Source organism: Micromys minutus (assembly GCF_963924665.1).
Source record: "Micromys minutus genome assembly, chromosome: 10".
Lineage (NCBI taxonomy): Eukaryota > Metazoa > Chordata > Mammalia > Rodentia > Muridae > Micromys > Micromys minutus.
Genome location: NC_137979.1, coordinates 46,415,993 through 46,488,081, shown reverse-complemented (window position 1 = coordinate 46,488,081; position 72,089 = coordinate 46,415,993). Strand labels below are relative to the sequence as shown.

At 41.8% G+C, this 72,089-nt stretch overlaps 4 protein-coding genes and 1 pseudogene across 10 annotated transcripts; 3 read left to right on the top strand and 2 right to left on the bottom strand.

Moving 5' to 3' along the window:
- Positions 1–6,109: 6,109 nt before the first annotated feature.
- On the bottom strand, positions 6,110–7,576 carry LOC308426026 (annotated as a pseudogene). Its single transcript has 2 exons — positions 7,066–7,576; positions 6,110–6,258 (listed from the first exon to the last, which is right to left on the bottom strand). The product of its transcript is annotated as an uncharacterized misc_RNA (transcript).
- A 6,279-nt stretch (positions 7,577–13,855) lies between these two features.
- LOC308426020 (uncharacterized protein) lies at positions 13,856–14,476 on the top strand (the record flags this gene model as incomplete). Its single annotated transcript, XM_080923727.1, has 1 exon — positions 13,856–14,476. One exon carries the CDS (start codon positions 13,856–13,858, stop codon positions 14,474–14,476), a length of 621 nt encoding a protein of 206 aa, XP_080779853.1.
- Positions 14,477–42,303: 27,827 nt separating this feature from the next.
- LOC308426028 (uncharacterized protein) lies at positions 42,304–42,891 on the top strand (the record flags this gene model as incomplete). Its single annotated transcript, XM_080923738.1, has 1 exon — positions 42,304–42,891. One exon carries the CDS (start codon positions 42,304–42,306, stop codon positions 42,889–42,891), a length of 588 nt encoding a protein of 195 aa, XP_080779864.1.
- A 5,318-nt stretch (positions 42,892–48,209) lies between these two features.
- On the bottom strand, positions 48,210–48,917 carry LOC308426025 (uncharacterized protein; the record flags this gene model as incomplete). Of its 3 annotated transcripts, none has more annotated exons than XM_080923735.1 (2): positions 48,210–48,369; positions 48,445–48,917. In XM_080923735.1, 2 exons carry the CDS (start codon positions 48,915–48,917, stop codon positions 48,210–48,212), a joined length of 633 nt encoding a protein of 210 aa, XP_080779861.1. The 3 variants fall into 3 exon arrangements, with proteins under 3 accessions (XP_080779861.1, XP_080779862.1, XP_080779860.1); XM_080923736.1 differs by having other exon boundaries at positions 48,210–48,675; positions 48,826–48,917; XM_080923734.1 differs by having other exon boundaries at positions 48,210–48,917.
- Positions 48,918–53,625: 4,708 nt separating this feature from the next.
- Positions 53,626–60,899, top strand: LOC308426001 (uncharacterized protein; the record flags this gene model as incomplete). Of its 4 annotated transcripts, none has more annotated exons than XM_080923704.1 (2): positions 53,626–54,166; positions 60,094–60,899. In XM_080923704.1, the coding sequence occupies 2 exons, from the start codon at positions 53,626–53,628 to the stop codon at positions 60,897–60,899; spliced, it is 1,347 nt and encodes a 448-aa protein (XP_080779830.1). The 4 variants fall into 4 exon arrangements, with proteins under 4 accessions (XP_080779830.1, XP_080779832.1, XP_080779833.1 ...); XM_080923706.1 differs by lacking the exon at positions 53,626–54,166 and having other exon boundaries at positions 60,042–60,118; positions 60,359–60,899; XM_080923707.1 differs by lacking the exon at positions 53,626–54,166 and having other exon boundaries at positions 60,042–60,154; positions 60,290–60,899.
- Between the last annotated feature and the right edge of the window lie 11,190 nt (positions 60,900–72,089).

Genomic DNA, 72,089 nt, shown 5'->3' with positions numbered 1-72,089 from the left:
GATAAAGGCAGAGCGTATCTGGCATCAGTGTCAGGAAACAGTGGCTATCATCATGGTATTATCTCCGCTCTTCTCCTAAGGCAACTAGTATGGGCATCAGAGATTGTCCATTTTTGATCTCTCTTAAAAGTAAAATCATGCAGCATGTATTATCTGTTTCTTTTTGCTCAAAATTGTTTGTGATTTATGAACTCATTGCCCACAATGATCATTTGTTCAGAACTGTCAGAGCCATTGTAGGTGGGATGAAGCTTTGTTAATGTGTTTCATTGCTAATGTGTTTCGTATTTTCATTATTTAAGCTACCGTGAATCATGTTCTCATGGACGTATGTGTCTGCATCTTCTAGTGGAAGCTACAATATTCATCTCCAGAGCTTATTTGTAACACACTCCATCCCATCACCAAAGTTTAAGGAACATATGTGGAAGGAGGGAGAAAGGAGCTGGAGGATGGGAGGAAGCCTCTGAAGTGTCAATTTCTGAACTCGATGTGGTTATAGACATCAGGAACTCATCCAGCTCTGGCTACCTGCACCATGACCCGCCCACCATCAAAACAGCCAAAATTCCACCACAAATTCAGAGAAGCTTCCTGAATCCCATCTCTTCCTGAGGAACTGCTGGCAGTTGATAGCTGCTGCTGTGTGTGCAGGGGGATCATTCTGTTCTGAATGTATAGCCACTGAGAGATTTCCTATGACCCATTGTATGGGTCCAAGCACGTGTGTATACGATAAGCTCTAACTGGGCTTACTGGGTCATTAACAATACAACAGTTTTAAAAAAGGCATTCTTTTTTCCTACTACTGAGTTGACCTCAGCAGCATCTTATAAAATATAAATATGATTTATGTAATTATCCCACTGGGTTTTCTCATGGAATAATATATCCAGTACCATTTGCATTTGTTTTTCTGCAAAAACAGGCTGAGTGAATTGAATATATTGGTGGTGAAGCCACAGATGGGGGCTGACTACATGAATTGAATACTATGTGCTGAGAATTTTCTGAACATGCTCAGTAGTACCAAAGAAGAAGGACTCAAACATACTGTGCCGTGTTCTGGGTCTTCACCTGGCTGGGATGATAGGGAAGGAAGAACAGACACAGCGAAGATGGGATCGAGTGGCCTGTGCTTGCTCTGATGGAGGGTACCAACAACTCAGCCTCCTTGTGGTTATTAGGCACAGCATGGGGGGGACCGAGCCCTGGGCAGGGGCTGGGAACAGGGAGGGCTTTGCCTATTAAGGTTTGGTCTTGCTGTCTAGTGTAATAATAAATGTGGGTCCCCAAGACCTGGGGTCTGTAAGTAGACCCAAGTAACCCTGCCCTTGAGGTATTTCTGATTAGCAAATAACGATGCCAATAGCTAATAGCTGGGCAGAAGGGATATGGGTGGGGTTTAGTTTTCCTGGGTTTGGAGTCAGAGGAGAGCCATGAGAAGAAGGTAGAGGAAGAGAGAGAAGCCTCCATGGGTTAGGTGAGTTATGAAAATGTGGATCTGTTAAAATAAATACAAGAGGCTTCAATTTAGTCTTTATAGTTACACTTTTCTCTTCTATTCAGATTGACCATTTCTTTATAATTTTTGTAATATGTTTATTTCTCTGTTCATTAAACACCACATGGTTTGTAACTTTTATTTTCAGTTTGTTTGTAATTGTCTCAGATGATTATATGCTCTACTTGTTAGCAGTCAAATTGGTTACTTTTCCTGGAGATGAAATCTTGTTTTTCCTCATTGTAGGAGCCAGAGACATCAAGAACACAAGAAAACTCACAGAATCAAGTATCCTGGGTCCATAGGGGCCAACAGAGACTGACCTGCCAACCACGGAGTATGCATGGGCACTGACCAATGCCCTCTGTGCATAGTAACAGTTGTGTAACTTGGTCTTCTTGTGGGACTCCTAACAGTGGGAGCAGGAACTGTCTCTGACTCTGTTGCCTGTTTTTGGAACCCTTTAGACCTGTTTAGCTTCCTTGTCCAGCCTCAGTTGGAGAAGATGCACTTTGTCTTACATCTTACTGCAAGTTGAGAGGCTATGGCTGGTTGATTTCCATGAGATGCCTCCCCTTCTGTGAAGAGTAAAAACAAGGAGGAGCAGATGCGGGGGAGGGGAGGTGGAGTTGGAGGACTGGGAAGGAAAACAGTATAAATTAATTAATTAAAAAGTGTTTCTTCAAGATCTAAGATATGTTTATCTGTATTTTTATAAGAGACTCACAGGTTGGTTTGTTTGTTTTCTGAAACAGGGTTTCTTTGTGTAGCACTGACTGTCCTGCCATCCTGGCTCTGTAGACCAGGCTGGTCTTGAATTCAGAGATCCATCTGCCTCTTTCTCCTGAGTGCTGGAATTAAAGGCACGTGCCACCACCACTTGGTTGAGTTTCAAGGTTTTTTTTTTTAAAGTCAGTTTTAAGTCTTTAGTCCACCTGGGTTCTATTTCTGTAGGTTATGTGCAGTGGAGGGTACTCTAAGCACTGCCAATCTCAGTTCACAGATTACGGACCGTGCTCTGGAAATGCGTAGACTGCTGCCCATCTTCATTCAGAATATTACAACCTTTACTCTTTCTCGCCAGTGTTATTACAAGTTAACGTTCCCCCAGACGGCTATTTGTACAGGTAACCGTAAGAATGGGGCATAAAATATGCAATTTCTAAAAGATCAACAATTTCTAGATGATCTTCTCGCCTCAACATTCTGAAATGACTCAGCAAGAAAAGGTGCCTGCTCCAAGCCTGAGTTTTGAGCCCCAGGAAACACAAGGTGGAAGGAGAAAAATAATGTTCATAACCTGTCCTCTGATCCATCTCTCCATACTACATACACACACTGTGAAAAAAAATTTTTAAAAACCTGAGACAGTTGCAAGTACACTGTGGCTGAAAAATACTTGAAGGTCATCACCAATGGCTTTTTTAGTCAAGAGAATAAAGGGTTTAACATGACTTTCTAGGCTTCTAAAACTAGCTCTTTTGCTCCATGGTTAACTGGTTACTTTGGTGTTGGGGTGAACTTGGGGATGTTTTGTTCAAAAAAAAAAAAAGGTAGTTGGGCCTAGGCAGGGAGGGAACCCTGGACAACCACTAGTCCTTCACTAGGGGACCCAGGTAGGGAGCTAGCCTGAGATAACCTTCAATTTGGCCATACAGGCCTGAGTGGGCAGACCATGCCTGAGATGGCTTCCCTCCAGTATCACACTGCATGGGTGGGGGGCATAGCACTCCGGAGACCACACCTGAGATGACCCCAGATACCCAGAGATCACAGACAGTACTAAGAGGAGCGAGTAATCATGGGCCAGTGTGCTGGAGGCCCTCCATGGAGATCTCTGGTCCGGCTAGGTGCGCAGGTTCAGGTGAAAGGGAGAGACCTAGGGCAGGGATAGGAAACTACTTCCACTGTCTCAGCTGCTGGAGCTGTTCTGCCTCCTCACCTGCAGAGGAGGATGGGGGGGGGGCGTTGCCCTAGTTACTAATCTGTCTCAAACCTCTTTACAGGGGGGTTGTGGGGGGCTGTAGCTTAGCTAAGTGAGAGGGGCCTGATATTCTGGGAGATTAGGAAGCTCCCACGGTCCCTTAGAGTCCCCAGGGCTTCGACCTATCTCCACCAGGAGGAATCGGGCTACTTTTCACAGCCCACTGCCCTACAAGTAAGTTGTGGAGAAATGGAAGAGAGCAGGAAGCAGAAGGATGTGTGCACAGTGAAGAGAGGCAGAACCGGAGACTTGAGGATAGTGAGCAACAGCTCGATGTGAGTAGCCCGTGATGTCATCTAAGACCATGATGGGTCCTGGCCTGTGTTGACACTGGGGGCTAACACCAAAACTCAGGCAGATGCCACCAGTGCCAGAGGCCATGTTGATTTCTGAGCGCTGTGCAGTAACTGGTTCCACCCCTTGCCTGGGCATCATGGGAGAGCTCACCCTGAGGTTGTGAAAGCAGGAGAGGTGAACCCCTTTGCCACCCCCACACCAACTGCAGTACTCCCGAGAGCAGCCCTCGAATTGCCCAGGGGGTACAGTAGAACTGGCCCCTGGTTGCAGGAGTTGCTAGTGAACCAGCCCTGAGGGTACGAGTGGGGGAGAGCCAGCCCTGACACGATATCCTGTGCATGGGTGAGACGGAGATACCGTCCTCCCCCTTTGCCCCTTGCCACCTATGGTAGTTAGAGGAGCTGGCCCTGAGGTCATCAGAGCTGGACAATTGGCCCTACCTTTCACCTGCTGCATTGATAGGGAAAGCCAGGCTTTTACCTCACCTGGACAGCACAGGAGATCTGTCCCTGGTTGTGGGGGATATGGGTGAGCAGGTCCCATATGTGTAAGAGAGCCAGCTGGTCTTGCCTCTTGTCTGCTGTACAATGGCATGGGTGAGGGAGAAATGCCCTCCACCCCCACCCCTCACCACCTGTGGCAGATGGGAGAGCTGGCCCAGTGGTCATGAGAGCAAGAGAGCTCTCCCAGCCCGGCATCTGCTGTAGCGCCCAGGAGAGCAGGCCCTGCACCTCATCTGGGCTGCACAGAAGAGCTGAAACTTAAAATGGTGGTGTAGGTGAGCTGACCCCACAACTCGTCTGCCCTGTAGTGGTACAGAGGAGAGAGAGAGATGCTCCCTCCCCCACTTTATCCCTTGCCACCAATGGCAGGCCAGAGAACAGGCCCCTGGTCATGAGAATGGGAGAACTGGCCATGTCCCATACTGGATGCAATACTCTGGAGAGCAGGCTCTGCGCCACACCTGGGTAGCACAGTAAAACTGGTCCTGACGGCACGGGTTTGGATGAGCCAGCCCAGAGGGCATGAGAATGGGAGAGCTGGTTCTGCTCCTTGCTGGCTGCAGCATTGAATCAGCTAGCTGGAGAGCTAGCCACAGTAGGGCGAGTGTGGGAGGGCTGGTGAGTTAAACATCTCTGATACCTCTCAGGCCCAGATCCAGGGCTTTGATTTGGCCCATCCCAACGTCTGCCCCACCAATGAACTGCAGGAACACTTGAAGTTGGCCAGTTCTACAGATCCAAAGCTAAAGGGTCTCCAGCACACAGGGCAACAACAGGATATCTAAGAAGAGTCATCTCGGTGAGGGTCTAGTATTGATAGTGTAGCAGGAGCCAGATGCCTCGAGCCAGACCAACGACTCAGCGCAATGAACATTTGAAAGCAAAGAAGTGTGGGCAAAAGTGTATATTGTTGGACACACTGTGATACCCTACAGATTCCACAAGGAGTTTTTTTTTTTTCTTTTCTTTTATGGGGGAGGTTGCAAGGGTGGAGGGAGGGTGCAAGGGAGATGAGTGGAATTGGAGTGCATAATGTGAAATTCACAAAGAACCAATAAAAAGGTGTGTGTGTGTGTGTGTGTGTGTGTGTGTGTGTGTAAAGGTAATTAGTAAATGACAGAGAGAATCATGAGCTGCACAGGTTCCTGGTGTTCACTGTGCTTCATTAAGCCCATTGTCACTGCAGACCTGCAGCCAGGAAGTCCAGCTCTCTGGATGATGCTCTCTGTCTTTAGCTACATCCCATGCGCTGTCTCTGCCCAAGTCGGAGCCTATGATGTGGCTCAGATGAGACAGCATAATATGACAAGCAACACACAGAAACGCAACGCAACACAATTCAGTTGGCAATCGAGGAAAGACAACTTTATTAGTAAACCCTAGAGAATGGCTCTTTGACTAGGAATACAATGCTATGATTTTACAAATGAGTTACATGATGAGTCATGGTAATTCTAAACACAGGGAAATGAAAGGGTGACTAATACTGGAAAAATCTGAGTGCTTTCTTTCTTTCTTTCTTTCTTTTGCTTTTATAAACTTTCTGTGAGTTGAAAAATGAAATAAACAATTTTCCAAGACTGAGACTGTGCATTCAGGTCAAACAACAGATAGCTTTGACTAAGAACTAGAGGGCTGAGGAGAAAAGCATTAGAAGCTGCACTAAAAAGCAAACACACTAATCTGCTAACAAGGCGACTGGTAGTTAGACAGTATAAGGATCATTTTTCAAGGAATAGCACTGAGTTTGGTTTACTGCATCTATCAGGTAGGTTTGATAGAAGGTTAGTTTATGTAGACAGTGTGTTTGTGGTAAATTGATCAACAATTGCAGGGCTCACAGCAGCTGGACCCGCAGCCTTGGGACAGGCATCCAGGAACACAGACACATGTGGGCTGGTAGCAAGTCCTGGTGCAGGTCACAGGTCCTGAGCAGGCTGGCTGGCAACAGAGGTTGAGGCAGAAGGGCTTGCAGCAGGGCTTGCAGCAGCTGGACTGACAGCAACAGGGCTTACAGCAGCTAGACTGGCAGCAGGGCCTGCAGCAGCTGGAGATACAGCAGCTGGGCTGGCAGCAGGGCTTGCAGCAGGGCTTGCAGCAGGGCTTGCAGCAGCTGGAGATACAGCAGCAGGGCTTGCAGCAGCTGGACTGACAGCAACAGGGCTTACAGCAGCTAGACTGGCAGCAGGGCTGGCAGCAGCTGGAGATACAGCAGCAGGGCTTGCAGCAGCTAGGCTGGCAGCAGCTGGAGATACAGCAGCAGGGCTTGCAGCAGCTGGAGATACAGCAACAGGGCTTGCAGCAGCTGGACTGACAGCAACAGGGCTTACAGCAGCTGGGCTGGCAGCAGGGCTTGCAGCAGCTGGAGATACAGCAGCAGGGCTGGCAGCAGGGCTTGCAGCAGCTGGAGATACAGCAGCAGGGCTTGCAGCAGCTGGACTGACAGCAACAGGGCTTACAGCAGCTGGGCTGACAGCAGGGCTTGCAGCAGCTGGAGATACAGCAGCAGGGCTTGCAGCAGCTGGACTGACAGCAACAGGGCTTACAGCAGCTGGAGATACAGCAACAGGGCTTGCAGCAGCTGGACTGACAGCAACAGGGCTTACAGCAGCTGGGCTGGCAGCAGGGCTTGCAGCAGCTGGAGATACAGCAGCAGGGCTGGCAGCAGGGCTTGCAGCAGCTGGAGATACAGCAGCAGGGCTTGCAGCAGCTGGACTGACAGCAACAGGGCTTACAGCAGCTGGGCTGACAGCAGGGCTTGCAGCAGCTGGAGATACAGCAGCAGGGCTTGCAGCAGCTGGACTGACAGCAACAGGGCTTACAGCAGCTGGGCTGGCAGCAGGGCTTGCAGCAGCTGGAGATACAGCAGCAGGGCTTGCAGCAGCTGGACTGACAGCAACAGGGCTTACAGCAGCTGGGCTGGCAGCAGGGCTTGCAGCAGCTGGAGATACAGCAGCAGGGCTTGCAGCAGCTGGGCTGGCAGCAGCTTGGCTGGCAGCAGGGCTGGCAGCAGCTGGGCTGGCAGCAGGGCTGGCAGCAGCTGGACACACAGCAGCAGGGCTGGCAGCAGGGTGTGCGGCAGCAGCTGCTCACACAACTTGGTTGGAAGCAGGTCCTGCAGCAGGTGGTTTGACAGCAAGGCTGGCAGCAGCTGGAGCCACAGCAGCTGGGCTGGCAGCAAGGCTGGCAACAGCTGGTCACACAGCTTGGTCTCCAGCAGGTGGTCCTGCAGCAGGTGGTCCTGCAGCAGGTGGGCTGGCAGCAAGGGGAGCAGCAGGAATTGGTCATGGTGTAAAATGAGGAGGGAGGAGTTTCTATTCACAGGTGAATTTTCTAAAAATCTGTGTTTTTTGCTTTGTTATTGTGCCTTTTATATGTGATGCTCCAAAGTATGGGCCAATGAACAGAACTTGTGTGTGTCATTGTTTATGCAAATTTTCTCATTTCAAGGAAGATGTTGCTCCTTAAGCATTTTGAATTTTACCTTAGTAATAGATGTTTACTTTCCTAATTGGTAAATAAACAATTAAAATCTTTTCCTGAAATGAGAAACCAACTGCCACTCACTATATCAGCTTTAACACTAATGTTTTTTGTTTGTTTGTTTTGTGTTTTTTTCTTATAGTGTGGACAAAATTTTAATATTAATGTTTAGCTTAATGTTTTAAACTTTCAGTGTCTGCCCCAGAAGAAATTAGCACACATTTCAGTTGTGTGTGTGTGTGTGTGTGTGTGAGTGTGTGTGTGTTCTTATAAAATACAATGAAAATGGATGATTGGTCTTGACTGTTTCTAGTAATAATCCTGTCTCATTTTTGCATACTATAAATGATATAGTTGTGCAAGATTGCATTAAGACCCAATAGTTTCTAAACAGTGCCACTAAGTGACCATAAAAAATGTGCATGCAGAAAATGGTCTTCAGAATTCACGTGTGCCTCTCCGAAGCCAGAAATGTTCCTTCTGGATATTGTTCCACTTCAATGTGAAGGAGACCATTAGGATTTCATTAGCAATTTCATTGTGTGGCTTGTAAAAAGAAAACAAATGGTTTGATTTCTTCCACAGTTCACAGCTCTCAGCAGAGACCAACTTTCAAAAAGATATAAGCCAGCGATGTTTGGAATAGCCAAGTACCTGTTAGAAGATGATGCCTGTCATTCAATTGTAATAGATAGGCATCCATGTCACTTGCTCTGTTACCAGTATGTACTAGAACTGACATAAGATGGCTTCCCTCTTCCCATAGTTGACTTAATTGATGTTTCACAACTTTCACATTTTGTCCCTTACAATTTCCGACTTAGATGGTTCCGGTGACCATCTTTTTATGGTTGCTTACAGCTAGTTTAATGCAACCGTCACAAATTCTTCGGATTTGCTTTCCAATCCTGATTTTCCTGGTGGCACGAAATCTATACAGCTGAGAAGTGAGGTGTATTCCCATGAACTCTTGAGAATGTAGCGACAATCCATCACCATCTACCCAGACAAGGAACTGACAAACGACTCCCAGCAGTTCAGAGCTTCTGTTGATCTCAGCCCAGCCCCATCCACAGCGATCCAAAGATCACAGTGCCAGGCCTGCTGGGATAGCTACCGTGTCTTCATTCTTAAGTTCTTTCCCAACTTCATCCATCTCTAAAGTACTCTGGTGATACTCATTTCTCTTTATCCCTCTCCATTCTCATCAACCCCTTTACTCTATGTGTCCTCATCCTGCTTCTATGTCTGTTTTGTGAGATACTACATCTCCTTAAGTCCGTTTGTATGTGCAGGGGTGGGAATAATTACAAGGGTAACTTAACAGTGGCTACACCATTACTCCTCTCACCAACCATTAACTGTGGAGAGCTCTTCAGGAAGGGCTGAGTCTCATTGACTTTCCCCTGCCGTGATGGATCATTGACTGATACAGTTTTATATAGGTAATCATGGTACATGTGAGTTCATGAGTGTGACAGTCATGTCATGTCCAGGAGATCTTGTGTTGCATGGCATGTTTCTTCATCCCCCAGCACTGATACTCTTTCTACTTCCTATTCTGAAGAGCTTTCTGAGCCTGGATGGAGTGTGGGGTAGGGTGGGACAGGTGATATAATATCTCACGTAAGGCTGAGATCTCAATAGACATGTGTTTTAATTCATTTGAGCCTGCATTTACTACAACCCATGGCAGAAAAACCAAAAAGTAAAAACCTTCTTGGACCATGGATGACCTGGTTAAATATATAATGCATTTGTGATTGTACATGGAATAGTTGTATCATATTAGGTACAATTACGATCTGCTTATTGCTTTCATATGAAAATTAAGCATGACATAAAGAGATATGATTGTGTATCAAATGGAAAAGGGCTGTTCTTGTGAGAGCTATCCTTGGTTGTCAACTTGACTACATCTGGAATTAACTAAAGACTAGGGCAAACCTCTGTCAAATTGCTTATCTTAAGTAATTTGACGTAGGAAGACCTACTTCTAATATGGATCTTCGAGGTGGAAAAACAAGCCTTTAATACAGATCTTTGGAGGTGGAATATCCACCTTTAATCTAGACCACACTTGTCCTAGATGAAGGACAGAAGAAGGGAGCTTGCTTTCTGCCAGCTTGTTCTCAGACTTGCTAGCTAGCAAGTCTGTTTCTTCACTGGCCTTAAAACCCGCTTATTTAGGATTCTGGCATATACTGAAGACCAGTGGAGATGTCCAGCATCATGGAGTAAAGAAATACTAGATTTATTTATTTATTTATTTATTTATTTATTTATTTACTATAAGTATATTGTTGCTATCTTCAGACACACCAGAAGGGGGCATCAGATCTCATTACAGATGGTTATGAATCACTATGTGGTTGCTGGGATTTATACTCAAGACCTCTGGAAGAGCAGTCAGTGCTCTTAACCACTGAGCCATCTCTCCAGCCCCAAAATACTAGATTCTTGGACCTTCTATTCATAAATAGCCATTGTTGGAGTAGCTGGACAATTGTGTTAGGCTGGTTGATGAATAATAAGGAATAAATTCAAGTGTAGCTGAACACCTCTCTCGGTGGTCTTTCAGATACTGTAGAAAGAAGTTGAAGCTCATTTCAGTGATAGCACGCTGTTCTAAGCAAAGCTTAGGGAGCAGGTTTGCTATGGGAACATGGGTTGTTCACAACAATTGAAGATGGCAGTCAGCAGGAACATTGGCAGTGGCTGCACAGGCAGAAAGAGTTGCAACAGAGTCAAAGGCAGGTGTGCTAAAGCCACTGGCCACACAGGCTGCTCTCCAATGGGTAGTCCTGCAGTAGTTGGGCTGGCAGAAAGAGGAACATCGTGGTGTGGGCCCTGGTGACTCATGGGAGGTGGGACTTCTGAGGGGAGACAAGTTTTTCTATTGCCTGCAATGGTCTCTGTGGGATCTTTCATGTACTGTTTCCCAGCATAGAACAAAGGAGAACTTAAAGTTTATTAGTTTTAAGTTACACTAACTGTAGTTTGCGATAGGACTGACAGATCAAAATATGATGTGGAAAAGAAGCAAATTAATGCTTTTATTTTATATGTTAAGTTTGAAATAATATGCCTTCTACCATTCTTACTTCTTCATAAATTTTCAATTTATCATACTGATTTTATATTAATATAATTTTGCTATTGTATACTGAGGTCTGACTTTTGTATCTGATGTGTCCATGTTTTCAAAGATTTTTATTTTAATTTATTTATCTTAGGTATATGAGTACACTGTCATTCTCTTCAGACACTCCAGAATTGGGCATCAGATCCCATTACAGATGAATCTGAGCCACCACGTGTTTGCTGGGAATTAAACTCAGGACCTCTGGTAGAGCAGTCAGTGCTCTTAACTGCTGAGCGATCTCTTCGGCCCTGGTGTATCTATGTTTACGTCTAATTTAAATACCCTCCAAACTGGAGAGGCTGTATTTCTCCGTCTCAGGAACAGGGAGTTAAATGTTTGGAGGACAAGGAACAACTCATCCTATGCTTAGTACAGCAATGAGACACATCAAAAACAAACATTAAAAAAAGTAAAAGAGGCGCAGAATGAAGTGCTTCTGCCATTTAAAAGGGCTCCTCAGATGAAGAGCTCACCCCATGAACATCATGCAAACATCCATTTAAAGGGTGAATAGACAGTGTGTCAAGACCAGCATGTCTGGGAAGGTCATAGTCAGAAAACAATTACTAGCACAATGATGCTAACTCAGCTGCAGGATGCTGATCTCCACACCAGTCAGTTTATGTCTCTGGAGAGCCACCTAGAGTCTCTGCTCAGGACGCCATGGTCACCTCATATAGTTTCATGTACTTTGACCAGGATTAAGTGTGGCCAAAGCCTCTGCTAAAAATTCTGTGCCACCCCCGATGTTGGTAGAACATGTGTTGTTGGGCTGCTTGCTGTCACCCAGTGGGGAACTACCACCCTCTTCAGGGTTTCATCATTACACCTGTGCTTGTACTGAGCCAGGACTATATCTGTCAGACAATTGGTGATGCTTTTATTTTACACTATTTTGATTCTTTGAGATGGGGTCTCATGTATCCCAGGCTAGACTTTTTTTTAGCCAAGTCTGGCCTTGAACTACTGAATTTTCTACCTCTGCTTTCTAAGTGCTAACATTGGAATATGCCACTGTACTTTGTCTAAGAATTAATTTTTGCAAGCACCCGTTTAAACTATAAAACACATAAGCAGTAAATTACATGTCAATTACTGTGGCATTCTGAAATGAGCAAATGTTTCATGTGACTTTATTGACCAAGTTCATAATATTACCATCTCAGGCATGCCTTGGACATTTTAAAGAATCATATGTGATAGAGTGACTGTGTTCCAGTAAATACCTACTTTGTTAATATCATAAATATTTGTGGTCATTAAGTGTGAGTCTTACCATCAATCTATTTGGAGAAAAGTTTGGGTTGCTGTCACATGAACGGAGAAAATAACTGGTATATAACATTTATATTGTGGTAGGCAGATTGAAATATTAACTCTTAATATTTTTCACGGATTTATATGCAAGTATGTAGAAGCCAAGACAAATTGGGAGATAATTAGATGACAGATAAAATATTTATATTTTAATGAAAAGAATTATTATCCAAAAGATGGAAAAGATACTGTCCTATATTGGTTTTTCTTCCTTTGCATCAAGAAGGCTGGTTGTCTCCAAAGAATAAATGATCATGGCATTAGGTTGGATCAGATCAAGTCAGCATGCTAAGGTTATGTACATGTACTAGCTTTAACTTGACAATGACTTCCTTGCAATACATTTTTCACACCTCCAAAAGGCCCATCTTCTGTTTTTGTAAGCACTTGGCCTATGTTCAAAATAACCATGGGAGAATGACAAAAGGACTACCTAGACTCAGACTCTCAGGAAGCTTTCTTTATGAATGATTATTTCAAGATGAAGAAGAGAAATACAGAAAATTTGGATAGGATCACTATCAACGTCGGTGCAATGTCTGGTTACCATATATCCCATCTTATGCCCAGCACCTTGCATTTCCATAGCTTTCATGTATACGTAGAATATTTATACATGATATCAGACTGCAATGAAGATCTCAACAGTAGAAATAATATGCAGTTTTTCTTCTATCCTAACGCAATGAAGTTAGACAGCACCGCCAGAAAATTCCTCAAGACCTGAATGGAGAAATAGGGACCTGAGACAGCCAAGAACATGAGTACAATGTGCACAAAAAGGTTCCTTTATATTATTGAAGTTCATTTTTAATAATGCAAATTTATTATATAATACAGTATCAGTACAAACAATACAATATAATAATACAATAATACAGAGTTATAAGTTTGCAGTTGAGCAAAGAAGACTGCTTCACAGCCAAGGATATTTGTGGTTGTCTAAACCACAACAATGTTACTTGTCTTCAGAAAAACTGAGGTATGTGAACATCATTTACCCTAACTATTCTCTAGAAACTGAGGAAAGTCATGAGTTTTCCTGTCTTCCTTCCTGTATTCGTGGCCATTCCAAGTTCCCTTCTTGAGAAATAACAGCATGGGATGGTCCTCATGCCCCTGTCACAAATTCGTTATCTCCACATAATCTTAATTCAAACTTTCTTCTAGTACTTTAACAGTTTATTTTTCAAAGTGACTTTAGGTAAAAGTTTCATAGACCTACTGCAGGTTAGTATGAGGCTTCATGGTGACACATGGGATGTTGAATTTACTTTGCTATGTCATCTCATGATTATATCAGTCAGATGATTCAGAATAGGAACCTTTGAAATTTGATGATACACATAAGGAAACAAGAGTTGACTCAAGGGAAAAGACTGGATTTGATAAACCCTGACCCTGAGAAAGAAAACAATGCATTCCATCTCACATTAACATAGAGTCTTCGATAATTAGCTAATTTACTAACTATTTGTCTATTAAGAGAAACAAAAACAAGGAAATGACCCTTACCCTGGTAACAACATGAGGGTATAAAAGAGAGCAGAAAATAAGGAGACTCACATATTTGAGAAACTCACTCTCTTGGAAATCAACTCAGAACCTCCACCTCTGCTATCATGGTCAACTCTTGCTGTGGCTCTGTCTGCTCTGAGCAGGGCTGTGATCAAAGTCCCTGCCAGGAGAGCTGCTGCCAGCCCAGCTGCTGCCAGACTACCTGCTGCCGCCCCAGCTGCTGTGTGTCCAGCTGCTGCAGACCCAGCTGCCAGACCACCTGCTGCCGCCCCAGCTGCTGTGTGTCCAGCTGCTGCAGGCCCAGCTGCCAGACCACCTGCTGCCGCCCAGTCTGCTGCCAGACCACTTGCCGTCCCAGCTGTGGAGGATCCAGCTGCTGCCGACCAGTGTGCTGTCAGACTACCTGCCGCCCTAGCTGTGGAGTGTCCAGCTGCTGCCGCCCAGTGTGTTGTCAGACCACTTGCCGCCCCAGCTGTGGAGGATCCAGCTGCTGCCGCCCAGTGTGCTGTCAGACTACCTGCCGTCCTAGCTGTGGAGTGTCCAGCAGCTGCTCCCCAGTGTGTTGTCAGACCACTTGCCGTCCCAGCTGTGGTGTGTCTACTTGCTGCCGCCCAGTCTGCTGCCAGACTACCTGCCGCCCCAGCTGCGGAGTGTCCAGCTGTTGCCGTCCAGTCTGCTGCCAGACCACTTGCTGCCGTACAACTTGCTGTGGCCCCTCTTGCTGAATTTCTTTTCAAACTACCAACCCTGAAGCAGCCATAATGATCTAACCTTCTCATCCATGTTAACTTTTCCATGTATTAAATGGGTTCTTCTTTTGTTGTTCTGCCACCAATAAGAAACTGGCAGAAGAAAGTGCTACATTAAGTACCACTCATAGTTCCCAAGGACCTCAGCTCTACATACCTGTCAGCTACATGGTGCAGCTGATCACAGTCCCCAAGTCTCCACTGTCATCCTTTCCTTGGCCTTCACCATTCTATCTTAACTTCCTTCAATAAATGTTGCCTTATATCAGAAGCATATATAAGTATATACCTTTCTTTCTTTATTTCAAGAGAGTTTATTTTCTAACACTATTCCTTCCAAGGGAAAAAGATGTTTGGGTCACTGTGACCAGGGAGGAAATTAGTTTTGCTACTATGTTAGAGGTATGCATACTCCCACGTTTATTGCAGGATTATTCACAATGGCTGGGAAGCAGAACGAGCCTGTGTCTATCAACTGATGCATGGTCAATAAAACTCCTTATACATAATGGAATGCTGTTTACCCATAAAATGGGTGGGGTCTTGTAATTTGTGACAACATAGAATTGGAAGTTGTTATGAAGTACAATCAGCCAGATACAGAAAGAAAATACACAGGGTATTGCTCAAAGGTGGTATCTAAAAGAGACAATCATCTCATAGACACTGAGGGTAGAAAAGTGACTCTGAGAGGCCGAGGCATATAGGGACAAAGAAGAATGTCTGGTTAACACGCTATAAAACGAGATAGAAGAGTTCTAGGGCTGGAGAGATGGCTCAGTGGTTAAGAGATCTGGTTACTCTTTAGATGATCTCAGTTCAATTCCAAGCACCCACAAGCAGCTCACAGCAGGAGATCCAACACCTCGTGCAACCTCCATAGGCACCAGGCAAGCACATAATATACTGAGAAACATGCAGGCAAAACACCACATACATTAAACAAACAAACAAACAAGTAAGTAAATAGAACTTTTAAAATTAAATAGTTCTAGTGTTCAATTGCTTAGGGAAGTTGCTACAAATGGTTACTATTTTACATTTCAAAGATACCTACAGCAAAGGATATGGGATGACTTCACCAGCAGGAAATAATATGTATTTGAAGATGTAAATATATGAACTCAGATTTAAACAGTGTATCATGCATACACAGATAAAACATCACTTAATACCCCATAAACAGTTACGATTTTATATATCAATTCAAAACAGAAAAGAAAACTGATTTTGCACATATAATCTGTCATCGGTAGTCGTTATTTGAAAAAGTAGAGCTTTGCTCTGTAGAGTGAGTCTGCCTATTTGTCATGCTATCGCTGGGAGGAAGCATGGTAACATGCATTGGTGGGAATTCCATTCCTCAAGTCCCCAATCTCCAGACTGCACCTAGAGCCGCCTTCTTCCTTGTCACTCAGAAGTCATTCATGACAGAGTGACAGGTCCTCTTGGAAAACCGTGTTTTTTCATTCTACAACAGGACTTATTTCACTTCCATTAATTAAGTCTCTCTCAGTATCTTCTCAGATTGTCTTCCCAGCCTCCATGTGTCCTGTAGCATAAACTTTGCTTGGGGACCCAGACTGAGCCATGGGTGAGCCATATAGTGACATTCAGTTGCAAATTGTTGGGGCAGAAAAAAGCTGCTGATTTAAACTTACATGGTGCATACAAGGGAGAGATAGGAGTTAATTAAGAAACATCAAGTTTGAAAGCAAATGTCTATAATTATCTAATTTCATAACTATAACATATTTGTTGTCTCTTGACAGGGGTAAAAGAGTCTCTCAAATCCAGAAAACTTTCTCTTTTGAACACCCAGGACAAACCTCCACCTTCCACCATCATAGTCTGCTCCTGTCGTGGCTCTGACTGCTCTGAGCAAGGCTATGGCCAAAGCTGACAGGAGAGCAGCTGCCAAACCACCTGCTGCCATACCAGACCACCTGCTACAGGACCATTTGCTGCCAGCTTAGCTGCTATGTATCCAGGTGCTGTCACTGTCACTGCAGATGCTGTGTGACCAGTGGCTGCAGGTCCAGCTGTTGGGTGTCCATTCACTGCTGCCTCAGATGTTGCCATCCCAACTACTACCACTCCAGCTGCTGTGTGTCCAGCTGTTGCTGCCCCAGATGCTGTGTCCAGCTGCTGTAAATCTAGCTGCTGCTGTCCTATCCCTTGTCAGACCACCTGTTGTCACTCAGTTTCCTGTCGATTATCTTGTTGAATTTCATTCCTGACCACTACTCTCAGGACAACCAATCAGACTTTTTCATTTCCTTAGTCTACCATAATTGGCCTTGTTATGACCTGTTACTTGCTATTGTGCACATTCACCCATTGGTCATGACACCAAGCAACTACTTAAAACCAGTGTTTTAAGCCAATGCCACATGGAACCATCATGCCTATGGCCATGACATTCTGTCAGATGACTTGATGTGTCACACTAGTTTACTGGGCAGACTCCTGCTATTGCATATAACTTGCTTTTTTATGGAATTCTTCATGATAGGCTATGTCCCTGTAAATGCTTTATTGGTTGCATAAACATTTGTAAACTTTGTTTTTAGTATTTAGTTTTTATTTTGAAAAATATTTTCATTTCTATGATCTAAATAAAGAAAATAAAAATTGTATATGTCAATCAAATTCTATAGAAAAGAAAATTGCCAAATCATTAGCTGTTTTTTTTTTTCTCCAAATCAGCTTCCCCAGTTTACTTTCAAGCTTATTTTAAAAAAAACTATAGTAACTTTGTTCTCACTGGTTTTTGAATATGGACTGACCAAACATCTTGGGCTGTGGCAAGATTTATATTGCCTAAGGCCAGTTCCTATCCTCTTTAGATAATCCACTGTGCAATCTGGGTTCTGAACTTGGTATGAAGATATATACCAGGTAGACTAAGGCAGTAATATTGATGTGAAAAGCATTCTATGAAAGAAGTGTAATATACACATGTTGATTCAAAGAAATAAAATCACTCAAGTCTAAAATGTTTACAAGTTTACAAATGCATGAGCCACAAAAAATCAAAACAAATGTAATGAGGGCTAGATGCTCATAATCTCATGAATGGAACTAGTCACATTATGTCACTTTCAAAGAGGAAGGATGGGAAGTTCTGGCATTTGTGAAAGCATGAAGCAAACCAGGTAACTGCAAGAGTACAGTGAGACAGACATGAAAATACAAATAGTTCATGATCTCATTTACACTTCATTGAAAATAGTCAAACTCCAGAAACAGACAGGGTAAAATGGGGAGATGTAGGAAGTGGGGAGGTGTTCATCAAAGCATATCAAGTTTGAGTTATGTGGGATGATTAAGTTCTGGAAAAGCAACAATGACTGTAGTTACTAGAATTTGCATCACAAGATTCAAGTTGGATAGAGCAGTAGATCCCAAACATTCTCAGCACAAGATGGTAATAATTCATGAGATGTGGTAAAAATATCAACTAGTTTGTTGTTATGATGATTTTACCATGTATACATATACTAAAATATCATATACACTCTTGATATGTACAATTTTATTTGTTCATCATTCCTTGGAAAGTGCAGAATAAAAACTGTATATAACTGATATACACACTGATGTAACACATAAGCAGGCTGCCATGGTGCTAGGGTGGCTTGAGGGAGGGCTGGTGTGGTCAGTGTCAGAAGGTTTCCTGGAGGAGAGACTATCATACAAGTCATAAACAACAAGCTGTGTAGCGGCAGTCTTGCATAGTGTCTGCATCAAAGCCAGGAACTTCTGAGTGCCATTCCTTCTGTTGACTACAGCAGGTCTGTATGGTTCCAGTTTTCTACTCTTATCAGACTCAGTGGAGGCATTACAAGGACACTTCTCGGTCAATATACACAAGCCTGAGCCTGCTTTCATAAACCTGACTGTGAGTTACTAGGCTCTGATAGGTGGTTCTATCTCCATTCTTGCTCAAACCTGTTAAATGTTAAAGACTGTGGTCAGCGGCTCATTTCACTTTCATAAAAGTAATTGAATTCTAAGAGTCGTATACATTCCTGGGAAATGTATGTTGGGACAATATTCCATGACTTGGCCTGTATGCTACCTTATAATCAAGAACAATTACATGTCCACCACCCCTCTTGGGATGTATTTGTGTGTGGGTGTTAATATAAAAAAATATCATGTGTACCTTAAAGTACATAGAGCAGCTGTGTGAGAGTAACCAAGACTGGATGGCAAATACAAAGAGCTAATAGATACAAGAAAGGAAGTTATTATATTATAAATTAAGATATTAATTAAATGTATATTAAGAAAATGTATATCAAGAAGAAAGCTAAAACCATGAAGAATGATAATAGTCAGGGCTGTGATTGTAGGGCTGGTGACAATGTGTCTAATTCAGATGGTTTGTATGTGTGAAGATTATTTAAAATGATGGCATCTTTGGAGGACCATGTGGCAACAGTCATAAAAACGAAAAGGCAAACCTGTAGCCAACTAGTTAGGTGTAATATGTATGCCTTCAGTCTTTGCACTCAAAAGGCTAAAGCAGAAAGACCAAAGTTTAAGGCTAGACTAGACCACAGGAACAGACTGTCTTCAAATCAATCAACCAGCCAGCCAGCCAACTAGCCAGCCAGCCAGTCAGCCAGACAGCCAAGTCAGCCATCCATCCATCTATCCAGCCAGCCAACCAACCAACCAGCAAACCAACCAACCAACCAACCAACCAACCAACCAACCAACCAACCACCTTTCCTCTTCTGCTTGTTTGCCTTTTGGTTTTGTTCATTTGTTGTTTTTGCTTTTGTTTTCAGGTATAATGTTTCTGTGTCTCAACCTGATGCTCTTGCTTCACCCTCTGCAGGGCTGAAATGACAGGAACACATAGCCCATGCTTGGCTTTGTTTTCCTTTTTGATGTTGATATCTATCATTTTTTCTCTTAAGTCTTCTTTCTCGGTATCCCATTAGTTTTGCTGTGTCATTTTGATTTCCTCAATCAATCAAAGGGTATTCTTAAATAAAAAATTAGAACCAAAGCAAAAAATGAGAACTAAATTTTCTTCTTGACTTGGTCTATGGCCAAGGTAGTGCTCACTTCTGCAATCTTTAACCCCACCTCCCCATTTCCTTATCATTCATTTCTGATTCATTGAGGTAAGCACAAAGACTTGGTATGCTTTGTATGCTTCTTCTCCTTTGCTCTGTCTTTTTTGTTGCATTTGAGGGTTTTTTTTTCTTTTGTTCTGTGATATTTTCTTTGGAGATTTTGATAGGTGTTCACCCATCCCCCATTTAGAGAACAGCTGGAGAATTTGGGACTTCAGACCTACTGTGAAGCTAAGACCATTCCATAAAGCAGTGGGGGTTGGGTAGTTTTGTCTGCTAGGTGTGCATCAAGTTAGGGAAATAAACACTGCTCCTAAACCTCCTTGAAATTGCCTCTTTGATCCCCATGGTCCTCGAGGACTCTTGTATTTAGGAGCTAGTCCCTTTGATGGGAGTTGTAAAAGTTTAAGTGCTTGGTGTGTGGTCAAACTCCTTTCAGGGAGAGGCTGGAGATTGGTTTCGTGGGGGTAGGGACCAGGCCCATAAGTCCTACTAATTATATGTACTGCTGGTTCCCACATGGAAGCTAGTTAAAGGCTTGACTCTGGGGCATCAGCTCTGAGAGTATACAGTCAACCCCTCCATGGGGAAGCTGTGTTGAGGGTGGGGTGTCAGTGGATTGCAGCCACAAGTGCTTACCTGTATATTTAAAGCCATCTTGTTGTCCTAGAAAACTGATAAATATCAACTCAGCCCTTCCTAGGGTTAGATGACTTAAGAACTAGTCCCTATGTGAGAGCTATTAATATTGAGAAATTCAACTGGTGGACCCACTCCTGGGGTCTGCTAGGGATGGGGATGCTTGCACAATCTCCATACAATATTGTGCCAATCAACAAAATTCCAGTATGGATAAGGAGGGGCTCTTGAACCCCCTCACTCCTAGGTGAGGAGCTATGGTAGCTGAGGGACAGCTAGCTTTTTGAAGTATGTGTCTTCTGGTAGATCAACCATGTTCCAATGGACAGAGCTTCACACTCACAAGTATATGGGTAGTACAAATGAACTCAGTGAAATTAGGATGGTTGAGGTGGATCTGGAGCAGTTATGGGTTGAGTGGGAGATGAATATAATCACAATACATTGTTCACATGTACACATTCTTAAAGCATCATTAAAGATATTGTATTAAAAATGTTTCCCTGAGGTCTGCCTAAGTGTCCCTTTGCATTCCGAATCAATTCACTCCCTTTGTGCTTCTTACTCATATTTTCATCTTCAAATTGTATAGTTGCTACACTTCTGTGCTCTACTTTGGCATCTTATTCTGGGGTGTAGAAACTCTAGTTATGCACTGGGATATCACAAGAAAAAAATAGACACAGTTTGTAACCACTTCCTCAGATTCTCTTCCTCAGCACTCCTGATTGAGACTCCACCTTGTACTCCTCTGGTTTGCAGAATCCCCTCCCCCTCCTGACATATACAGGTGTTGCTTTCCAGTCTATCAGCAGGCTCAAGATGGGTATAACTTAGGAGAATGCTCTCTCCTGAAATGCACCAGTGGAGATCAGAATTTTATGGTAAGAGTAAGATTGAAAATATTTACGAAACAGTAATTTAAGATTATCAACTAATCAGAGCCGACATCAGACTTAAATATGGAACTCACTCAGCCTTGAAACTCCCTGTGGTGTTCTTAACTGTTCTTCACTGGGGTACAGAGATGTGTTGCTGAAGATGACTGATAGAGAATTTGAGTCAGTGGCTGATTACCTAGCAAACCTCTTTAGCATCTCAACTGGTATTTCTGAACTGTTACTGATGGCTGACCACCAGGCTGGCCTGGAATGCCCAAACCCAGAGCACTATAAGGTTATGGCAAAGATGTGGTTACATAGTAAGACATGATTACATTTTCTTTAAAATTTTCTGGTTTATAAAGAAGAGAGTCATTTTGTAAAAAAAAACTGAGAAAAAAGCAATCAGATGAAAGTTAAGCTTCTTTAATACAACAAAATGAATCAATAGTTTCATTATAAGAAACTATTATTAAATTATAATATTTTATAATTTATATAAATTTATATACAATATATAATTTAATATATCATATATTAAATTTAATACATATATTTACCTTGTATATACTTGTACATAATTATGAATGTATGTGTATAATATAAATAGATAAAAATAATTTAAATGTATACTATATAATATAAAAATTATAATTTATAATAATATACAAATAGTTTCTTATAAGTAACTATTATTAGTTGCTTTATAATTAGTAATACCTATATCAATCTCTTCCTATACATGTTCTAGTACATTTTCTATTTTATAAAAATATAAATATAATTCATTTCAATGTTGATGTAAATGTTCTTAGTAATATAAGCTTTGTTACTGATTCCAATGTTGATTCCAATGTTTACTCCAGAAAAAAAGTTACTTTTAAAAATTTCATGTGTGTATACAATGTATGGTCAATAACAAAAATAAAGGGTGCTTTCAGCAGTGTCTAAAAGGGGATTGAGGACATGGAGATGTCCAGATTCAAGTCATACATTCATTTGGAAATCTTCACCTCCACCTCAGATACCATGGTCAGCTTCTGTTGTGGCTCTGTCTGTTCTGAGCAGGGATGTGGCCAAGGATGCTGCCAGCCCACCTGCTGCTGTTCCAGCTGCTGGCACTCCTTCTGTGGTAGTTCTAGGCTATTGTAGATTTAGCTGCTGCAGATCCAGTTGTTGCATTTCTAGTTGCATCCACCCCATCTGTTGCATTTCTAGTTACTTCAGCCCTTCCTGTTGCCAACCCACATGCTGCTACACCTACTGCTCCCATTCCAGCTGCTGTGTGTCCAGCTGCTTCAGCCTTTCCTGTTGCTGCCCCACCTGCTGTGTTTCCAGCTACTGCAGACCTAATTGCTGTAGGACTACTTGCTGCTGCACCAGCTGCAATGGTGGTTCTTGTTGCTAAGTGTCTTTGCAAGGATAAGTTTTCTTTCTGTCTTTCAGTCTATGCATTCATTCAACAGGACATGTGACACATTGACACTTTGAACATATATAGAATCATGGAATGATGTGGAAAAGCCTAGTGTCTGTTACTATTTATTCTCTTTAAAAAGTATGTTGATATTAATACATCAGAATTATAGTCAATTTATTTTTCATGTTGTTTCAGAATTCCTTACTCTGTTTCAAAGTGCAAGCTGTTAAATGTTTTGTTTCTAGATATTTTTCCCTCTCTAATGCTTTTTTACCCGTTGAATTTATTTTCCTGTGGCTTGCTTAATATTTCCCAAATTTAGCCTTCAAGGGCATAAACTGTTCTTATCTCTCATTCTTCTTATTTATTCTTTATTGTTCATATTCATTATGTATAGTGCTAGGTTTCACAAAGATAATCTCTTTCAAGTATATCCTATATTTCCAGTCTATTTGTCCCATCCCCTATCCTCCTCCAACCTCCTTTCCCTTGGCTCTCATCTTCCACTTTTATGTCAAATATTCCCAATGCATCTATCTATCTATCTATCTATCTATCTATCTATCATCTATCTATCCCAAATTTTTTTCTTAATGTGGCTATTTCCGAGCCAATGGCATAACTTCATTCTTTTACAGGTATATAAACTCTGTTGTGTTTATATCTGACATTTTCTCTATTCTTGCACCTGGTCAATTGTGCCTGGTCCATTGAACATGGATGCCTGGTCCAATGAACAACTTTGTTACTGTGAATAACACTGCAGTATGTATGGGTATGTGCATCTCCATGGTATGCTATCTTAGCATCCTTTATGCACACACCTGAACTGGATAGTTCAGTCACATGGTGTGTCTGCTTTTAGTGATTGATCTATCTTTTTTGGAGGTTGGTTCTAATTCTTTGAATTACTTTGGCCTCCAAAATCAGAAATATGCATGTCCAAACACTGAAGGTCCTTATCTCCAATTGGTTTTTGATTGATCAATGGCTGGGCAGGTAGACTGAGGTGGGACCTTTAGATTTGCATGGGATAGAAACTGGGAGAGAAGAGAGGGAGAATAGCCATGATTTGGAGGGAGACAGATCAGATTTAGAACTGCAGTAGGAAAATCACCTAAAATGTAGGTAAGAAGGAATGTGGCTCCTGGAAGGGCTGTCTAGAAGTATTTTGGGCAGAAAAGACTAGGGGACTGCCCAGAAGGAGCCAGGGCAACAAAGATAAAATATAGAATTAGACGGCGTTAAGCCAGTAGTACCAGAGAAAAAGTGTGCTAGTCATGGGGAGGATTAGAACTGCCCAGCCTTTGAGCTAGTCAAGGGAGCCAAAGTGGTTAACTAACTGCTGAAACATATCTCCATACTGATTTCCATGGGGGCTGAACCAATCTATGTTCCTCACCAGCAATATTTAAGGCTTGCCTTTCCCTGTGTTTTCACCAGCACTTACTTTTAGTGTACTTTCTGTTCCTTTTGTCCATCTGCCAGTCTTCCTTTCTTTCTCTTTTTTTCTCCTTCCCACTCTTCTCTCTCTTCCCCTCCCATATCACCAGCTTCTTCTTTTTTCCCTTTCTTCCTTTCTTCTCCTCCTTTATTTTGTTCAGGGAGCTCATCCCAAACCTTGTGCACACTAGGCTGTCATTATAGCACTGAACTGTACCTTCCTTCAATCCTATTGTTTTTTAATGATAATCATTCTGGTTGAAGAGTGGAATCTTTGTGTAACATTTTTTACATGTTTATTGACAATTTATACTTGAACTTTTACTCTGTCTTTTTCCCCCATGACACAGAGGAATATGTCATCAGAGGGAGCTTTAGACTTGAAAAATTAAATTGGCTTTTGTAAATAAGATTTTTTTAGTCAAACTAAAATTTAGTCTCAAAGAAAAGGAACTCTTTCATCTGAGAAAGGATTGATATCCCCAAAATATTGATATCCCGATTATGTGATGAACTAAAAATGTATGCCATTGAAGATCTAATCAGAAATGGACAAATGAACTAAACAGACACATTTGAAAGAAGTGCAAATGGCTAACTAAATATGTATTTAAAATACACATTTCTATTCATCAGGGAAATGCAAATAAAAACCATGCCTAGATTCCAAATCCCAGTAAGAATGTCTGCCATGAAGAAAACAAGCAGCAGATGCTGGTGAAGATATGGGGAGAGGAGGGCCCTTTACTGTGGCTGAGAGGGTACATAAGTGGGGCCACTATAGAAGTCAGTATATAGGATTTACCAAGAACCAAAAATAGAAGCCATACAACCCTGTTATATTACTCCAGTACTTGTCTGAAGGAAACTGAATCAGAACACAGAAGAGAGATCTGCATATACATAATTATTGTGAAGTGGTTCTCATTAGCCAATATAATAAAATCAACCAAGATGCCTATCAACAGATAAATGAATAAGAACATGGTATATATACAATGGGTATTATTAAATCAAAAATTTATATATTCAACCTATATATATATATATATATATATATATATATATATATATATATATATATATATGTACAAATACAAATATAGAACCCTGTGCAGGTTTATTATTTCTTTTAAAGATGTTATCAGTGTCCCCTTATTATACTTCAACCATATTAACCATATTAACCCTGCATGATAATTTTTCTATCCCACTCATTCCTGGAGTGGCTACTTTCCTCTCCCCAAATAATCCTCCTCTACATACATGATGCATGTGTGCACATGTGTGTACATATGTATGTGAGTGCACATGTATATGCATGTGCATGTGTGTGAATATGCTCCTGTGCTTGTGCATGTGCCCACGAGCCTGTGTGTGTAGGTGTAACATGCATAGAACTATACTCTAAACTTAGCATATGCCAAGCAAGCATCTTATACCAATGAGACACACGCAGCCCAGATGCTAGTCTCTGTATGCGATGGAAAGATATCTATCTTTCTGAATCTGGCATTTGGCTGGAAAAATAGAAATGCTACACAGAAAAAAAAGTGTTGAAATTGTGCTCGGCTCCTGAAAGGAAGAGAACCAAATCCTCAACCACATGGTAAGCCAGTGTGATGGTTGGCCTTGGTTGTCAACTTGATAAACCTTGGGAGACAGAACCTCAGGTGATGAACTGGCTCCAGTGGATTGGTCTGTGGGTATGTTTGTGTGGTGTGTTATTAATTTTTGATTAATGTGAGAAGTCACTGTGGACTCAGCCACCTCTCAGTAGTTGGTTGGTCTTAGGAGATATAAGAAAGGTAGTTGAATGTGAGCCCAGAAGCAAGCCCATGAGTAACATTCTTCTTTGGTTTTTTCTTGAGCTTTTGCTTTGAGACCCTGCCTTTGATGATGGACTGTACCCTGTGATCTAAAATAAACTTTTACCTCTTAATGTTGGTTTGGGCTGTAGAGTTTATCATAGCCACAGAAAGCAAACAGGTCAACCACTCATCTCTGAGGGAGACTGCCTGGCTGTCCTAACATGAGGATAAGCCCATTATTCTTACAATCTTAAATCCAAATGTGTGGATCAGGTGTGACCATGACTCCTCTTGCATGTCTATTTTGTCACTCCCCATAGCTCAGAGTGTCATCAGCCAGGGTCCTGGATGGAAACTACTATTTGAGATTAGGCTAATCTGGAGACCCATAAAGAAGGAACTGTCACAAGCCAAAGCCTGAGGATGCTCTGCTTCAGTGTCTAGGTGGGAAATGGACACAAGAGATAGCCATGTAAAGAGAAGATCAGATGTGGGCATAATAAGAAATTTAGGCAGCTGAGCAGTTGGTGGTTGGCAACATAGATAAAAAATTTAAGCAGGAAACTGAGATTTGGGTGGGGAAAACTAAACAGAAATGTTGGAAATAGTTCTGATCTCCATAGAGTCCTGGGTAGCCATTCATCAGGGCTGCTTGAAGACCATTCTTTCTCTAAAACACAAGAGCTTCTGTGGATATTCGACTGGCTACTGTAATGTGGTCTTCAGGGTCTTTGCCCCACAACAACTGGGAGAGTTTTTCTCAATCCTACAACAAAAGAAAAAGGACACATCTTTCCTTGGAATGGTGTCATGAGAGCTACATTCTTTAGAGCCAGTACACAATGCAGGCTCAGGAGACCAGACAAGTCTACTAAAGAGGTCAAATTAGCAACCCAGGTCATTACTCTGGCCATATAAATCTAGCAATAAGAACCATGATTGGAGTAGAAATAAGTCAAGCACCAGAAAGCCTTGTAGGAACACTGTGATTCAATTAGGCTTGTTGAGTGCCAGGGGTGGGGGTGGGGATGGGGGTGGGGGGAGGGAATCTCAAAGTCACTGCATCTCCACCTGGTTCTTGAATCTTCTCTAGCAACACCACCTCATCCTTTAGTCCCTCCACTGACTACCACAAGGCAATCCATTATACAAGCCAACCTCACAGGGTGAGTCACATGCTGTTTTCTGAGTTGCCCACTTACCCTCTATCTACATCCCACAGTCCTTTGGGGTAGGTCCATCACACAGAGTGTCTCATGCTTCATGCCATTGATCTTCTTCTTCGTGGAGCCCAGTTTCCTAAGTTTTTTCCATTTGTTGCACATTAGTCATGTTGTTATCACACTTACTGTAATCTCCACAGAGCACATTCGTTTCTGTTGTTCTGATCTGTAGAATTAAGCACATTTTTTGGGTAAGGTTTGGTTGCTCAGAGAAGAGAATTATGTCTTCTGCATAGAAAGTACCACACTTCCATGAATGCATGAATGCCTGTGTACAGGAGCTTTGATGTTTCAGGGTTTAATGTCTGAAGATGGTTGGCAGTGTGAACTAACCCTGAACTTAGTATAGTGTGAAATACAGAGAATTTGTTATTATAAGACATACCAATGTCTTTTAAAGGCACAGTGGTTACTTTTATACCAATAAGTCCCAGCCCTTCTTTTCTTCTATGGTTCTTTCTATGTAGCTCCAGTTAGCCACAAGTTGATGATGTAGCTTAGGTTGCCCTCTCGCTCATGGATCTCTATCAGCCTTCTAAGTGCTGAGAGAATAGTGTGACTCTGTTTCTTCTCTTAAGTTCAAGGGTAACATGCTAATTTGATCTACATATCAGGCCTGGTGAAAATCTGATGAGGTTGGGTACAATCTCAGGGATTACAGGTTATGTTTAAAATTCTCTTCCAAGAAATTTAGATGCATTTACTCTTCCCAATATTGCTCACCTTGATGGTAGTGACCTGGTTATCTAGTTAGTCAGTTAGTTTGTTTTGGAATTTGACATTACCTCTGAGAAGATATTAATCCCTGTTTGAGTTTTCTCTCATTTGAGCAAGAGTAAAGCATTTGGAGGCACCTCTCTCCTCCCCGCGCCGCTACTCTTTCCTGAATTCACGATTTCCAGACATTCAGAAGAATCAGAATGGGAAGACTGATGCCAGACTGGAGTTGTCCATGAGCCATGAGCATCCTCAGAGAGGTCAGCCTAACGTGGGCATTGATGTCCAGAATGCCCTAAAGTGAAAGGTGGCATGAATCTGGAAGATCATGACATAAAACCAGGGTCTTGTTCCTCATGTCCTCTTGACTCCAGAGACGGAGGAGCATTAGGGTCTGTCAAGAGTCCTGTTTTCCAGAGAGGCAGCAGCTAAAAGTTGAGTTAGGCATATTTTTTTCAGTCTTCAAACTTATACTATGTTTTAAGTTCTTACCAGTAATAAACAGGCAATCAAGACTGTAGCATGATTTTACTCCCCTGGGTAATCAGAAACAATTATACGCAAAAAGAATCACTGTCACACCAGGATAGACAGGCTATGCCATGTGAACAGAGGGTGAAATATAAAATATCAAGAGGTAAATTGCCATGTGACAGTGCCCTTCGATGATGTCAAGGCAGAAAGGTAATTCGGAAGTGCTGACAGAGGAATTCTAACACATCAGGAAGAGACACTGTGTTTCCTTCCCAACCTGAAAACGTTACCAGGAAAACCATCTTGTTTAATTTTATAATCATATAATATTTATCAACTCAAACAATAACAAGGAAAGAATGCTGCATGTGAGAACAGCAGCCCTTGGCAGGGTATAAAAGAGATGTAGGCTGGGAGACTCTTACCTCTAAACCTTCCAACCCATCTTTTTGCAAACTTATCTAGAACCTCTACCTCTGATACCATGGTCAGCTCTTGTGGCTCTGTCTGCTCTGTCTGCTCTGAGGAGGGCTGTGGCCAAGGCTGCTGCCAGACCACCTGTTGCAAGCCCACCTGTTGTCGCCCCAGCTGTTGTGTGTCCAGCTGCTGCAAGCCCCAATGCTGCCAGTCTGGGTGCTGCCAGCCCACCTGCTGCCGCCCCAGCTGCTGCATCTCCAGTTACTGTCACCCCAGCTGTTGCAGGCCTTCCTGCTGCAGGCCCAGCTGCTGTGGGTCCAGCTGCTGCCACCCCTGTTCTAGTGGCTCCAGCTGTTGTGGGTCTAGCTGCTACAGGCCCAGCTGCTGCATTTCTAGCTGCTGCCGTCCCTCCTGTTGTGTGTCCAACTGCTGCCAGAGTACCTGCTATCGCCCAGCTTGCCCTAGTTGTTCTTGTTGCTGAGGGCGCTCACTGAGTCTTCTGTTCTTTCCCAACTAACATTTTGTATATAGAGCACCTGTGAGCTGATTCCCAATACACCAGATGTAAACCCTTAATTCCAGTCGACTAATATGCTGTTTTTGCCTAAAAAAAAAAAACCTTATCTCTCACTCATACTCTCTCTTTGGTATATAAACAAAACTTTGAATTTCCTTTTGATTCCTTAAAACTGTTATGTGACCCCAAGAAAATACTTGTTATTTGCTCTGTTTCCTAAAATGGAGTTATTCCTACAACTGAAATAAATATGGGTTTGCAACTATAGAAATATAAAGGCATTTGTTCTTTTCTCCCTTTCTGTCATCATGTACCAGCTTTTCTGTAGGCTATCTCTAAAAATAAAAAGACCACAGGAGGCAGTGGCGTGCCAGCTCCTCACCTGTAGAAATCTCCATTTGAAAGCGCAAGTATGGATACTTAGATCCATTACCTGGGTGCCTTCTGCAGAGAGTCCCTTACACAGGCCAGGCTTTAAGCAGCAGAGCTCAATCCTCCTGCTCCTGCGTGTACTTAAAGGGACATCAGTGGGCATCCTGCTGAAGCTGGCTGTATTGGATGTGCTCCCACAACAAGAAGTGTGTGCTCTGTTGTGTTGAGTAAAAGAACCTTAAACAGGAACTCGTGGAGGGAACATTAACAAGAAAAGGGTCTCCAAAGAAATTTCCAGGAAACAGTACAATAGTAGAAGCACAGGTGCCTTCTATAAATGTCAACCCATCTGACATCATTTGACAGGATGGTTCTAGAATGCAAGCAGGACTACAGTGCTCCCTTTTTTAGAGGCAAAGTCTGGCCCTTTCTTTGCACAGCTACTCAGTCATCACCATCTGGGGCATAAGAGGAGAGGTGCAGACATGTGTGGTGAAAGTAGCATATATACATGAAAAAAGAATTACCCCTAAGAACACAGCACATGGCAAATGAGCAGTGTGAGCCACCTGCATTGTGTGCTCACACTTGTTTAGGGATGAGGACCATTAAGATAAAGGATAGAATGTCCTTGAGCAGAACTTCCTATACCCAGCTCTATACCTGTCTTCTAGTTACTCCAATCCATTAGTCAGAATCAGAAGAGAAAGTTATGGTAGGTGTATCAGATGCCTGTGTTGGGAAGCCACTTAGGTCATATCCCAAGAGTTCTGAGCCAGTGGTTACAATATTTTATTTAACTCCGGATGTTATTCTTGGACATTTTCACTTAGCACTTCAATTAAAATTGCCAGTACTGCTCCTTGGGTATTGTTGCTAAAATATGCTCCTCGGTTGACCAGGGTCCCTACTTCACCATGGTAGTGCAATCATTCTCTGTGAGTCAGCACTCAGAATCTCCGTGTTCTTGTAGGCCATGTTGTGACAAAGGGCAAGAGATTCAAGAGAACCTGAGGTTAAAACAATGAATTTATGGTTCTCTCTTGTCTCCTCTTACCTTGATATCTTTAGGGTTCTAATTTGCTTCCCATATTAGGTACTGTCAATCTTACTTACACCAAGACTGCTTTTAGCTTTTTATTTATTCTTTGTGAGTTTCACATCATGTACCCCAGTCCTGCTCCTCTCCCCAGCCCCTCACATCCATCCTTCACTCTTGCAACTTTCCCCACAAAATAAAACACACACACACACACACACACACACACACACACACACACACACACACACATTTACTATATCCCTTCGTCCATCAATCTTCACTTGCAAATGTTCAGTGCAATGTGTCTACCGTCTGGCTTGAAGTCTCTGGCTTCTGTGACAACATCAGTACTGAACCCTCACTGAGTCTCCTCCTGGTTATCCTGTTGTAGTCCTGTGTCACAGAGATCCTGAGGCTTTGGATCAGCAGGACTGGCCCTTTCTTATATCCCAACCTACCCTTAACAGATGGTATAGATTTTGGAGTGGAGTAACTCAGAGCCTGGGATCTTGGTCTGGGTGGTAGCTGGACTGGTCATTGCACCTGCTCTCGATTATCCTCACCACTAGGTCAAGCTCTCTAGCACTGTCCAGTCTAGGCCATCTAATGCCACCACTGGAAGATGGTAGTGTCAGCTCTTCTGCTCATGGAGCTGGCTCACCTGCATGTTTCCAGAGTTAAGGAATGTGGTTCACTCTCCCAAGTGCTTTAGCCTATGAAGGCATTCCCTTGGGGATGGCTCCCCTGAGTCTTTGCTATGAGGGCCGGCTCCACTGTGTTGCCTAGGTGAAGTGCAGGGCTCACTCTCTAGCGTGCTACAGCCACTGAGGGGCAGGGATAGCGTTCCTGCTTTCCTGCCCTTGGGGCCAACTCCCCTACTATTGTATGTGGCAAGTGAGGGAGGAGAGGAGAGAGACAGCATCACCCCATCACCTCAAGGCAGTTGAGTGGTGGAGTCATCTCTCTTGCATTTTTGTCCTTGGGGTGGATCACCAGTGCCCCCTCCAATAGGGCCAGCTCCACTGTGTTGCCCAGGCAAGGTACACGACCTGCTCTCCTAAGTGCTGCCGCCAGTGAGGAACAGGGTCAGCTCACCCATTCTCATGGCCCCAGGGACAGGTTTCCCAACTGTAAAAGTTGGTAAGGGGTGAGGCAAAGGAAGCCATCACCCTGGCAGCTATGCCATCTCATGGCAGATGAGTGGCAAGGCCAAGTCTCCCTCCCTCACACACTCTGGGACAGTCACCCACACCTCCACTCACACCACCAGGGCCTGTGCTGCTGTGTTTCTCAGGCTAGGGCCATTTCTGCTGTGCAATCTAGGTGAGGTGCAGGGTGAGAAGGATTGAGAGAGAGGTGTGATCACAGTATATTATATGTGAAGTATCATGAAGAAAACCATTATTCCATTAACACATGCTAATAAAACGTAAATGCATGCACATGCATCTATACTAATATGTACCTATCTCTAGAACCTACAGTAGCAGAAATTCCAAAATTGGGTGCCTTTGTCTTATAATCAGAAACACCAGGTTCTTCTTCAAAACCCACAGATTGCTGGGAGTTACACTCCTGTTCTAGTGCCATTCCTGTCTGGTTACCCATCCCATAGTTATACCCATATTAATCCTCAGAGCTAAATGGTTCTACCTGGATTCTTTCGTGATCATATTATTCCCATTCCTTCTATAGAGCTATATTATGCAGCAATACTTCCTATAAAAACAAGGATGTTAAGGAATTGTCTCTACTCTGAATTTCTCCACAAAGCTGGTGACCCCTTAATTGCTCCATCCTAATCACTCAGTAAACAGAGCATGTCTTAGGTCAGACAGAAGCAAACTGAGTTTGTTGAGTTTATGGACCACTCTCAACAACCTTTGGTTCTTCTTTTACTTGGTGTTCTTTGTGCTAGTCACTTGTCATTCCATGACTTCAAAACTTAGCAGTGAAAACACTGCACACTATTAACCAACGGTGTCTGAGGGTTAAAACAGCCCTGATGCATTGCTGGTTTCCTAGTACTTCATAGGCTTCAGGAAGATGTTGATTGACATTAGGGTCTTCTCTATGGAGTCAGTCTGAAAGAATTCAATCTAAGCTCACTTCTGTGATAGCTGAGAATGCTTTCTTCCTTCCCACCATTGGGATGAGAGTTTCAGCACCTCTGTGGGTATTATATGAAGGTTTTCTCTAGCGTTTTGTCACATGAATAGCTCCCTTGTTAGGCATGAGTTTGTTAAAGCCAGTGATGGAGGAAGAAACGGCAGGAGAGAGTTTGCCAGCAAGAGGAAGTAATTTTCAAACATGAGGGGAATTTTCTTGATTACATTCAGGTGGATGAACCCAACTCACTTGGTACTACTCCTGGGTCTGCGGTCCTGGGTTCTGTAAGACAACAGGCTGAGCAAGTCCTAAGGAGCAAGTCAGCAAAGCAACTCTTATGTCTTCCTGCATCAGCTCCTACCTCCAGGTTTCTGTACCACTTGAGCTCCTGCCCTGATGTCTTTCAGTAACACTTTCCTTCTCAAATTACTTTTGGTTAGGGTGTTTATCACAACAGTAAAGACTCTAAAACAAATCCCGGTGGAGGATGTGCCGCAACAAGCTATGAACCTTTCCCCTGGTTCCTCCTCTTTCTGGTTTACAACCTCCTAATATTGGCCCTCTGTGTTACAACACCCAGACTGTCACACATAGCATTTGATGGATAGTCCTCATGGTCAAAGCACAGCAACCATATGTGCCATGAAGTGAGTACCACTGAGGCCACTTTTGAGGTTGTTTATCTGTGTAAGACAGTAGGGAACATGGAACATAATACTTCAGAACATGGAGTGGCATTCTGTGGTAGAACACTGAAAACAGTAAAACTAGACTTTATTGTTTAAAATGCATGCTTAGGTAATTGAATTTTGAATATAAGGCTGTTTCTAAAATTGGGACAGTTACTATGGTAGAGGGAAAGAGGAGGGAGGGAGGTGGGGAGATGTAGTTAAGAAAGACATGTAAGAACCCTACTTGAGGAAGCAAAGACTCTCTACTAGGCTTTGGGTGGATAGATACTGTAGCCAGAATTTTGCTCCTATTGAGTTCTTTTTCCTTCCACCCCTCTCCACCCCTTCTCTTCCACCCTTTCAGCGTCCTAACACTAGATAGGAGAGAAAAATAGATAGAGGGGGAAAGGGATGATATTACTGTTAGTTACTTCCTTTTAATTAAGGCTGCCAAGTTCCTTGGGAAGTTTGATTTTCACCGTAGGATATCTAATTTCTTCTTCTTGCTGCTTCTTCTTTGTACATGGCTACTTAACAATCTGTAGCTAACAACAACCAAGTAATAAACAACAACCTATCCATCACTCCTTGGGGTCTTGGCATTTATATGCCCTCTAAACAGTCCCCAGAATTCCAATTCTTACACAATCTCAGAAGCTATCTGTCACTGCCAAAATCATGCCCCGGCCAGAGAACAAGGCAAATCAAAGTCAATCTGAAGCAACCCTATATCCCACACCTGGGATTGAAATAAAAACATATATTTATAGTATTTCTGTGTCTTTAAAGAAACCAGTATTCTACCTACAAGATACTGACTTAATACTTATCTTCTATATTGCATATGAATATTTCATATACTCTCAAGTGTACCTATGTTTTCTATAAAACCAAATGTGATCTCTGTGACCACCACAACCATCAGATCTGTGGGAGGTAAGAATGCAGTTTGGTTCAACATGACTAAGTAGCTGGTGTTGGTTCAAACTGACCCTGATTAGTTTTCTTAGGCATATTTAAGGATAACACAGTATATTGCTCGGGTGAGCCTGTCATTGTTAGAAATTGAGTATAACTGTAAAGTTATACTCTACTGTTATAGTTTATAACAGTAAAGAGTGTTTTAAATACTTAAAGCTCATTGTAATTCAGAATTTCTTTGTTAGTCACATGCCATCGATTAAAATTTCATTAATTTTAATCTATCTTCTTGGTTGAAATGGACACAAATACATGTAATATGGACAACTAAAGGGGTTGGGTCTCAACTTTAAGGCTCCTTGAGAGACTTGGAAAAGGTTCGGAATCTCCTGAGGCTTTACTCCAGACCAATTAAAGAAGGTTAGTTCTTGGCAGAAGCCAAGAATTGGCCAGTTTGCAACAGTCTTCAGGGTAGTTCTACCATGAAGCCAACTATGGAAACTTTTGGTTCAGGAATTGGTTGTATCAGTCTGTAGCCTATGACAAGAATGTATCCTGTCTTTGGGGACTGGAGAGATGGCTCAGCAGTTGCTGTGGTTGCAAAGAACCAGAGTTTGGTTCGAACATCAGGCATGTCAGAGCACTCACAACTTGCCTTTCACTCCATCTCTGATGTTCTACTGTCTTCTAGAGACACCTATATACCAGTGCATACATGCACACATATGTACACCCTTACAAATAAAAATAGATCTTTAGAAAACCTGAGGGGGCTGGAAAAATCACTCTGTGATTAAGAGCACTGACGGTTCTTCCAGAGGTCCTGAGTTCAATTCCCAGCAACCCCATAATGGCTCACAACCATCTGTAATGGGATCTGATGCCCTCTTCTGGTGTGTCTGAAGATAGTGACAGTGTACTCATAACATAAAAGAATAAATAAATTAAAACAAAAACAAATAAGCTCAAACATACCCAACACTTTAGTATGTGGCATTAAAGAGCAAAAACAAAACCAAAAAAAAAAAAAAAAAAAAAAAAAAAAAACCCTGAGTGTGAATCACCCTCTCTCAAGAAGCCATAAAAAAGTAGATCTTAAAAGGAAACATATTCAGCTTTTTTTTTGAGTGTAGAAATATCTTTTTAAATCTCTTTAAATTTATATAGAAGTCTATATAATTAACCTTTTATTGGTGCTTTTATTTGTCAGAGACAGAGAGAGAGAGAGAGAGAGAGAGAGAGAGAGAGAGAGAGAGAGAGAGAGAGGTGTACATAGTACATGTTCATCAAACAGAAGACCCAGGATTTTAGACTGTAAATGATAATGTCATGGAGCTGCATCACCACAGTTTTGGCCTATATGAGTAAGGCCACACAAGATGAAAAGAAATTGAAGAGGGCCAAGATGCACAAGGCCAGGTGGCAGCTCTCCTGAAGAAACTAAAACAGGAAAGACTTAACTGATGGCTCAGAAACAGTGAACAATGAACAAACCAGGAAAAGGAGCACTTGTTTTTATCTACCTTAAAAATTTAACCAGGAAAAGACACTTGCCTAATGTGATAATCATCTAATTATTAACATAAACAATAACAAGGAAAGGATGCTGTGTGTGAGGACAGCAGCCCCTTAGCAGGATATAAAAGGGGATGTGGGCAGGGAGACTCCCACTTCCAAACCTTCCAACCCACCTCCTATAAACCCACCAAGAACCTCCACCTCTGACACCATGGTCAGCTCCTGTTGTGGCTCTGTCTGCTCTGAGGAGAGCTGTGGCCAAGGCTGCTGCCAGCCATGCTGCCTCCAGACCACCTGTTGTAGGACCACCTGCTGTCGTCCCAGCTGCTGTGTGTCCAGCTGCTGCAGACCTAGCTGCTGCCAGTCTGTGTGCTGCCAACCCTCCTGCTGCCGCCCCACCTGCTGTCGTCCCAGCTGCTGTGTTTCCAGTTGCTGCAAGCCCAGCTGCTGCCAGTCTTTGTGCTGCCAGCCCACCTGCTGCCGCCCCAGCTGTTGTGTGTCCAGCTGCTGTAGACCTAGCTGCTGCCAGTCTGTGTGCTGCCAACCCACTTGCTGCCGCCCCACCTGCTGTCGTCCCAGCTGCTGTGTTTCCAGTTGCTGCAAGCCCAGCTGCTGCCAGCCTTTGTGCTGTCAGCCCACCTGCTGCCGCCCCTGCTGTGGGAGCTCCAGCTGTTGTGGATCCAGCTGCTGCAGACCTACCTGCTGCATTTCTAGCTGCTGTCGCCCCAGCTGCTGTTCATCCAGCTGTTGCAGACCACAGTGCTGCATCTCCAGTTGTTGCCGTCCCATCTGTTGCCAGACAACCTGCTGCCGCCCTGCATGTTCTAGTGGTTCTTGCTGCTGAGCAGTCCCACCCAATCCCCTGTTCATCACACAGTTCCCGATGTAGACCATGTGTGTGCTGAGTCCCAAGAGACCCATTGTAAAGCCTTTGATACAACTGAGATGAATTCAGACAACAAATATATTGCCACACTCGAGCCTGCATAGTATCTGTCTAAAATGAACACACATTTGAGCTTTCTAAACTCTCATAATAATTTGCTCTGTGCTATATTGGAAAAAAACAAGCTTCCTAATAATTAATAATAAAGGTACTTAAGTAAAATGTCACTGTGTCTATTTTTCTTGCTGAAACTGTCATCAACTGCCCTTGGAAAGCTGAGAGTTTATTGGGTCACATGGGGAAGTCATCCCACTGGGTGTTTAGACCTCATATGAGGACTATTCTAGCTACTTTTCTGCATCTTTGAATACTTTGTTTCCCTTTTATGGGTGATGAGAGACCGAATGAATCTAGAGTAAAAATCAAGAGCTAGCTATGCCGTCTGAACACATCCCCGCCAAAAACACCACATTTATTTTATAAATTAAATTTTATAAATATAAAATTTATTTGTATTTTATAAATTCAAACATGTGTTATCTGTTTCTGTCTAATCAGGGACAGGCTGCTTTATCTCTGTCCTGTGTGTCACACAACTTCAGCGAAGGTGTCATCTGTCACTGGGATCTCATTTTATAGCCAACCTGGGACAGTCCACTTTCATGTTCACTTCTGTGGTTGCTGAGAACATTTCCTTCCCTGACAGCATTGAGGTGAGAGCCTCTTGTCTCCTACACAGCAGCAAAGGGGGGGGGGGAGAATATGCGAAGAGTTGATCACCAAGAGGAAAGTCACAGTTTTGTCACTTCTTCCTTGGATTGTTGCCATGTGGTGTCAGCTAGAAGTAAATGGCCCACAACTGGGACTTGTCTGCAGCCTGTGAAGGAACAGGCAGAGAGAACTGAGGGCCACATTAAGGCCACTCTGCCTCCAAAACAGGGGGAACTACTAGTGATGTTCTATGCAATATTCACATTTCTGTAAAACTAAACTACTCTGTTTGGAGGTATCTATTAGAGGGCTAAGAGACCCACAGCCAAATGTTTAGTGGAGCTCAGGGAACCCCGAGGAAGAGGGGGTGGAGGGATTGTAGGAGCCAGAGGGATCAGAGACTCCAGGTGAACTAAGCAGGGCTCTTAGAGGCTCACAGAGACTGACAGAGCAATGGTGGAGCCTTAATGGGTCTGTGCTAGGCCCTCTGCACATGTGTTGTGATTATTTAGCTTGAGTGTTTGGTGGGACTTCTAACAATGGCAGTGGGGGTGTCTCTGATTCTTTTGACTGTCTTAGGACATTTTTCTTCCTACTCCCTTTGTCTTGTTCAGCCTTGACACGGGGCAGTTTGTTCCCAGTCTTATTGTATTGTATTGTGCCATCTATGTTTGGTTGATATCTCTGAGAGGTGTGCTGTTTTCTGAGGGGAAACTGAGGAAAAGTGGATCTGGGATAGAGAAGAAGACGTGGGGACACTGGGGGGGGGGGAGTAGAGAGAGCCGAGGATGTTGTTGGGATGAGAGAAAAACTTTTAAAAATTCCAATAGCAAATTCCCTCAGAAAAAAAGAAAGGAAGAAAGGAAGGAAGAAATGAAGGAAGGAAGGAAGAAAGGAAAGAAGGAAGAGACAGAAAAAAGTAGAGAGGAAGGATGAAAGGAAGAAGGAGCAAAACAAAGACCAGCTGAAGTCTTGAGGCAGTAGGGCAGTGATTCCTTGGGGTTGTGTGGTTAAAGATGTGGTCAAGACATATACAGCCATTCTTGGGGGTGAAATATTTCCTTTGACTTGGCCTTGGGTTACAGTTCCTTAAGTACTATTGTGCAAATATACACATACATTTCTAGTATATGCATGTTTTTATAATAATAAAGATTATTTCCAAACTGATGAACTGAAATCTTTAGCTAGGAGTAAACAGCAAAATTAGATTAAGCAATGAAAATATTTTAAGAGCAAAGATGACTCAATAAATGGTTAAGGGCAATATATATACTATTATTTCTAGTATACCTATCACTTATTCTCAAGACTGATTACATATATATTAAATAAATATATATTCATTCACTTAATATGTTTCTTTGTTCATCACACATTCATTAATTCATTGATTCAACATTTACTCATTAGTACTTAATGGGGCTTCGTTTTTGTAATAAAAACATATGACTGTTTTCATACAAAATTAAGGTACAAAATTTTGGTTGCAAAGAAATGGGTGGACCAATGATATCTTGTACATTCCAGGAGAAGTGAATTCATTTTACAAATCATACAGAGTTTTGACTTTCAGTCACGATATGCCTTTCATTAATTGCATGCATGTTCTGGTTCTTTATTCAACCTGTTTGGATTTTTAATTATAAGAAAGTTAATTGTATTGGAAATATGTGACTTTCTACTAGACACACTTATTGTATTCTCTGCAGAGATCATGAGGTTATAAATAAGACACTGTTTGTCACCCAATTATCCATTTTAGCTCTAGACAAGATTCATACCAAGAATTTGTGGGGAAAATGATGTTTGACAATATATAATCTAAGCCTGTGCCAGGCTTCGGGAATATACAAATGAGCTCCTAGGTGCCAAATACAGTTGTCTTCAGTCCATTTTAACTGCACTGATAATATTTAACTGACTTCTTCCATTAGGATATTATAAAAAGTTGAAAAATGTTTCAGGGGAGAGAAATTACTCAAGACGTTAAACACCATCTACATAATACAAGCCCAGGCTTGGTTGACAGTACATGGTCATTACATTGCCATCAATCACCCACTCTCTTTTCTAGATCAACAGCAAGGTTTAGCACAGGGTATGCACAGTGATGTCTGCCTGGGTAGGGCATCCTCTCTAATAACTCAGGGTGCCATCTGCATCATCATCTCCCCGAGCTTCAGTTCCAATGGTTAGTGCTCTTTGATTCCAATTCAGGGACATTTCCTCTGTGGTTCAGATGCCACTGGTGAAATGTAACTGATTTTGCAAGATCTCTTAGGACCGGAAATAGCTATGTGATGTGGAATATTTAAGGAGAGGGATTTTAAGTTTTGTTGGGCACTGGGATAAACTAAAGAATTTCAGAAACTTTTGACACACAGGGTCTACTGCAGACTTATCAAGTGAACAATTATCTTGGCAAAGAGTTGAGCAAAGGCAATGTTTGACATTTCCCAAATGATTCAATCTTGTGGCCAACTAGTTAAGTAGCTGTTACTGTTTATAGATTGCAAGGAGAATATTTTCCACTATCTTAATTGTTGAGAGTGTACCTGAGGCTATTCTCGAATGTAATTTTTAGTGTTGGGCTTGACCACAGGCCTTTTCACAGATTAGACAAGTGTTCAACAACTGAGCTATAAACTTCACTGCAAGAAGATTCCTTAATTTCCCTGACTCTACAGAGAAAACCCTCCTCTAAGGACAAATTGTGTCTTTAATTTTTACTTGGTTGCTCTGATGCAGCAAATCTAGTGGACACATTACTACTGTGGATCCATAAGTGGCTAAATCTTTCACTTTCTTTAGCACAGCACCAAAAAAGCTTAAAGTAAATGCATGACCATTAAACATTTGCTAGGGAAGCCAAAGAGATAAAAGTCTTGTGGTGAGATTTGTCTTTAGATGATCCTAATGATGACATCATCACCAGCTATCCTGTTTCTTCAGCCTAAGGCAACAAGAGGCAGAGAATCTCTTTATCAGAAACTCTAATCACCAAGCCAGTGGGATGAGGATTTTGCACAATTGAAGTCTCTATTCTGACCATAGTATGAACAGATGCAACCTAACACCCTCTCATCTAAACACCATTTCCTGTTACATCATTCTTTTTTTCTTATTGCAACTTCATTTTTTTTAAAAAGGAGAGATACATGTACAGATTTTAAAAAGCATTTTGGCATAAAACTATATGAATCTATTTTTTTGTCAGTACTTGAAGGTTTGTTTGATAGTATGCATTGAAATCTTACTAGTTACCATAAGCATAAAGTACACATAAAACATAACGTAACATGGAAGTAGTCAAAGTTTTCTTGGTGTGTATAGATTAAACATAATGATTTTTAAATACCAAAAATTGCCATAAGGCTATCTTCTTAGCTCCTGAGTTATTAATAATTTAAGGTCTAGGTGTACCCACTCTGAGTGGGTGCTATACACTTGTTGCTTTTTTTTTTCTAAGAAGGACTGAGGAGTCTTCCTTTTGGCCTTTCTTTTTTTGAGCTTTATATGACCTGTGAGTTGCTTCTTGGGTATTCAGAGTTTTCTAGGCTTAGTATCCAATTATCAGTGACTGCAGCTCCACCATGTTCATAGCAGCCTTATTTAAAATAGCCAGAAGCTGCAAAGAACACAGATGTCCTTCAGTAGATGAATAGATACAAAAATTGTGGTATATTTACACACTGGAGTACTACTCAGCTACTAGGAACAGTGGCTTTATGAAATTCCTAGGAAAATGGATGTATCTAGAGAATATCATCCTGAGTGAGGTAACCCAATCACAAAGAGCAGACATAATATGCAGTCACAGTTCTTAAAGTAAAACCTTAAGAAAGCAGTCCAACCCACCATTAAACCATGGAGCTGGAGAGTCCTGTGTGTCTACAAGAACCAAGGCTCCAACAAACACAGGAAGTCTGGGGGGTAAGCTAGACCACTGCTTCCCAACCTTCTAATGCTGCCACCCTTCCACACAGTTCTGCATGTTGTGATGACCCACAACCATAAAATTATTTTCATTGCTACTTTAAAACTGTAATTTTCTACTATTATGAACGGTAACGTAGATATATGCATTTTCTGCTATTTATATGAAAAGCAACCTCCAAAGGGGTTATGGCACATAGCCACTGAGCTAGAGCAAGAGGCAAGGAAATGTCTAATAGGAGTTCTGATGTTTTGAAACAGAAACAATATGGTTAGCAGGACTAGTTAAAGAGAGAAGACAGACAGCAAAAAATAACACCAAAGGGTATAACTTAGGGGCATGCATTTTATGATATAAATTTGCTCTATAGCCATATTATATGACAAAAATCAATCAATCAATCAATCAATTAAACAAACAAAACTCCCAACATTTTACAATCCAGTTTACCATCTGGAGAATATTCTATTTCCAGCTTAAAAATAAAATCTGGAAACTGGATCATAGTCTACACAGGGAGGTATCTGAGGTATGAGTCATTATGATGAGCCATCAAATTAGTGCAGCTTCATCTACTCAGTCACAAGATAAAATCTGTAGGAATCATAATTACTTAGGAGTGGACAGTTGTGACATGTAGCATGAGACAGAAGAACAAAATGAGGAGACACATAGTGTCTTGTGAAGTCATCTAGAAGGAAGTGTCCATCAGACAGTGAGCAGATGGTTCGTCAAGAACTCACAATGAGTCCTAACACACCAGGAAAAGGAAACTCTCTTCCATTGACCTTGATAATTTACCCAGGAATAGAAATATGCCTAATAGGATAATTACTTATTTATTGACATAAACAACAATAAGGAAAGAATGCTGCATGTGAGGACAGCAGCCCCTCAGCAGGGTATAAAAGGGGATGTGGACAAGGAGACTCCCACTTCCAAACCTTCCAACCCACCTTCCTATAAACCCACCAAGAACCTCCACCTCTGACACCATGGTCAGCTCCTGTTGTGGCTCTGTCTGCTCTGAGGAGGGCTGTGGCCAAGGATGCTGCCAGTCCACCTGCTGCCAGACCACCTGTTGTAGGACCACCTGCTGTCGTCCCAGCTGCTGTGTGTCCAGCTGCTGCAGACCTAGCTGCTGCCAGTCTGTGTGCTGCCAGCCCACTTGCTGCCGTCCAAGCTGCTGCATCTCTAGCTGCTGCCGCCCCACATGTTGCATTTCTAGCTGCTGCAGGCCTTCTTGCTGTCGCCCCAGCTGCTGTGTGTCCAGCTGCTGCAGGCCTTCTTGCTGTCGCCCCAGCTGCTGTGTGTCCAGCTGCTGCAGGCCCCAGTGCTGCCAGTCTGTGTGCTGCCAGCCCACCTGTTGCCGCCCCAGCTGCTGCCGCCCCTGCTGTGGTAGTTCCAGCTGCTGTGTGTCCAGCTGCTGCCGCCCCACCTGCTGCATTTCCAGCTGCTGCCGCCCCAGCTGCTGCAGACCCCAGTGCTGCATTTCTAGCTGCTGCCGCCCCACCTGTTGCCAGACCACCTGCTGCAGGACTACCTGTTGCCGCCCAGCATGCTCTAGTGGTTCTTGCTGCTGAGCACTGTCACCCACCGACCCCTGTTGTTCATCACCCTTCATTTGTGATGTAGGTCATAGGGAGCTGAATCCCAAGATGCTTATCCAAGGCTCTATTTCAACTGAAAATGATTTTGGCCTCCAAATATACTGTCCCTACTCCTGTCTGTTTATCATCTGTCTCTAAAAATCCCACAAGTTTACATTTTCCCTTAAATCTATAAAGTTTGACATTACCCCCATGGACAAATTTGTTCTCTACAATATTTCTAAGATGGACATTCTCTTACATATTAAATAAATTTGAATTTTGCAGGTGCATAAATATATATCATGTCTCATTATTTGTCCTCTCAGATTATTTTCCTCATCTATCAAGTTCTGAAGATGATTTCTAAGTACAAAGACAGCACATGCACTAAGGTGTGCCAACACAGTCTCTGTGGCATGGCCCCTCCTGTAGGGAAAGATGCTCTCATAAGGTAAAGGCATGGTCCTCTGTGCTGAAAACTTTCTCTGGTGCAGCTGTTGGTAGGAGAGTGAAGACCCTTGGCACTGAGTTCTCCTGGTGAGGGGGTTGGATGAGCACAAGCTCTTACTCAGTCAAGTGCCCCATAACTGTCCCTGGGACTTCAGTGGCATGAAGTCCAGCTGCTATTGGAGGTGTACTGCTCACACCAATCCTCTTGATTTAAGTCATTCCCTAAGTTCACCCCAATGCTTCCTGAGGTTACTTTAAGCTCTTTGTCTCAACTCCCTCTATAAAGCCAGGTCCCCAAGGACAAGTAGCCTAACACCCATGTTCCTAACCCCAGTGCCCCTTCCCTCCCACAGAATTCTCATATAATACAGAGAGTTCCATGGGTTCAGGATCAAGTCTTGATTTTTGCTTCACTGAACTGTAAAACTGAACATATTACCTATTTATTGATTATATTATTTTTCAACTTTTAAAAACACTTTGAATTTTAAAATGTATTCTGGATATTAATTTTTCCAGGCAGTAAATAACTGCTAAAGATCCTTTCTCTAGCCTACTTTTTTATCCAGTTGTTTCTTTTGTGATAAGACCTGATTTGTCAATTCTTACCATCATCTTGACATTTTCTTCTTATATTTTTCTCTTGTGGTTTCAACTTTTCAAATTCTGAGTTAAAACATTTTATCCATTTTGATATTTATCCATTTGGATATTCTGTTTTCTTAATTCAAGTTGATAAAGGGGCCCTTCCCCCAAATCTGTTCATAGCAACCTTATTAAACCTTATTAAAACTCCTAATGTGTGGGTTTATTTCATTTATGCTGTCACACACCATAGATCCACATACTTATTTTTCTTATGTTTCACTGTCTGTTGTGGTTAACATGGCTCTACAGGCCAGTTAGAAGCTGGGTGTGCTGCTTTTGACACCTAATTTTATAGAAACAAAAACAGTAAATCAATTCTATTATCAAAATCCCCCAAATCTTCCCTTCCAAATAAAATACCAAATCCCACCTACAATTATATGGATTTTCTTAAAACGCCATAGATTGGGTGTTTGCAAAGAAAGAAAGAAAGAAAGAAAGAAATGAAACACAGAAAAAAAGAAAATACAAGAAAGAAAGGAAGGAAGGAAGGAAGGAAGGAAAGAAGGAAGAAAGAAAGGAAGAAAAAAAGAAAGGAAGAAAGATAGAGGAAGAAAAGAAAGAATAAAAGCACAAAGTTTCAGGAATAGGCAAAGCTGTCATAAGTACAAAAATACTTTGGTTTTTCTTGTTGTCTTTGCTTTGTTTTCTTTGTTCGTTCGTTTGTTGGTTGGTTTTTGAAGTTTGTTTTGGTTTTGGTTTGGTTTTCTGTTTTCTGTTCTGCTGTGAGCACTTTCTTATCCATGTCCAGCTGTGGGCAAATGGTTACAAATTCTGTGTTCAAGCAGGTTCGTATCTAAGCTGTGAGAGAAGAAATACAGAAAGCAAACAAATCAATGTCTTGGGCCATAGGATGTGGTTTGTGTTTACTACTTTCGTTGACAAGCTATAAGAAATAAGACTAAGTGACATACATAACTGGCCACCAATTGTTGTCACTTTTGTAGTATTTCCAGATGCATGTAGTGCCTCCTCCTCAAGCCACCTTCTTCCAACCAACAGCAAATGACAACATTCCCCGATGAACTGACAGGTGTTTGAGGCTCTCCCATTGGTAGCCAGCCCTGTCCTTCAGGTTTCTCTTCTATCGCTGGCTTTCGATGAGTCCGTACTAAGTGGGGGAGATTCTTGTGTCCAAACAAACAAACAAAGCACCAGATACCAGCCTTGGTTCAGCACCTGGCAATGACTGGGTCTCTTGCTTTAGCTGCTTTGAGGGACTGAGCACTCTCAACCACAGCATAAGTGACGGCATATGTGATCCCTTTCAGAACCAGATCCTTCCTCACATGTGACCTCAATGCCAACTGACATATTCCGTGAAACCTTGGAGCATGCTATGAAGTTGCACCTGACTGATTGTGTATACAATTGTGAGATAATGAACATGTGTTTTTTTTTATTGTGACATATAAAAAAATAGAAGAGATGTAGATTGCTAATACATATTTATCTGGCCCCATACAACTCATAGAAAGGGAGAAAAGGAATCAAAATCTATAGAGAAACAGGATGTTGAAGTAGATGTATTCATAAGCCCCAAGGACTCAACAGGCTGCTTCCTTGGTGGCGTGAAGACTCTCTGTTAACTAAGGTAGTATAGAAAAGGCAGGCAGTGGGGTTGAAGAACATCACAGAGAAATGTAGCAGAGTCACTAGAGCTAGAGCTTTGATGGCAAATATCACAGTAGACTGTAGCTCTCCAGCAATAAAGGGATAAGATCACAGACAACCCAGGTGAACCACATAACTATCAGAGTTGATGTAGGACAGTGTGGTTCAAGCACTGTAACTCATGGGGTTGTGTGGGGACAATTAAGAGATTTTGGAATTGCTCAAAATTCAAATTAGGCAGCCAAAATTGGCATGGCCATAAATATAGGCTCTAGGTTTTCCCAAGCAAATGTATGTAGGTGGTCCTACAACTGTTCATATTTTGATATTAATCCTGCTTCCCCAAAAAGGGCTGCCCAGTCACATACTCATGAAGGTGGCTTCATCTGAACCTTTTCATTTTAATTAGTAAAATAAAGGTGAGAGCCAGTGATTGGGTGGGGAATGGAGGTGGAGAGATAGGTTGAGAGGTCAGAGAGGAAGAGGGAAGTTCCAAGCTGGACCTCGGGAAGGATGCATTAGATCCAGGTAGGAGTTAAGTAGCTATAAACATTTAAGGATTTCATAGGTTTAAAATCTCACATAGAAAGGCAGTTTGTATCCTTGTCTGTTTGATGTAATCTTATTGTGTAGAGAATTTGTGGATTGGGAATTTGATATATAAACTTGTATGAAAAGCTATCAGGCTTTAGAGTTGTGTTTGTGTTGGAATTTGGGGTAAAGAAACACCCCTGGATGGAGGCAATAGGGCCAGTGGAGTAAACCACCAGGGGAGAGAGTCGTGTGGACAGAGAGAGACCGTGGGGGCAGGTTGGACCAAGCGACAGAGTCAGTGCATGAGGCTCCATAGTAAAAGCAGCGGAGATGCAGTGAGACTGAGGTGCCAGTATAGAGAGAAGCCTTTCCTTTCCTTTTTAAAATATTTACTGCAACATATGTAACTAAACCTGCATGAAAAAAATTATATTCTAAGAGAGTTTAATAACAAATGAGTAAGGAAATATGTCAATATGCATTATTTGATTGGAAGAATATAACCTTTACTCTATACTCTACTCTTGATTGATTTCTCTAATCTCTGGACCATCAGTTGAAACAGGATGACCTTGCGGGCTAAAAGACCACTTTATTCATACACCACTACCACCACCAACACCCACACACAGGGAACCATTCAGGATAGGCTAAGGCTAGCAGGTTACATTCCCGAAGGTTGCATTTTTGCATGGTCTACAATGAGTGAGCTTGATGGCAAGGCTCCAAAGAGACTTCTCACGATTTCTTGTTGCTGATGATATGCCTTTTCGTCATTATTAAATATAGTAATCCCTGAGCATTAGCCCAACCTATTGATCAGATTTCCTGCAGATCAACATTAAAGATAAACTTCCATGAATTAATGCAATTTAGATGAATTAATTATTGTATAAAATTCCTGATTTCACTCAAATAATCTTAGGGAGAAACTTTTAAGAGATGGTCTTAGTTGCTTTTCTAGAAAGATGTAACAAAATTAGAATCAAGAATAGAATGTGCCAAATTCTCATATAGTAAATAAAATCTCCATAATAAGAAATAGTTCATAATCACACTAAAAAGAGAGATAGACTTGGAACAAATTTGTGTTCAAGGGAAAACATTTAGGTCCAAAGATAAACTCACATGTGTGCACTATAAGGCAAGTTCATATAAAAAGCTGTTGCTTTGAACTTATAATGAGTTTATTAAAATAAAACACTGCTTTGAACTTAATATCAACAACCTTTTGTAATTCCCATTTTATCTCTGAGGTAATTTTCTAAAGAACTTTTTTTTCTAAGAGGTATAAAAATGGCCTAAAAAAAAGAAATACATATGTTGGTTGAATGGTTTAGCTTGGGGAGCTGGACCCCATCTATCCATCCATCCATCCATCCATCCATCCATCCATCCATCCATCCATCCACCCACCCACCCACCCATCCATCCATCCATCCATCCATTCTTTTATCCATCCATCCATCCATCCATCCATCCATCCATCCATCCATCCATCCATCCACCCATCCAAATGTATGCCTGTTAGTCTGTAAGTATGTGTGTAGGCATATGTGTATGCAAATAAGCATGCATGAATACTTGTGGAGTGTATATGACAGGTGGTTGGGACTAACAAAAATGTGAATGTGTTAATGTGTAAATGAAGATGAATACAGAGGAAACATAGAGAACACACCTGAAGTCATCCACTGTGCTCTAAGCATTGTTATAGATGAGCTAAATAAGGAGATATGAGACACACATATTCTTGTATACATCTGAAACTAAGATTTATTTAAGATATGGGGAAGGGGAGCAAGAATCTGTTTTTGAAAATGGGGAAGGAAAAAAAGTATGGGGATGACATTTGTTTACAGATTTTACCAAATAAATAAATAAATAAATCTATCATGTATTCATTGACAAAGATACAGGGACAATGTAGTTAGAAGGTTTAAAATCACTATTTTAAGAGAGAGGTTTGACTGGCCTCTTGGGCTTCCATTCATAGGTAGTGTACATCAGGAGTGCTGGGTGATGATGAAAAGATGAAAAGATGAGACTGTGGGTGAGAAAGTTCAGCAGCAAGAACAACTAGAGCATGCTGGGCGGCAGCAGGTGGTCCTGCAACAAGTGGTCTGGCAGCAGGTAGGGCGGCAGCAGCTAGAGATGCAGCACTGGGGTCTGCAGCAGCTGGGGCGGCAGCAGCTGGAAATGCAGCAAGTGGGGCGGCAGCAGCTAGATCCACAACAGCTGGAACTACCACAGCAGGGGCGGCAGCAGCTGGGGCGGCAACAGGTGGGCTGACAGCACACAGACTGGCAGCACTGGGGCCTGCAGCAGCTGGACACACAACAGCTGGGACGGCAACAGCTGGAAACACAGCAGCTTGGGCTGCAGCAGCTAGAGATGCAACAGCTAGGACGGCAGCAGCTGGATCCACAACAGCTGGAACTGGTACAGCAAGGGCGGCAGCAGCTGGAGGTGCAACAAGAGGGCCTGCAGCAGCTGGATACACAGCAGCTGGGGTGACAGCAGGAAGGCCTGCAGCAGCTAGAAATGCAACAGGCAGGGCGGCAGCAGCTAGAGATGCAGCAGCTTGGACGGCAACAGCTGGATCCACAACCGCTGGAACTGGTACAGCAAGGGCGGCAGCAGCTAGAAGTGCAGCAGCTGGGCCTGCAGCAGCTGGACACACAGCAGGTGGGCCTGCAGCAGGTGGGCTGGCAGCAGCCTTGCCCACAGCCCTCCTCAGAGCAGACAGAGCCACAACAGGAGCTGACCATGGTGTTAGAGGTGGAGGTTCTTGGTGAATTTACAAGAAGGTGGGGTGGAAGGTTTGGAAGTGGGAGTCTCCTTGCCTACATCCCCTTTTATACCCTGCTGAGGGGCTGCTTTCCTCACATGCAGCATTCTTTCCTTGTTATTGTTTGTTAAAAAATATCTGACTATCAAATTAGGCAAGTTTCATTTCCTTGCACAATTATCAAAGTAGATGGAAAACAGTCTCTTTTCCTGTGTTAAGAGTCACCATCAGCTCTTGGTTAACCATCCATCTTCTGAGTGTCTTTCTTGCCTTAATTTCTTCCAACTGTCACACAACCTTGTGTGTCTACTCACTATATGATTCAGTCTCATGGTGGATAGCTCTACTGATTGCCCTTAGATAATCATGATTATTAAAGACCCATAATTGTTTCTGGTAAAGTTGGAGGATAAAGATTCCTCATTCCAACTGCTCATCCACAGTGGGTCAGGTGGTTACTAAGGATTTGAATATTTAGAACATAGACGTGAACAAAGAAAGGTCTTCCTCCTCTGACTCCTACATTTCTGTATCAGTTTCCAAGTGGGAAATTGAATAGAGAAATGTTGATGTTTATTCACCCCTCCCCTCTTTTGTCAGTAAACTTTTAATAGTATTTATGGGGCCTGTCTTTCCTGTGGGTTACAGACCTCAGTGTCTTGCAAAGTTCAGGTTTCAATTTTCTGGCTACTGAAATTATTTCTCTCTATTTTGTCTACTCTTTCTCTGGCTTAACAGAACATTTCAGGTCATACCCTAACTTTTTCAAGATTTACCTTGCAAGAGCAACTGATAATTAGGTAGCACTGCCGCTTATGCTAATTTAAATCCAAACATCCTGTTTTCTGATGAATCTTAGCTAGAAATTCTCCTGTTTCATGTTTCTAGTAGTGGACTGGACTCCCTTCTTAATGTTTATGTAACATGCATGTGTGTGTGTGTGTGTGTGTGTGTGTGTGTATGTGTGTGTGTGGATTGTGATTATATATTACACACATTTACATATGTGATATATGTGCAATACATGTGCAATATGTGTACTCATATAAAATATTCACATATTAAATTCACATTATAATATTTAAGAGTACAAATATTTGATATGTATTCATATATAACATATATAAATATAATATCCATATGTATATATTGCAGAACACAGTATATGCTTAAAGGGCTGGAGCAACCATCGAATTAGCTAGATGAATTATATTTCAAAATCGAGGACTGCTTTAGTCCCTCTGCTATTTTATGTCAGTCAAGAGGTAGACAGACATGGAGTAATAGTGTAATAACTCCATTAAGTCTCTTAATTAAGATTATTTAATGGCCAGGACCTTTGCAATATTTTTATCATATTAATTTGCTCATATCCTCATATTTGTAGAGCTTGAAAAGATGAAGACCTTAAATAAGTACATGTCCTGGATGAGAGTTTCCCCTGGATCGCTACAGTAACAAGGACACCTCTTCCATGTGACCATGCACAGGAAGATCTCTGGGTTACTAGTAGAGTCACAGAGCCCAGCCCCAACTGGCACATCTAGAACATGACTCCTGTACCTAAGACTGGAGGGTCATTGCCTGAGAGAGAGTGGGAACATTGTTATAGCCAGAGCAGGGAGTTTGCTGTGAGATTGTGACTCCCAGCAATGTCAGAAGCTCCACCTGTAGAGTCTCACCAACATGGCTGCCTAAATATGAGTTGAACCAAGACAACACCAATAGACATGCAAACATGGATGGGGAAAGCTCGTGATGTCTCAACCCCACACAAAGAAGTACAGAGAACATAGGAATGATCCAAGTGGGAGGCTTGTCTTTCTCAGGGAAGGACAGATCGACTGGCTAGCTAATACCCCATTGTGATCTCTGCAAAACATACATACAAGTAGCATTATACATACTGATCAGGTTATATTTATGTATTCAGAAATTTATATATACACTAAACATGTACACACAAAGAGAAAAAAATGATGTAATTGTATTATAACTTCAAAACATAATAATAATAATAATAATAATAATTAATAATAATAATAATAATAATAAGTCTTTTGAGCTGTGTATATAGTTCTTTGGTACAAGGTTTGCATCACACAAGGTACTTGGCTCAAAGACACATGACAAAATGAATGAAATGAGTACCTTTTCCTCACTTAAATCCTCACTGTGGGCTGGTATATAGATAATCACAGTCTTCCAACCAGTGCTTCCTTGTGGCTGCATGGGAGACATCCACGGAGTTTTTTAATCTGCCAAAATTTGTCTTATACCCTGAACAATATCCCACAAACTAGTCTGAATATTAGCAACTTTTAGAAGTTCACAAGAGATTCCAGTGAACCCTTCGACTCTCAGTTTACCCACTAAACTACCCACATGGTCTGCATCGCATCCCTTGTAATATCCCTTGTAACATCTACTTTGACCACAACACAGTGAAATAATGCTAAATCTCTTCGTTATTTATTAGGCAAATCTCATATCAAATATAGTACACCCACACTGATGAGAATAGACTAATATGGAATAGAGTCTTCTGACTGGATTTGTTTTAAAAGAAGAAACCATGAAATGGAAGAGACACTGGAGTAATAAGAAAGTAATCGTGAGTTAATAATAGTGATTCCTGCCCCCTGCAGTCAAAGCTTGATTCTCTATTGTTCTGCTCTCATTGATGTTGTTCAAGTCCTGTGAGTACTAGAGAGATGTAAACTAGTCAGGAGGACTCTTGGCCTTTCATTCTACTGTGTTCAAAGTGCAGTGATTCTAAATCACATACACACATTATATGTCATATATTATAAATTACAAATTATATATTAGCTATATATTAATTATATATTAGTTAAATCACTGCTATGGAAACATTGTTTTGCTTTGCTTTCTTCCCATAACTAAAATAAGCACAGATATATGCGATATGGGCAATTTAGTGATGCAGACCTCAGATTTCACTTTCCTTTGGAATAACTGAGGAGGCCCATTAACTATGGACACCAAGTCCAAGAACATAGCAAATAACTGAAAGGACTTCTACAGAGGAACCAGACATTGTTACTTTTACCTTCACCAACCCTAGAGTGGTTCAATCTTGAGCCACTGAGCACTTGTGCTGGGTGAAGTTTGGTGATTCTGTAAACACTAATTTCCAGTGAAAGCCCATGGCCATTTCACATTAAGTAAGAAAAGGGCTTACTTAATCTTCTGAAATAGAAATAAAACTTTTCTTATCGGTTAACAGTCTTCCTCTAATACCTTTATTTCATTTGTGGTCTCTCTAATAACAGTGAATCAAAGCAACAAGAACAACAACTCTCCTACATGTATCGTCATTTAAAGTATTCATAGTATCTACTTACAACTTCAAGTCAATGAAAACACAAACAAATCAAATGTTTGCTAAACAAGTATGACAAAAATGTATGTAATATGCTTGGTCGTTAAATGGTCTTAATTAAAACTTTTAATGATGTCACCACATAGCTACAGCAAGTCTCCACCAGTTTCTATACCAACAGACCATGAAGAATGTAATGGTAGCATTCCTCATTTTTAGAAATGCTAATCACTTGGCCACTTGGGAGATATTTTTGCACTCCCCAAGTCATTGATGTATCCTGCCTATAAATAAATATTGATGTATCCTGACTATAAATGAATAATAGCTGATAACCTTTTACATAGATATCTGCTTTTAAAAATTACTCATCTTTTTTTCATTTTTTTTCCATCAGATGCCTGAATGGTGAAGTCTAGTGCACATACTTGAGTAGAGACAGAGTTGAGGCTACCTGGGTGAGAACTTCTACAGACACAGGAGATCCAGAGCCAGAAAGAAATTGATCATCTAACTAAAGCTACAACTTAGAAAACACTTGGGTCAGGAGTTGCTGTCAAAGTAAGAAGGCTAGGCCAGCAGAGACAGAAAAAAAATCCTGCATGGCAGTAAGGTGCCTGGATTTGAGGCTGAGGTGAGGTGTTGCCCAGTTCTCTTAAGATGTGCTGAAACTGAGTGTTACAGTTTTGTTCCTAAAGAAAATCAGCATTTTAGCATTTAGTTTTCTATCTAAAACTGTTCTGTGTTTTTCATTGAACAATAAAATAGAAAGTGAATCATAGTCCACATAAGGTAGGAGACGTGACTTACAGCCCCCCTAATCTCATAGCACTGGAGTTTCTGTGGTCAAACATTCTGTGCCGGTCTGATCCATTATGGATGAGTCATCAGTATAATAAAGTTTTCTTCTCCTGGAAAATTCCAAAAGAAACAATTATGGACCTGAAATACCAATGGCCATCTAAGGATAGACAGTAAAGCCATCTACTCTGAGGCTGAATCATATAGTGACTAGAAATATGCTGTCATGGGACACTTGTTTGGAAGAAACTAAAGCAAGAAAGACACTTAGAGGATGGTTCAGCAAGAGCTGATGATGACTCTTACCACCAGCAAAAGAAACTGGGCTCCCCCATTACCTTCATAATTTAGTCAAGAGAAAAAAGACAATTTGAGAGCCAACTGTTTATTAACACAAACAATAACAAGGAAAGAATGCTGCATGTGAGGACAGCAGCCCCTCAGCAGGGTATAAAAGGGGATGTGGACAGGGAGACTCCCACTTCCAAACCTTCCAACCCACCTTCCTATAAACCCACCAAGAACCTCCACCTCTGACACCATGGTCAGCTCCTGTTGTGGCTCTGTCTGCTCTGAGGAGGGCTGTGGGCAAGGCTGCTGCCAGACCACCTGCTGTCGTCCCACCTGCTGTGTGTCCAGCTGCTGCAGGCCCAGCTGCTGCCGCCCAAGCTGTTGTATTTCTAGCTGCTGCAGGCCTTCCTGCTGCCGCCCCAGCTGCTGTGTGTCCAGCTGCTGCAGACCTCAGTGCTGCCAGTCTGTGTGCTGTCAGCCAACTTGCTGTCGCCCTAGCTGCTGTGTGTCCAGCTGCTGCAGGCCCAGCTGCTGCCGCCCTACCTGCTGTGTGTCCAGCTGCTGCAGGCCCTCTTGTTGCATCTCCAGCTGCTGCCGCCCCTGCTGCAGTAGTTCTAGCTGTTGTGGATCCAGCTGCTGCCGTCCCACCTGTTGCATTTCTAGCTGTTGCAGGCCTTCCTGCTGCCGCCCCAGCTGCTGTGTTTCCAGTTGCTGCAGGCCCCAGTGCTGCATCTCAAGCTGCTGCCGCCCCATTTGTTGCCAGACCACCTGCTGCCGCCCAACATGCTCCAGTGGTTCTTGCTGCTGAGCACCATCACACACAGTCTCCTGTTGTTCATTACCCCACCCTTCCTAATGTAGACCACTTGTTATGTGAACCCCAAGATGCCGAACCAAGGCTCTATTTCAACTGATAATGATTTTGGCCTCCAAATATACTGTCCCTATTCCTGCCTGGTTATTATCTATCTCTAAACTAATCACAAGGTTAAATTTATTCTTTACCATATTCCTAAAAATGGACATTCTCTTATATATTAAATAAATTTGAATTTTGCTGGCACATAAATACATATCATGTCTCATTATTTGTCCTCTCAGATTATTTTCCTCATCTATCAAGTTCTGAAGCTGGTTTCTAAGTACAAAGACAGCACATGCACTCAGGTGTGCCAACACAGTCTCTGTGACATGGCCCCTCCTATAGGGAAAGATGCTCTCATAGGGTAAAGGCATGGTCCTCTGTGCTGAAAACTTTCTCTGGCGCAGCTGTAGGTAGAAGAGTGAAGACCCTTGGCACTGAGTTCTCAAGGTGAAGGGCTTGGGTAGACACACTCTCTTCGGCCAAAAGCTGATATCTTTTGGAAATTTCACACCTTCTTCCTATTCTGGAGAGAAAGGATGATGGCTTCTGGCACTTAACTCCTGATGATAGGTGCAGGGGATTAATGAAAGTCTCCTTTCTTTCTTTAAGTCTATGACTTCTTGCTAGCTAGTCAAGAGGCTCCGAGCTCATTAACTCTTAGTAAGCCAGAGAGCAAAGAAAAGAAAGTCAGGCACACACACACACACACACACACACACACACACACACACACACACACACACACACAGTATAGATGAAGGAGAAAAAGGCTACACCACTTTATTGTTGTTCTTAGTGTTTATACCTTCTCAGGATGGTTTTTTAAAAGTATTTTTATATTCAGTAAATTCATAGTAAGTGTGAGGTAATAGTTCATGCCATAGATTAATAATGTGTAAGGAGAATTGTTTACAGGTTTTTACAATAATACTAGCACCTGAATAATCATTCATCATGTGTTTTCTGGTTTCATAAGTTCATTATAAGTCTAAAGTAATGATTTTTATGTCATAAGTTAGCACGGTTTTATCAAGAGACAAATCATCTGCCTTGCGTCTTAGTATTTTGAAGTCTTGTATTGATAAATAGATAAAGGTCCACCATTTCTTTTTTATTTTTACACTTACAATAAATTACCCATTCCCACTTCATGACCTTTAGTTACCAAATAATGGCCTCATTCCTAATCCAGAAGGAATGCTTTTGTAGATTTAGTCTAAGCCTGTTTTCTTTTCCTGGTACAATTAACCCATGAGACACGAAGTTCTACAGAGCTCCATTTGCAGCTTTTATTCTATAAGCGGTTTGAAATTACTTGTATCAGTTTAGGAGTTCTAAGAAATTATTGTCAGGAATTATGATATCATCAATTTGTTGACACAGCACTACTACATGAAAGTATATCTGCATAATGATTCTGCAGTATCTCTGTCCAACACAGTCTGTAAGTACCCAGAAAGTCATTAAGCTAGTGGCAGAAAACGCATATCAGCAGCAAGAAGCAATCCTGGGATAAAATCTGTGGACTTTGCCTCCACAGCGCACCCATCTCAGCCACACAAACACTCAGCTGTCTCCAGAAAACTCCCTTATTTGCCATAGTCTTTCCTAGATGGTCTGACATCCCTCCCCCAAAATCTGTTCATGGCAACTTTATTAAAACTCAGAAGGTGTGGGTTAACTTCTTGACCAGCTTTTTCCTTCCATGTATCTACATACTCATCAACTCTTATGCCTACTGTTCTGATACTGTCACCAGTCCTTTAGAGGACAATTAGAGGCGGTGTATGATGCCTCCTACAACTAATTCAACAAGAAAGAAAACAGTAAACCAATGACAGCAATAAAAGGCCCAAGTCTTCCCCTTCAAATAAATGACCAAATCCCACGTACAATTGTATAGATTATCTTAAAGTAAAATGTTCCTTACGTGTTTGTAAGGCAATCCTAAATTTTAAGAGAGAGAAGAGGGGAAGGGAGGGGAGAAAGAAAGAAAGAAAGAAAGACAGAAAGGAAAGGAAAGGAAAGAAGGAAGGAAGTAGATGGAGGGAGAGAGGTAGAGAAAGCCAGCCAGCCAGACCCCACCCCCCCACACGGGTGTGTGGGGGGGGAAACAAAGCAGTTTTGAATGTAAAGATATTTTGTTTTATGTCTGTTTTCTGTTCTTCTGTCAGCATTTTAAAAACTGTCCAGCTGTTGGGAAATGGCTATCAATGATGTGTTTAAGGAAGTTTGTATTGACGCTATCAGGAGAGGAATACTGTAAGCAAATCAATGTCTGGAGCTACGGGATATTATATGTAAGTTTTCAAAATCTAAGAGCCAAGTTCTTAGGAAATCAGATTAACAGAGCAGCCCTCAAACTTATAAAAAGTATTAAGTCACTAAAAGCAAAACCGAAGGAGAAATTTTGTTTTAATTAAAAATAGATATTTTTATACCATATGTTCTGATTATGGTTTTCCCCTCTCACAATTCCTTCCAAATCGTCCCCAACTCCCCACCCAACAAAACTTACATCCCTTCCCTCTGTCATTAAAATACAAGCAGTAATCTAACACATTAATATAAAAAAATAAAATAAAAAAAAAATGTGGAATAGGATGGTACAAAAAAAAAAGAAAAATATCCACAGAACAAATAAAGAAACGCACAGAGAGAGGGGGGGTGGGGGGAGGGAGGGAGGAAGGGAGAGAGAGAGAAATTCTGTAAGAACAGAAACCACAGTATACATGCAAAAGACCTGTAAGGGGAAAAATAAAGAAAGAAATGAAAATGAAAATACTGCCTACACAAATTATTTAGACAAGGAACCTTCAAAAATGTCACTAAGTTTGTTTTGTGTTAGCTCTCTACTGCTGGGTTCAGGGCATGCCTTTAGGAGTGGTTTGTATACCCAGTGAACCCCATATAAGTTATATAAACCTGTAAGTCCCACTTCAGAGTCTAGGAAACTGAGTGTAGAAAGAAGAGAAGTAGCCCAGATACCAATCACCTAGTTTGTGTATCTAGCCCTGATGCTAATTATTAATTTTGCTTTATACCAGGTAAATTTTAGCAAAAAAAAAAGTATATAGTTCCATCTCTTCTGTTTAGTGATTTCTTCTTTTAAAGCAAGGCTGGTCATCAGGCCCCATGTTGATGTATTCTCATTAATGTGGGTCTCTCCTGATAGCTATGAGCTTTTTCTATGTGCATGAAGAGACTTAGCATCATTTCTTTGTATTCAAAGTAGCTGTTGAATATTACAAGTGGCACAAATGCATATGATATGGGCAGTTTGATGGATAGTTTCTTTTTTCTTCATTAACTAATTAATTTATTCACTTTTCATTCCAATTGCAGCCTCCTCCTCTCAGACCCAGCTTCACTCAGCCTCCTCTCCTTCTCTAGGAAGGAAGTCCTCCCTGGGTTCCATCCTACTCTGATGCTTTAAGTAACTGCAGGACTAGGCATATGCTCTCACACTGAGGCTAGACAGGACAATCCTGATAAGAGAACAGGATCCATAGGCAGGCAACAGAGTCAGTGACAGTCCCAGCTCTAGTTGTTGGAGGGCTTACATGAAGATCAAGCTGTATATTTGCTACATATGTGCAGGGTGCCTAGGTCCAGCCCATGTATGCTCCTAGTTCTTATGGTTCAGTCTCTGGTGCTCCCTAGAGGATCCAGATTAGTTTACTCTGTATTCTTCTGGAGTCCCTATCCCCTCTGCATCCCTCAGTCCTTCCACAAACCCACAGCCAACAAATGACAAGTCTAACTTTAACCCATGGGCAAAAACCAATCCCTATTAATGATTCTCTGTAGTACTTGCAGATAGGAGCTTAATATAACTGTCATCTCAGACTGTCTACCCAGCAGGTGACTGAAAGAGATGCAAATGTTAGCTAGAGCTCAGGGGAGTCTGCTAGCAGATTTTCAAGTCTAAGGGTTCATTGTGATCACTTGTGGATTTCTAAAAACTGCTGATATTGAGACCAGTCAAAAGTATTTGACAGTTGGTAATACTCTGCAGATGTACTTATAGTCAATGTCTCCCAATCAGATCATTCCTAAGTTTCCCTAAGTTCTCTGTACTTCTTTGTATGGGGTTGAGACATCACGAGCTTTCCCCATCCATGTTTGCATGTCTATTGGTGTTGTCTTTGTTCAACTCATATTTAGGCATATTTAGGTGAGACTCTACAGGTGTAGCTTCTGACATTGCTGGGAGTCACAATCTCACAGCAAACTCCCTGCTCTGGCTGTAACAATGTTCCCACTCTCTCTCAGGCAATGACCCTCCAGTCTTAGGCACAGGAGTCATGTTCTAGATGAACCAGTTGGGGCTGGGCTCTGTGACTCTACTAGTAACCCAGAGATCTTCCTGTGCATGGTCACATGGAAGAGGTGTCCTTGTTACTGTAGTGATCCAGGGGAAACTCTCATCCAGGACATGTACTTATTTAAGGTCTTCATCTTTTCAAGCTCTACAAATATGAGGATATGAGAAAAAGCCTGTAGACTAAGTGTAGGCTAAGCAAATTAATATGATAAAAATATTGCAAAGGTCATTAGATAATCTTAATTAAGAGACCAAATGGAGTTATTACACTATTACTCCAAGTCTGTCTGCCTCTTGACTGACAGAGGATAGCAGAGGGTCTGAAGCAGTCCTCGATTTTGAAATATAATTCATCTAGCTAATTTGATAGTTGATCCTGCTCTTTAAGCATATACTGTGTCCTGGACTAGATACATTTAAATATTTTATTTACATATATCATATGTAGATCACACGTATTTCATACATGTAGGTAAGTATAATATATAATCACAAACCCACACATGTGTGTATATATAACTATATATACATGTACAAATGAACATTAAGAAATGAGTCTAATCCATAATTGAAAATGTGAACTGGAGAGTTTTAAGCTCAGAAACACAGAGAAAGCTGGACATTTGGTTTAAATTGGCATAAGTGATAGTGCCACTTGGTTATCAAGTGTTATAAAGTAAATCTTGGAAAAATCAGCTATGACTGTATCACTTCTGTTAATCAAAAGAGAGTTTGACAACAATGAAGGGAAATATTCCTCAGACTGGAGCCAAGAAACCAGAAACTTGTGAGACACTGGAGGTCTGTGACCAACAGTAAATACAGGCCCCATAAATGACTAATAAAGTTTTTTTGGCAAAAAATGGGGGTGGATAAACATCAACATCTCCCTATTCAGTTTCCCACTTGAAAATTGGTACAAGAAATGTAGGAGTCAGAGGAGGAAGACCTTTCTTTGTTCACTTCTATGTTCTAAATATTCAAATCCTTAGTACCCACCTGACCCACTGTGGATGAGCAGTTGGAATGAGGAATCTTTATCCTCCAACATTACCAGACACAATTATGGGTCTTTAATAATCATGATTATCTAAGGGCAATCAGTAGAGCTATCCACCATGAGACTGAATCATATAGTGAGTAGACACACAAGGTCATGTGACAGTTGGAAGAAATTAAGGCAAGAAAGACACTCAGAAGATGGATGGTTAATCAAGAGCTGATGGTGACTCTTAACACAGGAAAAGAGACTGTTTTCCATCTACTTTGATAATTGTGCAAGGAAATGAAACTTGCCTAATTTGATAGTCAGATATTTTTTTTAACACAAACAATAACAAGGAAAGAATGCTGCATGTGAGGACAGCAGCCCCTCAGCAGGGTATAAAAGGGGATGTAGGCAAGGAGACTCCCACTTCCAAACCTTCCAACCCACCTTCTTGTAAATTCACCAAGAACCTCCACCTCTAACACCATGGTCAGCTCCTGTTGTGGCTCTGTCTGCTCTGAGGAGGGCTGTGGGCAAGGCTGCTGCCAGCCCACCTGCTGCAGGCCCACCTGCTGTGTGTCCAGCTGCTGCAGACCTCAGTGCTGCCAGTCTGTGTGCTGTCAGCCAACCTGCTGCCGCCCTAGCTGCTGTGTGTCCAGCTGCTGCAGGCCCAGCTGCTGCACTTCTAGCTGCTGCCGCCCTTGCTGTACCAGTTCCAGCTGTTGTGGATCCAGCTGTTGCCGTCCAAGCTGCTGCATCTCTAGCTGCTGCCGCCCTGCCTGTTGCATTTCTAGCTGCTGCAGGCCTTCCTGCTGTCGCCCCAGCTGCTGTGTATTCAGCTGCTGCAGGCCCTCTTGTTGCACCTCCAGCTGCTGCCGCCCTTGCTGTACCAGTTCCAGCTGTTGTGGATCCAGCTGCTGCCGTCCTAGCTGTTGCATCTCTAGCTGCTGCCGCCCAAGCTGCTGTGTTTCCAGCTGCTGCAGGCCCAGCTGTTGCCGCCCCAGCTGCTGTGTGTCCAGCTGCTGCAGACCTCAGTGCTGCCAGTCTGTGTGCTGTCAGCCAACTTGCTGCCGCCCTACCTGCTGTGTGTCCAGCTGCTGCAGGCCCTCTTGTTGCACCTCCAGCTGCTGCCGCCCTTGCTGTGGTAGCTCTAGCTGTTGTGGATCCAGCTGCTGCCGTCCCACCTGTTGCATTTCTAGCTGCTGCAGGCCTTCCTGCTGTCGCCCCAGCTGCTGTGTTTCCAGTTGCTGCAGGCCCCAGTGCTGCATCTCAAGCTGCTGCCGCCCCATCTGTTGCCAGACCACCTGCTGCCGTCCAGCATTCTCCAGTGGCTCTTGCTGCTGAGTACTGTCACCCTTTAGTCTCCTGTTTTTTGTCACCTTCCACTTGTGATGTAGACCATTTGTGAGATGAACCCCAAGATGCCAATCAAAGCCTCTGTTCCAAGTGATAATGAATCTGGCCTCTAATTGTACTTACTGCTGTTGGCCTCTTTAGTATCTCTTTACAACATGAAGTAAGTTTGTGTCTTCTCTGAAGTCTGTAAACTCTCACCTTATTCCAATAGAATACCTTGTTGTCTGCTTCTTTTTAAAAAGTGGAGATTTTTCTTATGTGTTAAATAAATATAAAGTTGTTGTTATGCAAACATAAAGGCACCATGTTTCCTTATTTTTTTCAAGTGGTTGTCCCCACCTCTGAACTTCTACTTAGTGCATCTATAAATAACAAGTGACTTACATCAGATAATTTCTAGTATCTCAATTTAACTCTGTTCCCTCTGTACCTTCCTTCTAATAAAGGAGGATGCTCTCATAGACCATGCACGTACAGATTCCATTCCTGATTACTTTGTATGACAAGAGGGTTGGTTTAAAAAGGAAAGTCAAATCCCCTAGGCAGAGTACTTGAGCAGGGAGAGAGTGGGTGAGTACCTGTTATTCCTCCCTTTACTTCAAATGCACATGTGTCCTCCCAAAGTCCCAGAGGTCTTGAGTAGCTTGGGCCACTGGTGCCTCTTGGGTCTCTCTCTCTCTCTCTCTCTCTCTCTCTCTCTCTCTCTCTCTCTCTCTCTCTCTGTCTGTCTGTCTCTCTCTGCCTCTCTTTCTCTCCCTCCTTCCCTCCCTCCCTCTCCTCTCCCTCTCCCTTCCCCTTCCCCCTCTTAACTCCCCTCCTCACTGTCTCCAGTGACTTCTATAATTCCCTATATCATGTTCTAGGATGATATCTCACATGAATAACTTTATAACCTTCAGCATGTGTCATATAATGAGAACATAAATTCTAAGACCCTCCTGCTAATCTCAATATTGCTGCCGTTTCGTACCTTTTTCATACCATATGGAAATCCCATGCATTCTAGTTTGGTTTTAGTTGCTGTGATAAATATCATATCCCTAATTAGCTGGAGAGGAAAGAATTTACTTCGGCTTATAGCTCATCGTCCATCATAGAAGGAAGCTGAGATGGGAAACTAGAAATAAGAACCAACACAGCCACCTCAGGATAATGCTACCCTACTGGCTTGCTTTGCTTTCTAATATAACACCGAGCCACATTTTCAGATGTAGTAACGCCCATTTTCTCATAGATAAAGAAAATGCTTCACAAACATGTCTCTAAGCTAATCCAATGGAGGCAATTCCTCAGTTGAGGTTCCCTCTACTTTATGCCAAGCTGACAAAAGTTAGCCAGCATAGTCAACTTTCGATTTGCTGACTAGTGAAATGGTATGTGTTGGGCACATGCTCTCGTATCTTCCTTTTCTTTTGCGCTAGTTTAGGTTATACTAGCTGTCTTTGAGATTTTGTTACTTCTAGTTCTCAGTAAGGCTGTTACTGCATAATCCTAATACAAATATACTTTGGTGTCTATCTTAGTTGGGGTTTTACTACTGTAAACAGACACCATGACCAAAGTAACTCTTAGAAGGGACAACATGCAATTGGGGCTGGCTTACAGGTTCAGAGGTTCAGTCCATTATTATCCAGGTGGGAACATGGCAGCATCCAGGCAGACATGGGTCAGGAAGACGTGAGAGCTCCACGTCTTCAACTGAGGGCTGCTAGCCGAATGTTCATTTCCAGGTAACTAAAGCCCTTATCTATTTATATCTATAAGATATCTATAAAGCCCTTATCTATAAGTATCTAGAAGATACTTATTTATAGTGGCACTCCCTGGCCCAAGCATATACAAAGCATCACATTACACTCCCAGGTCCCCAAAGGCATGTTAAAATATATGAGTCTATGGGGCCCTATCAAAACATAGCATAATGCAAAATACATTTAGTTCAACTTCTAGAGTCCCTATAATTTATAGAAGTCTCGGCAATGTTAAAAGTCCGAAGTTCATGGACTCTTTTGAGATTCATCCAATTACTTAACTGTAATCCCCAAAGAACAACAGAAAACTAGCTGGGCAAACTCCAAACTCTGTATCTTCATATATATTATCAAAGTGGTCTTCAGATCTCCAACTCCTATGTCTGTTGACTGCAACAAACGTCTTTCTCCTGGGATGTTTTCACTCCCCATTAGCAAGTTTTCTCAGCAGATAGCCCATGACTTTGGCATCAGAAACATCTTGGGGTTTCCAAGGCAACTTCAATGTTACAGCTTCTTGTTTCAATGTCTGGGATCCACACATGATCTTATGGGCTTCTAGAGCTCTTATCTCTGTAGCACTCTGTGCTCAGGTTGATCCATTCCACTATTGCTGCTGTTCTTGGTGATTATCCCATAGTACTGGCATCTCCAATATACTAGTGACTTCCATTGCAACTAGGCTTGACTAATAGGGTCTCATAGGCTCTCTTCATGGTGCCAAACCTCAAATCCTTTGCATGATGCCTTCAGTCCTGAGCATCTGAGGCTGCACATTTGCTAATGGCCTTACATGGCCTCTCACAGAGCAAAGCCTCAGCTGCTCTCCATGACACCTTCATGCGTTCAAAACCAGTATCACCTGAGTGACTCTTATACATTACCAAGTACAGCTGTAGTACAAGGTACAAGTTTGGCTATCTCTGGAAAACAACTTCTTTGTGCTCTCAGAAAACACTTCTCAGAAGATTTTGCCTCAGTGATGCTGGTCTCTTCTTAATCACCACTAATTTCTTAGCTCCATCTGACCAGCATTAACTGTTCCAGTATTCTCTTCAGTTACAGACTCTAAAGCCAGAGAGACAGGTGGTGAAAGCTTCTGAGTTCAGCTGCTTGCCAGGAACAAGACCTTCTTATTCTATTACATTATCACTAGCTTCCTCATTTCCAACTCCTTTACTGCCTAAGGTCCTCATTTTATTATTGCTGTCATTCAAACATGATTATGAGGTTCAGAGAGCTCTATGTTTTGCTGACAACTCTTAATTTTCTGACCAAGCATGTGGAGAAAGATCACTGGCCAAATTTCAGTATTGAAATATATGCACACGAGTGTTCCAGAAAACAGTTTTCCTACTTTACATGTTTTAATAGAAATACAGTTGTCAGATATATTGATTGAATGAAAATATGAACTGATTCAACATCATATATCAGACACCAGTGCAACAGGATTTTTAAAATCATTTATCCTCGTAGTTTAAAGTTTGTACTTATGAACATCCAACACCTGACATGAGGGTATTAAAGAAAATAAATACTTAGTGTACATATGAGAAATACCAGAATAGATTGCACATTTGCAATACATGGCAGCCATGATGACAGAAACTTATATACATTCTGGAAGAGTTGGGCAGTAGCTCAGGAATTTCCCTCAAGTTAGAAACCTTAGGTGGCCACTTTGATTTAGATGCCCATAAATTTCTGGTGGGAGGTTCTAAAGAGATTGGACAAACCTAAAGGGACTTTAGGACAATGTGGATTCTGTGAGAAGGCTTTGGGTCATCAGGGAGATTAGCATAAACTTGAATGTGTTCAAGCCATATTCCATCAACAAAATATAACACTTCTGATCACTTTCTCACCAAAGGCTCAAGGCTAGGTGACAAAATGCTGTTGAAACACTATAGAACACAATGACATATTAGACATTGTCCATCACATTCCATGGCCAATTTTAAATGCTAACATCTCATCTATACCGAGGCCATTCCAAATGTGGCCTAATACTGTAGAGAGCCGATCCAATAAGGCTGACAATTAGACATCTGAGCTAAGCATACACATTACCCCAAAAACACAATGCCATCTGGAGGAAATAGAGAAGTTTTGAGATTCAGTGGTGGTTAACAAATTACAGGTACTGCACTACAAAAAAAAAAAAAAAAAAAAAAACCGTCCAAATGTCCAAAAAATAAAATCTATAGCAAAACACATTTAAAGCAATATGAGATTCTTTCAATAATTTTCCAATACTCTATTTGAAAAACTGCACTTCAAAACAACACCAGAGTCTTTTTGAAAAAGAGTGAAAGAAATCATGTGCTTAGACTCATTTAGCAAGCAGAAAGAACTTTCCAGAGTGCATCTGAATTAGGGTACCAATAAAATGTAGGTCACACAGAAGAAATAGAAGACATGTTGCAATTCTCCAAGAAAAGAGTTAAGGTTTATATTACCATGAGTAGGAAAAAATTAGATATACTTCCTCAAAAAATTGACCAGGAAAACAAAGGAGGAGCTTTGAAATTATATTCACTGAAAGGACTAATAATTGGGTCTAAAACAAGATTGTGTGTCATTTACATAGGTGAGGAAATTGACCAGTGTATAGTTTCAATCTAGGCAATCATGTTCCTTGGACATTGGTTGGGTGAGTTCCAATAATGAACAGGTGTGACATGGATTCTCTTTCAATAGACTCTTGTCATAGTCACCATCTCAACAATACTACCCAGGAGAACATTGGTATTTCCCATGATCATCCAGGACAGGGCATGTTCCTAAATGTCTCTGCATCCTCTTGCCAATGGTCTTTCATGCTCATACTCTTTGTACACACAGAAGCCATTATGTGTGAGCTAGAAGACTAATGGGGACTGTTCACCCTGAGAGTGTCAAGTAATGCCATGACAAAAAGTGGGAACACTGGGTGTGATGGCGAGAACATCAGGGGTCTCTTACATCGGATACAAAGCCAGGTAAAAGTAGTTGGAATAGGTTTCAGCTGCCAGAGCAGTTGATTCTTCTCCCATCACAGGTAGCATCCCATGGTTTGCATTCACCAGGAATGTTGATTCAGGAGCAGCATATGGCCTCTTTTGATAATTTGTTTACTCACAATCCATCAGGTAGAAGGAATGCTGCATGTGAGGACAGCAGACCCTCAGCAGGGTATAAAAGCACAGCTGGGCAGAGAGGCTTCCAAAGCATCAAGGCCACCTCTGTACAAACCAGACAGATCCCCAAGCCTCTGACACCATGCAGTGCTGTTGTGCCCCATGCTGCTGCCAGCCATGCTGCTGCCAGACCACCTGCTGCAGGACCACCTGCTGCAGAACCACCTGCTGTCGGCCCTGCTGTTGCCAGCCCTGCTGCTGTGGGTCCAACTGCTGCCAGTCTGGCTGCAGCTAGACCATCTGCTGAAACAACAGATGCCATTGACACAGATGCTGATGCCCAACCTGCTGCTGTAGGGCTTGCACTGGATATTGCTAACACACTCATGTCCAGACATCATCAAATAGACCCCATTGAGATCACTTGTATCCCAGACCCAGAAAGGCCAATCCATAGACTCTGCTGCATGCAACAGATACAGCATTGGTTCAAAAATAGGCTGCCTCACACCTTGCTTCCCTTCTCTAAAATGTACACATTCCCCATTCTTTCTACATACTTGGGAAACTCTCACAGAGAAAGTATAAACTTTAGGACTCTTACCATGGATTTAAAAACTGTGGATTTCTCCTCATCTAAATAAATGTGACCTTGGTACCAAAATCCAACTACAAGTGTTATGAAACTTCCTTTCTTTTTTATTTCAATACTTGGTCCTAAACCAGAGAAACAGCTACATTATCTTTATTTTAGACAAGGAACTGCACCTCCGTTATAACAATGCTTCTTCTATTTTTAGGAGAATACATTTCAAAATGCATATATATATATATATATATATATATATATATATATATATATGTATGTATATATATGTGTGTGTGTGTGTGTGTGTGTGTGTGTGTGTGTGTAATAAATTTCTAGTTGAGCAAGAATATGTGTAGGATTCGAAATAAGGACATTTTTTTTGAGTTACCCATGTAGGAGTTCATTTTTGTGACCTATAGGGTCTGGACCTGCTCAGTTGACCTTCCAATCTCATTATTGTAGCTGCAGATCCTTAGTCAACTATTGTACAAATCTACCCCCAGATGCATGGATCCATTGCCGATACCTTGGATGCAAGCCATCCAATCCTTCTTCAAAAAAAAAAAAAAAAAAAAAAAAAAAAAAAGGCATGTCAAATGTACTCTGCTTCCATTATCTTTTGCTCTGTGACTTCAAATCAGGAACTCTACAGTGCTTGATTCTCAAGTATTACTCCAGTGCTATTCTTGAAACATTAGGAGACATTTTGAGTATGAACCTAATCAATTCTCAGTGAAAATCCTAGATTCTAGAGGAAAATTCCAGCCTAGTGTTGGAAACTCTTTGCAGGGAAATTCAAGTTGAAATGGGAGGAAAATAAGGACCCACTCTTCTACATTTCCCTTGAAAGTATTGGTGTTCTCATGTCCATTCCTCATCAATGTGAGTAGATTTTAAACTGGTAAATTCTAGGCATGATGTCTTCTCTGTCAGTTTGTGTTCTTTTGAAGAACCTTCTTGTTCTCAAGCCCTTAGTTTTCCCTACACAACACTTTCCAAGTTCTTTTCCTGCCACTGGAGATTTGATATCAGCCCTAAATATCGGAGTCCATGCAGGAGGAGCTGCATCAGACAAGTGAATGTCTTGGACAATACTCACCATTTTCAATGAATGTGATTGGTTTGCCTTCAATTGCTTAGCCCTAAAATTTTTTTGTTGTTGCCTATTGCATACACTTTCAGCGTCCTTAGTCCTCTGACAGACTTGTTTCTTGATAACCATTCAGTTAACCTAGAACTTTCTACAAATAATAAGCAGCATATAGATTTAAAGGTAAATAGAACTACGGCTTTGATCTTATACTAAACTTGTTAAAAGAAGGAAACATGAAAAGTATTTAGTTAGGTATGAGATAAAAATTTACTTTTAAAAATTTAAATCCTAATATTTTGACCAAGCTCACTCTTGTTTAACAATTTGTCATCATTTCTCAGTGAGGAAGTGCTTCTTGGTGTAGAAACAAATTTATCTAATGCCATATAAATGCGCTATGAGGGGAAAAAGTAACCTGTTGTGGTTCAGAGGGCAGTCTCACTACAACTTTGTTTTGTCCACCAATTGCATGTACATGTATGGATATAAAATGTCTAGTGTTTGGTCAGTAATTAATTGGTCCAAACACACAGTCTGTGATTATTTGTTGGTCTGTCTATCTATTTAATTCTCTGTATTCCTTTATTTTTATGAAGTTATTTAGTTGCCTGTGTACCTATACATATATATGTATGTGTGCATATATGTATGTGTTTTTGTGTCCAGGCCTGGAAGTGAAGTTGTTGTAGTGTGTTTATGGGAGCTTACCTCCAAGGGAGTGCATTGCTTGATTTAGTAATTTGTGTTTGTGCATAGGATTCTTCCCACCCTTTCTTTTTGGCAACTAAAAAAAATTTTATTGAGTTTGGAAGTGAAGTTGTTGTACTGTGTTTATGGGAGCTTACCTCCAAGGGAGTGCATTGCTTGATTTAGTAATTTGTGTTTGTGCATAGGATTCTTCCCACCCTTTCTTTTTGGCAACTAAAAAAAATTTTTATTGAGTTTGTAAATTATGGCCAGTCACAGAAAGTAGCAGCATCAGATGATTCACTGTTTCATGTCAAAATTATCACCTGCCATTATCAGCAGTGCACGCATAGGTTTCTCTCAGCAGTGTCGAAACAATTTATTACACTTTTCTCCTCAGTTTGTTCTACTGAGTTTTAGCTAGTATTTCTGAAATTTGTTCTTTGTGTCCTCCCAAATTTAGGTAAGTCCATGATGCAATGGACCTCTTTTCATGACTTCTGCTATTCAAATTTAATATGTGAGGTTCAGTGGAATTCAGGTTATGGTGACAACTCTGAATTTTCAGGTCATCAGTGTAGAGAAAGTTCACTGTTCACCTCTCTGGCTTGAAATGTACACCTAACTTATTTCCAATGATTTATGACACTTTTGTGAACCGAACAAAAACTTCTGTCAGCATGCTTTGGGGCATCAGAGAAAGTAACATAAACTTGAATGGGTTAGGCACACCTGCCATTACCCATCCCAAACCATTCTTATCAATCCCTATACAAAGGCTCAAGACTAGGAGACCACATATTGTTCCATTCCCATGGGTTGCATTGAGGTTTAGATATTTTCAGTATGATACCATGGAAAGTTTTCATGCTTCAATCTTGTCTGCAGTGAGGTCTTTCTAGGACTTTAATCCAATACCCAGAGAACCTATTCACTGAGTCTGACTAGGAAACTTTATTTCTAAAGACATAGTGATATCTGGTGGGAAAGAAGATGTCTGAGGAAAGAAAAGTCTTTGGAGATCCAGGGCTGGTTCACTGATGGCAGGTATTGCTCTCCACAGAGAAAATCCATGGTTGTAAAAGCTGGTATATTTGACAAAACACTTTCAGTGCAATTCTGAGATGCTCTTCTAGATTTGCTTGCTCTTAGTCTCAGTAACTGGATCTTGGGAGCAAGAAACACTCCAGATATTCTTTAAGAAAACTGAAAAAATTAAGAGCTTGTGGTTATTTGGAAGCAGGAATATATTTCTTAGTATTCTGAACTTCTGTCCCTAGAGAATGAAGGTCACCCAGAGGAACTAGAAGTTTTCTGACACTTCTCCAGGAAGAAAGGTCTGGTTGGTACTTGTCAAGTGGAAAACGCTCTAGACACAAACAGTGGTGTCCCTCAAAGGCTGTTAATGGCTACATAAAGAGTTAGTTTGGGATTTTATTTAACATACTTCACTCAACTGACTAATAACTGAGTCTAAGACCAGACTGTGTGTCATTCACATAGGTGAGGAAATTGACCAGTATATTTTTTCAGTCGAGGCAATCATGTTCCTTGGACATTGGTTGGGTGCGTTCCTGTAATGAACAGGTGTGACATGGATTCTCTTTCAATACACTCTTGTCATAGGTACCATCTCAGCAACACTGACCAGGAGTGCATTGTTATTACCCATGAACATCCAGGACAGAGAATATATTAAAGGCCTCTGTGTCCTCATGCTAATTGTCTTTCATGCTCATACTCTCTGTACAAATAGAAGCCATTATGTGTGAGCTATAAGACTAATTAGGACTGGCAATCCTGATGATGGCAGGTTATGCCATGACCCAAAGTGGGAACACTGGGTGTGATAGTGTGAAAATCAGATGTCTCTTCCATTGGATACAAAGCCAGGTAAAAGTACTTGGAATAGGCTTCAGGTGCCAGAGCTGTTGATTCCTCTCCCATCACAGGTAGCATCCCATGATTTGCATTCATCAGGAATGTTGGCTCAGGAGGAGCATATGGCCTCTTTTGATAATTTGTTTACTCACAATCCATCAGGTAGAAGGAATGCTGCATGTGAGGACAGCAGACCCTCAGCAGGGTATAAAAGCACAGCTGGGCAGAGAGGCTTCCAAAGCATCAAGTCCACCTCTGTACAAACCAGACAGATCCCCAAGCCTCTGACACCATGCAGTGCTGTTGTGCCCCATGCTGCTGCCAGCCATGCTGCTGCCAGCCATGCTGCTGCCAGACCACCTGCTGCAGGACCACCTGCTGTCAGCCCTGCTGCTGCCAGCCCTGCTGCTGTGGGTCCAACTGCTGCCAGTCTGGCTGCTGCTAGACCATCTGCTGCAACAACAGCTGCCATTGACACAGATGCTGATGCCCAACCTGCTGCTGTAGGGTTTGCACTGGATATTGCTAACACACTCATGTCCAGACATCATCAAATAGACCCCATTGAGATCACTTGTGTCTCAGACCCAGAAAGGCCTATCAATAGACTCTACTGCATGTAACTGATATGGCACTGGTCAAGAAAAATAGGCTGCCTCACACCTTGCTTCCCTTCTCTGAAATGTACACATTCCCCATCCTTTCTATGTACTTGGGAAACTCTCACAGAGAAAGTATAAACTTTGGGACTCTTAGCATGGCTTTTAAAACTGTGGATTTCTCTTCATCTAAATAAATGTGACCTTGGTACCAACACCCAACTACTAGTGTCATGAATCTTTCTTTTTTGTTTCAGTACTTTGTCCTAAACTCGAGAAATAGCTACATCATCTGCATACTAGAAAAGGAATTGCACCACCATTATTGTAATACTTCTTTTATTTCATTGAGAGAGGAATACATTTCATTAATCAGATATATATATGTATATATATATATATATGCATGTGTTTGATAATATGTGTGTTTGAATTGCTGTGTGTTTGTGTGTGTATGTGTGTGTGTAATTGATTTCTAGTTTTGCAAGCTGCTGGGTAGAATTTGAAATAAGAACATTTTTTGAGAGGTACCTGTATAGGCAGACAGTTTTGGTGATGCCTAGGCTCTGGACCTGCTCAGTTGTCCTTGCAATCTCATTATGTAGCTCCAGAAAGTCAGTCAATAATAGCACAAATCTACCGCCAGGTGGATGGGTCTATTGCCAATGCCTTGAGAATCGTGTCATCCAATCCTTACCAAAAAAATAAATAAATAAATAAAAAATAAAAAAAATTAAAAGGCACATCAAATATACTTTACTCTCAGTATCTTTTGTTATGTGGCCTTAAACCAGGAACTCTTCAGTGCTTTATTCCACTCCAGTGCTCTTCTTGAAACCTTAGGAGACATGAAGAACATGAACCTAATCTATTCTCAAGGAAAATCCTGGATCCTAGAGAAAATTTCAGACAAGTGTTTGAAACTCTTTGAAGGGAAATTCAATCTGAAATGAGAGGAATGTAAGGACCATCTCTTCTGCAATCCACTTGAAATTAGTGGTGTTCTCATGTCCATTCCTCATCATGTGAGTAGAATTGAACACTTGTGAATCATAGACATGATGTCCTCTTTGTCAGTTTGTTTTTATATAAAGATCCCCTTACTCTGAAGCCCTTAATTTTCCCTACACAACTCTTTCCAAGTTCTGTTCATGCCCCTGGAGATTTGATATCAACCCTAAATATCAGAGTCTATGCAGAAGTGGAGTGAGCCGTATTGGATTTGGAGACAAATGTCTGCGCCCAAAGATGGCCCTGGCTTCTGCCTTCTCTAACTAGTAAACACCCCAAGAGGCCATGTGCCTGTATCACGCCACATTACTGACCAATTATGATGAGACACCTCAGCTGGTAGACAGAAGGGAGGATAAAAGGAGAGAACCTCCCAGCACGGGGTTCCCCCTCCACATTAAAGCATCAAGAAAAAAATTCTGATTAAACTGCTGAGAGAAGAACC